At 34.4% G+C, this 72,089-nt stretch overlaps 5 protein-coding genes across 7 annotated transcripts; 3 read left to right on the plus strand and 2 right to left on the minus strand.

Annotated features, from left to right (window-relative positions):
* Positions 1–14,630: 14,630 nt before the first annotated feature.
* LOC120266753 (AT-rich interactive domain-containing protein 5-like) lies at positions 14,631–20,354 on the plus strand. 2 transcript variants are annotated; one of them, XM_039274417.1, is made up of 14 exons: positions 14,631–14,867; positions 15,163–15,896; positions 15,982–16,021; positions 16,334–16,386; positions 16,464–16,509; positions 17,198–17,290; positions 18,405–18,530; positions 18,612–18,651; positions 18,744–18,822; positions 19,159–19,225; positions 19,387–19,437; positions 19,523–19,615; positions 19,698–19,908; positions 20,002–20,354. In XM_039274417.1, exons 2-13 carry the CDS (start codon positions 15,208–15,210, stop codon positions 19,800–19,802), a joined length of 1,482 nt encoding a protein of 493 aa, XP_039130351.1. In that variant the 5' UTR covers positions 14,631–14,867; positions 15,163–15,207; the 3' UTR covers positions 19,803–19,908; positions 20,002–20,354. The 2 variants fall into 2 exon arrangements, with proteins under 2 accessions (XP_039130351.1, XP_039130352.1); XM_039274418.1 differs by having other exon boundaries at positions 14,632–15,896; positions 18,408–18,530.
* Positions 20,355–20,444: 90 nt separating this feature from the next.
* Positions 20,445–24,028, minus strand: LOC120266752 (subtilisin-like serine-protease S). 2 transcript variants are annotated; one of them, XM_039274415.1, is made up of 11 exons: positions 23,808–24,028; positions 23,619–23,710; positions 23,418–23,515; positions 23,171–23,329; positions 22,719–22,830; positions 22,099–22,648; positions 21,909–22,003; positions 21,596–21,838; positions 21,392–21,506; positions 21,118–21,304; positions 20,445–21,032 (listed from the first exon to the last, which is right to left on the minus strand). In XM_039274415.1, the coding sequence occupies exons 1-11, from the start codon at positions 23,886–23,888 to the stop codon at positions 20,470–20,472; spliced, it is 2,295 nt and encodes a 764-aa protein (XP_039130349.1). In that variant the 5' UTR covers positions 23,889–24,028; the 3' UTR covers positions 20,445–20,469. The 2 variants fall into 2 exon arrangements, with proteins under 2 accessions (XP_039130349.1, XP_039130350.1); XM_039274416.1 differs by lacking the exons at positions 23,619–23,710; positions 23,808–24,028 and having other exon boundaries at positions 23,171–23,349; positions 23,418–23,487.
* A 9,720-nt stretch (positions 24,029–33,748) lies between these two features.
* LOC120267332 (vacuolar iron transporter homolog 2-like) lies at positions 33,749–34,770 on the minus strand. Its single transcript, XM_039274987.1, has 2 exons — positions 34,600–34,770; positions 33,749–34,321 (listed from the first exon to the last, which is right to left on the minus strand). Exons 1-2 carry the CDS (start codon positions 34,768–34,770, stop codon positions 33,749–33,751), a joined length of 744 nt encoding a protein of 247 aa, XP_039130921.1.
* LOC120267333 lies at positions 34,686–42,312 on the plus strand. The gene is made up of 6 exons (XM_039274988.1): positions 34,686–34,741; positions 38,656–39,400; positions 40,755–41,148; positions 41,233–41,535; positions 41,617–41,725; positions 41,807–42,312. Exons 2-6 carry the CDS (start codon positions 38,674–38,676, stop codon positions 42,299–42,301), a joined length of 2,028 nt encoding a protein of 675 aa, XP_039130922.1. The 5' UTR covers positions 34,686–34,741; positions 38,656–38,673; the 3' UTR covers positions 42,302–42,312.
* Positions 42,313–43,530: 1,218 nt separating this feature from the next.
* LOC120267334 lies at positions 43,531–46,666 on the plus strand. The gene is made up of 6 exons (XM_039274989.1): positions 43,531–43,866; positions 43,967–44,173; positions 44,431–44,532; positions 44,810–44,868; positions 45,693–45,758; positions 46,612–46,666. Exons 1-6 carry the CDS (start codon positions 43,531–43,533, stop codon positions 46,664–46,666), a joined length of 825 nt encoding a protein of 274 aa, XP_039130923.1.
* The last annotated feature ends 25,423 nt before the right edge of the window (positions 46,667–72,089 follow it).

Below are 72,089 nucleotides of genomic sequence, written 5' to 3' on the forward strand. Positions count from 1 at the left end.
CAATAAGTCTCAATCTAGGGATTAACCCTAATGTAGGAGACTATCAGCACCTGGAACCTCAGGCGTGAAAATATACTGGATCCCTCTGTAATCTATATATGCTCTGACATATGCAAGCATCCCGCTCTACACATATCATTAAAAATCAAACCTACAGAATTCATGCATTGTAGATTGAACATGAAGAAAGATAAGTGTTATTTTATATATGTCTATTGATTGTCTTTTGCACTTAAATAGTTTTTATGGATAATTTGGTACTCACAGGTCATTATAAGCATAACTGGAGCCAAAGAAATGCTATCAAGAGGAAAACTAGGGAGAAAACCATAAATAGAGAACTACATGGGCATGGTACTTGCTTATGTATCTTTTGAATAACATCACACTAAGCATCTAGAGAAATACACAGTCAATGCATATTCCTGTGTACACGACTGTGCACTCCCAAGACCTAAGTCCTCCCTAGAAGAACACAACCATGTATATAATATACATGCCTATGTGCATCCACAAACTTAAAGAACATGGTTCAGAGGAGAATATAGGCTGAAGTAAGACACACGCTCGTGCATCTCAAGAGTTGAGAAGCATAACCATTGAGAGATATACACGGCTAGATGAAGAGATACACAGCTAGAGGTGTCAAACAGGCCGTGCCGGCTCGGGCCCGGCATGGCCCGAAGACGATTTGGGTGCGTGCCCGCCCTAGGCATCGATGCTACAAGATCGTGTCCGGGTCGGGCACGGCCTGCACCGCCGGGCCGAGCCGAGGTCTCGTGGCTCGTGGGCCGGCCCGCACGCTGCCCACTGGGCTGGCAGGTTGGGCCGTGCCGGCCAGACGCTGGGCCGCCCTCAACGGTCCACTTCTTAATTTTTATTTTTTTATTTTGTGTTAAAAACTTTGAATTTATTTTTCTTTTTTTGCTTTGATAGAAAGACATTTTTTTACCCATCCCAACAACTATCTAACGGCTAGTTTTATGGGTATTTTAGTCTTTTTGGTGTAAATGATAATTTTGCCCTTTACAACAACTATAAACGGCTAGTTTATGAGGGCATTTTTGGAATAAAAATATTTAAAAAAATTATAAATACCCCTAAATTCAAAACTAAAAATTTCCACACCAAACTCTCTCATCTCTCAATCTAATTCTCTCTTTGGCTTCTAAGTGCAACTTCCAAGCTTCAAGTTTGCAAATCCAAGTTTCAAGTTCATCATCAAGTATCTCAATTGCACTCAAAAGAAATCGACACCAAAAAAATCGATTTCAGTAAATTATTTGTTAAAAGCAATTGAGGTAATCCGTTGTTCTTAATTTTTTTAATTTTCATAATGGCCGGTTCTTCTCCCAACTTTCCCTCCAATAATTCTCCGCTTTGGTTTTTTTATAAAAATGCCCCGTTAAATTCTCCGGATGATGATGATGTTGTTATTGAGACCCCAAATATTGGGCCATCAAGTGACAACCCTCAAGCTCTAGAAAAACGAACTTCCGTGGTTTGGCAATTTTATGACATTGTTGATTTTTCCGAACAAAGGCACTTTCGGGCGGTTTGTAAAAAAATGTAAAAAAAGATTTTTTTCTTGCCAAACTTGGGGGACAGGGGCATTTAAAAAAAGACATACCGATAAGCATGCCGCGAAGCCACACGATCCCACACAAACGCAAATTAGTTTTTACCGATTCGAGTATGGGAAATTTTATTTTTTTAATAATGAAAAATGCAAGAAAAGAAGTTGCGAAATTTATTGTTCAAAATGAGCAACCTTTTTATCTTGCCGAAAATCCCGCTTTTATAAAAATGCTTATTCGAGGTTTTAATCCAAATTTTAAATCGGTTTCAAGAAATACTATGAGAAAAATATTGTCTTATTATTTATGATGATTATAAACAAAAATTAATTTCCAAATTATCTTCTTGTTCTTTTAAAATTTCTCTTACTTCGGATATTTGGTCTTCTCAATTTCAAACGAATTATCTTTGTGTTACCGGGTCACTATATTGATAATAATTGGGTTTTGCAAAAGCGTATTTTAAGTTTTTTTGAATTAGAACACCGTCATACCGCAAGTGTTATTGCAAGTTATATAACTCGGGCTATTAATGAGTATAATATTTCGAGTTCTATATTTTCAATTAGTTTGGATAATGCTTCGGCAAATAACAATGCGGTCGATCTTTTAAAAATGAATTTAATGCCTTTATTTTCCGGGGCTTTTTTTCATGTGCGTTGTGCTTGTCATGTTTTTGAATTTATGTGTTAAAGATGGTTTAAAAAAATAATTGAGCCCCATATTAAAAAAAGTTCAAAAATTCTATTTTATATGTTCGAAAATGGTTCAACCCGAAGACATGATTTTCAAGCTTATTGTTCGGAAAGGGGGAGAAAAATGTAAAAGATATATCATTGATGTTGAGCATAGGTGGAATTCAACTTATGAAATGTTGGAGTGTGCTTATAATGATAGAGATATTATTTCTATGTTTGTTAATGAGAGATTTCCCAATGATCATGTCACTAATTATGATTGGGAAGTTTGCCATTTAATTAAGGAATTTTTTTGGAAATTTTTTTATGCTTCAACTAATATTTTTGTCCGGTGTTTATTATTCCACTTCATCTATTATTGTCAACCAAATATTTTTTTATTAGTGAGGTTTTTTTGCAAAAATATAGAGAAGACCCTAATTTTGCTCCTATTATTGCTCCCATGGAGGAAAAAAATTTAAAAAAATATTTTTGGAAAAAAATCGAACCACTTCCTATTTTTAGCTATGTTTCTTGACCCCCGCTTTTAAAAATTGATGGCACTTTTTGCATAATTGATTCTTATGATAATAATATGGATCTTGATCATTCTCTTTTGAAAGAAAAATTATCGTTCTTTATTTTATGACATGTATAATGAATATTATAGAAAAATATGGTGATAGAAGGACTTTCAATATGCCTCAATCTAGTGAAAGTTCCTCTTCAAGCACCAAAAAAATAGATCCGCCACTTATGTTGTAAATATAATTAAAATTTCCATGGGTGCTTCTTCTTCTTTTTTTCTTCTTCTAATACTAGTACTTCTTCTACTTCTCATGAAATAAATCATTATTTAAATAATAATATTAATAATTTCCTTACATCGGAAGAAATGGATAAGTTTGATATTTTGACATGGTGGAAACAACAGACGCATAGTTATCCTCGCACTTGCCGCCATGGCTCATGATTTGTTAACTCCACCGATGTCTACAGTAGCATCGGAGTCTTGTTTTAGTGCAGGAAAAAGAGTACTGGATGATAGGAGGAGCGGAATGAATAATCAAACAGTGCAAATGTGCATATGTCTGAAGGATTGGCTAGATGCTGAAGATAGATTGCAAGGGCTAATAGAACAATTCACCCCTGATGACGGCGGAGAAGGCATATATACTGATACTGACGTAGAAGAAATAAATTGATGAGCCTCAACTCTCAAGCTTGGAACATGCCAAGATTAATCCTTTATTCCTTTTTATTGTTTCAAATGTTCAAAAGATAAGTATTTTGAGTTTATTTCAAAAATTCAAATGATATTAATAATTAATTGTTATTTTTTTGCAATTTTTTTAAGATTTTTTTATTTAAATATAAAAATATATATTTAACTAATCTTTCTATGTTTCTCATTAGGGTTAGCTTGGTGACTTGGTCCTTGAAGCCGGCATGCAGCCCGCCCAGCCCTCCCCGCACGCACGGCCGCACTTGGCTTCGCTGCTTCAACGGTTCAACCACAGCGCCATTTCTCCCGCACGCCCAGCCCTCCCCGCACGCCAAGCCCTCCGTCTTCTCCTTATTGAATCCCTCCACAGATGGCGTTGAAGCCGGCAGCCGCCCAGCCCTCCCCGCACGCACGGCCGCACTTGGCTTCAACGGTTCAACCGCAGCGCCGTTTCTCCCGCACGCCAGCCCTCCCCGCACTTGGCTTCAACGGTTCAACCGCAGCCGCCCAGGCCTCCCCGCACGCCCAGCCCTCCGTCTTCTCCTTATCTGAATCCCTCCATAGATGGTGTTTTCCCTGCTTTTTCTTCTTCTTCTTATCCTCCGGTGAGGTCTTCGGACAGGGATGATGCCGTGGTCGTGCCGAATCAGCCGCAGCAGGTGGATTTAGGGTTTCATTTTCTGTTCTTTTGGGGTTGGGCGTGGTTGGGATTATGCTGAGGAGAATTCGCGCTGGACCGCTGGCGTTGAGGCGGCTTTGGATTATCTCTTTGGGTATTCGAGATTCTCATGGTTTTTGGCGAGCGGAGGATTGGGGTTGATAGCTATAGTCTATAGATTATCTCTTTGGGAATTCTCATTGTTGCTGCTGTTTTTTCTTCTTGTTGTTGTTGGCATGGCTTTTCTTTGATTTATTTAGAGTTCATCTCCATGGCTTTTTCTTCTTCTTATTGTTGCCTCTGAATGACTGAAGAATGTTTATGTATGAATTTTGTTTAATTCATCGCGTTGGACCGTTGATATTGATTTTACTCAATTTTGTGTTCTTAAATTTGTATTAATAAATCTCATGCTCTCTTGTTTGAGTTGATTCTGTAAACTCTTCATCTTTATGAGACCAAGTTCTTTTTTTTTTTTAAAGTGATTTTCTTCTTTTTTTAATTTTCTTTTGCTTGTATAGTTCCTCACTTCCTCTTTATTGAAATTGAGAATGGTTCTTGCTTTTTTGGGTTATTTGAATATTTATGTTGAATCGTTGATTGATGATTTGAAGTCATTGAACTAAGGATTTAGATTAGGCAATGGATTAAAACTCAAAAAAGCCTGAAGGATTTGATTTCAAAGATAAATAGATAATGATAATATAGTTTTTCAATTATAGTAAAATTTAATTTATATTTATATTATTTAATTATTAGATAATGTTTCTTATATTTTAAAAAAAAATTTAAATTTTTCTGATTTTTTTATATATTTTTATTTTTAATATTTTATATTAAAAAATATTAACGGGCCGGCACGTCACAAGCCCGGCCAAAGTGGGCCGTGTCTCGTGCTGGGCCGACCCTCCACCATTTGCGGGCCTTGCCGGCCCGGACACGCACAGTTCCCGGGCTGCCATGGGCCCAGGCCGTGCCGGCCCATTTGACACCTTTAGCATTCAGGAAATTGAGGAGGGGATTCTAAATTGGAGTTCTAAGGACCTCATGAAGGATGTTGAGAATATAAATTGAGAATGGTCTAATAGAAGGTTGAGTGTATGGTAATATCCCTAGATTTATAGTTTACCAATGTAGCTTCAATCTAGCCTATTATTTTTGTTATTGTAGCAAGTTGTTGTGGTAGTTGCTCTTGAGTGTCACTGTAGCATTTGAAAAGTATTTTCACTTCCATGTTTAAATTTTGTGCATAGATGGTTATATGTGTATTTGTTTAAAAAAAACTATGTTAGATTTTATTCCTTTGGTTTTAAAGAAGTTAAGTAGGTAATTTAATTCGTTCGATAAGCAAATTAAGTGCAAGCCACCCTCAAAATTTGAGTGAATATTTCTCTTAGATGTATGAAGAATAGTTTGCATATTTTGCCTTAATGTTCTATTTTTATATTGCTAAAACCATGTTGAAATGCTCATTACCATGTTTTATAAGAATGCTCTAATTAGTGTCATCACATTGAAACCTTACCAGGAAAGAGGGACACCTCCTATTGTTGAGACACCATACCTCATTACATGGATGGACATAAGGCAATGTTAAAGTGGGCTTTAACTTATTCTCTTCATTTAAAATCTTGTCACCTTAGCAGGCCCGAAGATAAGTTGCAGCCACAGGTAGCTCGGGAAGTTTTTTGGGCAAGTCCAATATCGTGGTTTTCAAAGAAGGGACTTTATTACTATTCTTTGAACTTAATTTTCCTCCCTTGTGTTTGATAAGTGGACTTTATCTATTGTGTGAAATAAACCTAATTTCATATTTACTTACATTAGTATGCACCTCATTTTGCCAATGACTAATTGAAGCATAGCTAAAGCTAAGAATATGGTTTAGAACATCCAAACCTTTCGTGTGTCTTTATCTAATGTATATGTTATACTTAAAGTTGTTTTAACATATTTGTATGTGGGGCATTGGTTTAGCCTTATTGTGTCTCGAGGTTGGAGGAACATACATGTCTCCTACTCCAAGATATCGGGTAATTGTTACATGCTTGACTCATGGGTCTGTGCGTGACAGCTTATCTCCATCACTATGGAAGGGAAATGACCAAGTGACCTAAGGTATTAAGGAAAAAGTGGAAAACTATTTTTTAGAAAAGCATCAAAGAGAAGAGAAAGAGGAAGGTTAGCCTATTTTCCAAGCACTGTCTAGCCCAATCCTTGAAAATCATCTCATTATGAAGCTCCATGTTCAAGGGCATGTTGTGGCTCATATCTTAGTGCCATCAACCCATTTAATGGTAAGCATGAGAATGAACCATAGCATTCTCACCAGTTAAAGGGTATTTACTTATTCATGGGCTTTCAAGCCTTCCTACAACCTAATGGGTATAATATCTACTTCCTACCTTTCAATCAATCTTGACTATTGTTAATATGTGTCTTCTAAATATTTGCTTGAGGATCTTGGGGTTTCCTCCAAATAATTGAGATAGTAAACTATGGAGCCTTACTTTTAGTGAAGGCCTCATAATTAAATCCTTTTATAGCTCCCTTAACAACTGAGGATAGTGTTGCAAGGTGACTCCACTTGTGTAAAAGGGTTTATGCCACAGGAAAGTAAATACTTTCACTTAGCTACCTTGGAATAGTAAGGTCTGTACACTTAAGAATCTCTCATTAAGGGGACAAAATAAATCCTAACTACCACCTTTGTCTTTTGTTATGTGGTGAATGAAACAATGGATCATCTATTCCTCTTATGCTCTCTTGTTTCATGCATATGGAACCATTTTTATCACCATATTGTGCTCTCTCAACTCCCTTAGCGATTTACTAGCTCTTGGAGACTTAAACTCCTTAGCCTGCAGAAAGAAAAAAGGGATACCTTGTCTAGTGCTATTATCTGAAATATCTAACTGGAGCAGAATGATCACATTGTTAGCCTTACCTCGGTTACACCAACCATGACCATTTTCAGAGTTACTCTTTTTGCTTCTTCTTTGGATATCTACAGCTACAAAATAAAAAAGAATCAAGCTATTGAACTCAGTCAATTTCATTAAGAGAAGCCTTGAGTTTCAGGAGTCCCATGAAGGTGATGCAAGAAATCCCGGAGAATCATCAACCAACTTGGGCTCTACCTATTCTCCGTATTAGACTTACGTAATGCTATTTTAAGGAAAGATGTTGATCTTCTCTTCTAGTGCCACTAAATATTTTTTTTTAGCAAACTTTGCTTATGTTATATTTTTGTTGCTAGTAGGTTTTATATTTTGTGCTTCCTCTTATATTGATTCTCTATAACATTTTTATTTTTAATTAATATCATTTATTTATTTATTTATTTATTTTAAAATATAGATGTGCAAAAAGAAGCACAACTATGAAAATAAAACAATTATTTATAATAATAAAAAAATTCCAATCCAAACTAAGCTTATTAATGAAGTTATAAATCCTAAATTTAATCTAACATTAACATAAAATAAACCTAAATTTTCATTCAAATTCAAATTTACATCCCAAAACGCTTAACAATATATAAGTTTGTAATCCATTCCTTAAGGTTGAAGCAAACACTCAGATCACATAGTACCAATCATATAATAAGTGGGGTTCATTTGGAGTAGAGGTGCAAGTTGGGTCGTGCCGGCCCAAGCACGACAAGACCCAGCATGCCATGGACCGTGCCTTACCCGGCACGGCTAGCTACAATGTCATGCAAGGGCAGTTATGTGTGACCTGCTTGCCAGCACGGCCCATGGCCCGCCATGGGTTGTGCTGGCTCGAGCACATAGCCCACCCCAGCACAAGCCACCAAGTTGTCGTTGCATACCGCCCCAGCATGGCCCGTCAGACTTTTTTTTTAATTTTTTTCAAATAATTCAAACATGCAAAATGACATTTTTAGCTCTTTTAACAACTATAAAACAGCTAGTTTTTAAGACTATTTTAAATTTTTTTTTTTAATATATAATGACTTTTTTACCCTTTTCAACAATAATAAACGTCTAGCTTACAAGGGTATTTTGGGAATTAAAAAAATTAAAAAACCTTATAAATACCCTTAAACACTTACATATTTATTCACACCAAATTACTCATTCTTGTTTTAGTTCTCAAGCATTAAAGACTCCAAGCTCTCTTAGCTCTCAATCTCTTTAAGTTCAAGATTTGAAGTTTGCCAAATTCGGCTCAAGTGTTTCATCAATCCGGAAATTCCCCCACCTTTTCATCAATTCATCAATTCATCAATTCGGCATTTCAAAAAAACTGTGAATTAAATTTATATCATCAAGGTTGAGGTAATCCTAAACCTTTTTTTTGTAATGGCCGGCTCTCCCAATTTTCCTTCCGATACACCATTTTTTTTTATGAAAACATTCCCTCAAGTTTGGAAGATTCACAGCCTGAGTCTGTTATTGAATCCCCCAATATGGGGCCATCTAGTAGCAGGCCTCAAAGAAGCACAAGAAAAAGAACTTCGGGGGTATGGAAATTTTATAATATTGTTGAACTTCCGAATAAAGGGCCTCGTGCCGTTTGTAAAAAAATGCAAAAAAAAAATTGTCAAATTCGGGTGGAACCGATCATTTGAAAAGGCATGCCGACATACATGCTAATAGTCAAAATGATCCTTCCCAAACAAAAATTTGTTTTGCAAATTCAAGCATTGGAACTTTTGTTTTAACAATGAAAATGCAAGAAAATAAATTGCAAAATTTATTGTTCAAGTTGAACAAACTTTTTATCTTATTATAAGAATGCTTCTTAAGGGTTTTAATCCAAATTTTAAATCTGTTTCAAGGACTACTATGAGAAAGTTTTATCTTATTATTTATGAAGAATATAAAGAAAAATTAATTTCTGAAATTTTTAAAGGTTTATTTAAAATTGCTTTTACTTCTGATATATAGTCTTCTCAAAATAGTTCGGATTATTTTTGTGTTACCGCTCATTATATTGATAATAATTGGATTTTGCAAAATGTATTTTGAGTTTTATTGAATTAGAATACCAACATACCGCAAGTAATATTGTCGGTTACCTCACGTGTACTATTAATTAGTACAAAATTGAAAAATTTGTATTTTCAATCTCTCTTGACAATGCTTAAGCAAATAATTGTGTCGTTGATAGGTTAAAAATGCAATTAGATCCTATGTTTTTTGGAAATTTTTTTATGTTCTTTTTATATGCCATCTATTAAATTTATGTGTTAGAGATGGTTTAAAAATTATTGATCCTCATCTTCGTAGAGTTAGAAAAGCCATTTTATATTCAAAAAATTCTTCAAACTGAAGGTATGAATTTAAAAGATATTGCAAGCAAATGGGGGAAAAGAATATAAAAAATTTGTTGCTAATGTACTGCATAGGTGGAATTCAACTTATATAATGATGGATTGTGCTTATGATTATAAAGATGTTCTTGCAATGTATTGCAGTCCACCATTGTGTTTTGTTTTTCCATTCATTTATTTTGAATCCATGATCATTCGATTCATCCGTGATGTTTGAATTGATGCATTTTATGAATGTGTGTTTATGCTTGTGAATTGTTGATGGATGGATGGATGGATGGAAAGAGAGGGTTGTTAATGGATGGAAGATCAGCCAGAATAAGATTAATGTTGGACGATGCTTTATTCAGTTATTGTTTATGCTTTATTCAGTTTGATGGAAAAGAATGTTTATGCTTGATGGATGGAAGAGAGGGTTGTTTATGCTTTATGCTTGTGAATTGTTGAGTGAATCACTAATTGCATATTTTTAATTAATTTTTCTACAATTTTGGTAAAATTATTTTTTACTTGGGTTCAATTGGATTTGATGTAGATGTATTGTATATTTTTTACAATCAAAAAACTTATATTTGAAGATATTTAGATTTTAAAAAAAAATAATTTTTAATATTTTTAAAGGATTTTCTGAATTTAGTTAATTTAAATTTTTAAATTTTTTTAAAAAAAAAAGCGGCCAGGCACGACCCAGCGAATCTGGCTTGGGCCGTGCCCCGGGCTGGGCCAACCCCTTTAGGGTGGGCAGCACCAGCCCGTCACGATTATAAGCCAGACCGTGCCCACGGCCCACCCTGCACCTATTTTGGAGTGCTTTTTCTCAAACCTGTCATTTCTGTTGATGCCATAAAGCATTGGAATCTTTTGCAAAAATCAATTTTCAAGAATGGACTCCATTATGGAAGACCCCAAACACAGAAGACTTCTTTCGTTATTTGTGTTTTTGTGTGTATATTTATAACACAAGAACCAGTTTCTTCATATCTCAACCCTTCACTCTTCCGCACACAAAAAAAAAAATGGTGAGTTATTACTTATTCAGAGTTTTTTTTTTGTAATTTTTTTTCTTTCTCTTTCAGAGTTCCATTAATGTCATTTTTATATTTTTAATCAAACTCTCACGTCCAGAGTGACGTGAAAATAGGTGAAGATGGGGAGCTTTATATCATTGCAAAGTGCAAAGGGAGCATGGAAGGAAAAGAATGGAGTGATGGAGCTGGAGGACAGGTGAAACAGATATGTATTTGGCATGGTCACTTAATTTATGGTATTCAAGTATCATATGAGAGAAATGGGGAATTTTGCCTTTCACCAAGGCATGGTGGCACTGAAGGAGACTTTGAACAGGTTAACTCCTCTCTGGCTCTCTTTCTCTATTTATACCAATTGTTGTGTGCTTAAAATTATTATAAGGAAAATATAATTTTTCAAATATAATATGCTTAGAGTAACTAACCATTCAATTAATTTAAATAAGATAAATATATATATATGACTTAGATTTTGATCTTAAGCTTTTTAGGTTAAACCAGGTTCTTGTAATATTTTTTGTTTTTGTCTAACATAATAAAATATCTGATTAACACATGCTTTTTTTAAGAAATTTAATTATTTAAATAAATATATCTAATAATTTAGTTTGGAAACTATTAATTTTAATAAATATTACACTCACTATATTTAAAATATATATATTTTTTTAATACCAATTAATCAATTTTTTTGTGTGTTTTGATGAATATTTTCTTTCGACCTTATATTTGGAAAGGAAAAAAAAGTTCTTTGAACATAATATTTTTATTCTTCACCCAAACAAAGTGACCAGTCATTTAATACAAAACTCATCAAAATCAAATTATGTGTGTATTTTCCTTCGTTTTTATGTTTATTGTTTCTGTTTTCCTTTTGTACTTTGCTTTCTTTTTCTCTAATAAATTCGTGATTTATCCACTTTATTCCAAAAATTATGTGTGTATCCATTCTCTTCAAAGCATTTTTATTTACTTCTCTTCCTATCTGGTTAAAAATTAATTTTAAAGTTTTATTTAATAAATATATTTATTATCAACCACTGGATAGCTCAATGGTATGACACCAAAGTATAAGGGGGAGGTCATGGGTTCAAATCCCTCCCCCAATAGTACGGTTTAATGTACTGTTTATACACTGTTTACTCGAGATTCTTATACTATTCTCATACTGTACATACATTGTACATCCGGGTTCCAGTACTGTCCAGTACTGTTTATATTCATATAAAAAGGACGCTTGTCGTCTATTATTCAAATATATATATATATATATATTTATTATTAATTACCCTTTTATAAGAGTATACAAAGCAAACCAAAAGAAGCTATATTAATGTCTTTTAAATCCATTACATCATATTTTAATGTTCAAGGTTGAATGTTAACATGATGTTAAATTTAATAAAATGAGAATATTTATATTTAACTAGTTATATTTGTAGATGAGCCAATCACTTGTGTGAGTGGGTATTATGGATCATGGTGCTGGGATACTGAAATTTTTGTAAGTGAAGAGGACGCACCTTATTTTCTATACTACAGTGATCAGATCACTTAAATTTGAAACTGGTCGAGCCACATATGGACCATTTGGGCATGAAACCGGCACGCCGTTTAGCTTCAAGATGAGCACCGGATGCGCCGGATTCCATGGATGGTCATCTTCCGACGATGATTATGGTTTACTCCAAGCTATTGGTGTCTATGTTGGAAGTTTTGCCTCCAAGCCAAACTTTGATGGTGGTTGTCCATCAATTTCATCAGCTCTTTCAGTAGTTGATCCAAAGCTCTTTCATTGATCCAAATGAAAATGATGAACAACGATTTATGTAATTATGTGTGCTTATATTTGTTATTATGTAGCAAGTGATCCTTTTATAAGAATTATCTGTGTTTATATCTTTTCCTACTATTAAAAGTTATTTTTAATAAAATTTTAAATTATTTTATTTAATTAGAGTTATATCTCTGTGTTTTTTTTATAAGTATGAATAAGCTGAAGGATTCAGTTTTAAATATTTGAGTTGAGAGAGAATGAGATAGTTATTTATATCTCTTATACAGTAATATTTATAATATATTAGGTATTCTCTCTGACTTTGCATCGGAGTTTTTAAATTTTTATGAGAAGTTTTGAGTCAATATCATATATAAAATAATATAATTAAACAACTACCATTGAAACTATTTTATATCCTAGATTTCAAAGGTCTTATGCATATTTATTGTATAAATAATTAAGTGTAATTAATGTTTTTCAATAATTAATATTATAAGTAATATAAACAAAAATTTAAATGTTATAAAAAAAATTAAAATTATTTTTTGAAATACTCTTGGAGTAGATTATACATCTACTTTAATAGTATGTATAAGTTTTTTTCAATTGATGTTTGAAAATATATCGGTTAGTAGCGGTGGGGGTGGGGGTGAGGATGGGCCCGTTTCCTTATATGGGGTGATTGCGGTTAATTTCTCAGTTAATATATTTTAATTAATTATATTTTTACTATTATAATTTTTAAAATATTTTTTTAAATATTTTTTTTTAGATGTTTCCCAAAGACGTTCAGAAAAAACAAATTTCATAATTAATACTTTCCCTATATATATATAATTATTGAATAATTCTCAAAAGAAGAACCCAAAACTCATTGATGTATTAAATTGTATGGTTGTGTTTGTATAAGTTTTATTTTTATAGTTTGCTCCATATTGATAAATATTTGGATAATGTTTTTTTTGTAAGTTTTTGATATGTTATTTCGTGGAGTTCATATTTAATGATTTTTATGTTTATCGTTGTATTGGTATTAAATAATTTTAAAAAATAAAATTAATAGGTGTATTAGCATGGAAAATCCCCGTGATCCCCATGGTGTCGTTTCCCGCAGAGACTAGATAGGAGGATTTTTTTTTTTTCGTGGGGATTTGGAGATGAGGATTCCCTATCCTTAGCCAGGGCGGGGATGGGCCGTGTCCCCTCTCCGTTACCACCTCTAGTTAGTTTTTTAAAATTGTCAGATAAAATAATCACAATAATCCATGATTTTTTAAATTCCTTAGTAGATAAATCTCTAATTCAACATATTTATGTGTTGTTAAAATTCAACATTAAAAAGCACAATGAAATATCATGAAACATAAAATGGATTAGATGAAAACAACAACAATCAATAAAATCTTTGGTGTATATATTATATTGACAGAAATGACTATTTAGTATCTCTATTCACGAGTTGTTAACTCGAATGTGCCTATCAAGAAACGTGCTCTAACCACTTAGACCAAGTGGCTTTAGCTATCAAATATTCAAATGTTAAGAAATAATGTTAAGGTTCGCTTCGTGAAAAAGGTTGGATAACGGTCCGTTTGGTGGACGGATAGGATATGAGGTAGGAAAAGATATACGCTGTAAACTCATGTCATGGTGTTTGATACATACTAGATAAACAATCGGATAGCATTTATTATCTAACTTTTTTGTTTGAAGTGGATGATAGTAGAATATGATATGAATTGTATGAAATATAATTATATATTTTTAGAAAAAAAAATAATCAAAGAAAAATCAATAAATAGCTATGAACCTCTGCTTTGTGAAAATTAGTGTCATCTAGTTGTTGACAAGTCCAAGCCTCGGGTTAAACAATCCAAAGAAAGAATATAATAAAACCTTAGAAGAAAGACCGAAACCAAATAAAAGGAATAAAAAGAAAAATTTAAATTTTTTTATTTTATCATTGTTTCCATCCTAACTCTCCATTGGTTATTATGTGCTCGATACTAATAAAATGAGTCAATCACCAAACAAATGATAATAACAAGATAGTTTATCCCATCTATCATCTTTATCATATCCACCGCCCTAACAAATTTTAATTTTTTTATCTAATTAATAATATTATTAATTATATTTGTTAAAATAATTAAACTTTGCATTTTTTTTTAAGATGATTATGGAGTGTTTATTTACGAAATGGGCTTAGCACCAATAACACACCTATATGGGCTGAGAGTCAAACTTCCTATAATAATAACAAGGCCGCCCACTTGCTCAACAGCCCAAATATCATTATTGTCATTCCCGGTAAGCGAAAGGCGTATAGCAGTCGATATGGTCATTATTGATTCCCAATATAGATAAATCATGAATAGAGGGCGGTGATCTGGAAGCGGTGATCTGATTCGATAGTCTTGGGCGATACGCTCGTGAGCTAGTTTGGGGCTTGCTTTTGACTCGTTTCCCTCCAATTGGATGAAATTTAGGGATTTCTGAGAGCCTGGACGAAACCCTAATCTGGATTTGATCTGATTCGAAGACCTAATCCTCCCCAGCTGCTCTCAAATCCTTGCAAGAAGAAGCTATTTTCGAGTTTCAAGTACGACTGCACGAACAAGTTGAGTCCTTTTCTCCCGTATCTCTTGAAAATCTTGGGATTCATCGTTCTAGGGTTTTAGAATTTCTAGAAAATCCGGAGTTTTTCATGTGTTATTGGAACTATATGGTTTGATTTGAAACAAGGGTTTGGATGGATGTGGAAATAGATGAATCTTTGCATTAGGGGATTAGGGTTATTTTAGGTTCGGATAATCTACAAATCTCTTCGTTTTTGTTGCTTTAATCGTTAGGTTTTTTGGGTTTTGATGATCTTGAGTGGGAAGAAGGTGCAAATAAGGTTTTTTGGTTTGAAGGGTTGAAGAAAGAAGGCAGCTTTGAGAAATTTAGATTCTATCTCGATGAGTGAGAAAAAGGATGGTGGAGAGTCAGCGTATGAAGCTTCAAAGCTCTCTAGCAAAGACCAGAGTGATGTAGGAGTAGAAGAGAAGGGTTCACCTTCTTTGGCTGTGAATCCAATGGATGCGCATATCCACAAGCTACAAGAATCAGAGGCTGAAGCTGGGCCTGGGCCTGGGGCTAGCAATAACGCGGACCTTGCAGGAACCACATCAGAAGTCGGCCATGTTGAAGCTGAGCCAAATGATAAAGATATTGGTGTAACACCTGATTCAAATAATAGCACTGAAGACCTTGCTTTGAATAATGCTACTGAAGATCCACCTTTGGTGAAACATGTGGAGAATGCTGATGAGCATGCTGTTGTTGGTGTTAAGAAAGAAAAGGAGGGTGAGGTGGTTGATTTACCTGTGGAGAGTGGTGGAAGACATGGTGAGAAAGATAATGCTAAAAGAACGGATTCTGAAGATAATCATAACCTAGAAACTGCTACAAAAGAGGAAAAGGAAGAGGAGGATCCATCTAATGATGCACCCAACCAGTCTTTCATATTTGACTACACGGAGGGTGAAGAATCTGGAACAGAAGAAGATCAGGTGGCTTTCATGAATGAACTGGAGACCTTTCACAGGGAAAAAAATTTGGAGTTCAAGCCTCCCAAGTTTTATGGAGAAGGACTGAATTGCCTGAAGTAAGTTGTTGTTGTCATAATCATTTTGCCCCCTTTGTAGGCTTCCAGCAAGATGTTTTATTTCTACCTTGCTTTCTTGGCATAGGCTGTGGAGAGCAGTCACAAGATTGGGTGGCTACGACCAGGTATACATGCTATATTTATCTGCATCTTGCATTAAAAAATAAATATCGCTACTATTGGTTGAAATTATGAATATGGTTTTGATGAGGATTTATGTGGTTTTCCATCAGTTGTCTAAATTTTGTTGCATTGTGGGCAACTATATGAAAATTTTGTCGGTTTCTAGGTGTTTAAAGCAACTTAAAAGCCTTTGGTTTCATGTGAATTCTAATTCGAAGAAAATGCACATATTATACCATCATCAGCACAGAGAATGTTGCATAATTTTTAAATGGGTCATGTTCTTGATGGAGCTCTTGAATTTGTTTTTTAAGGTCACATCTTGCAAGCTCTGGCGTCAGGTGGGAGAGTCTTTCAGGCCTCCAAAGTAAGTTTTTTTTTTCCTCACACAGGCGGGTATTTCTGTTCCAACAACCAAAAATTTTCTATCATTTTCTTATGCAGAACTTGTACCACTGTTTCTTGGTCATTCCGGATATTTTATGAGAAGGTATGTCTTATTCTAAATGTCTTTGTGTTCAATGTTTGGCCAATTATTACTTAAATTGTTTTTCCTTATTGTTTGTGCAGACTCAATCTCTTTCTTTAGTGACTTGTTATCTGCATGCTCTTTCTTATGTATTCATTTTCATTTTGATTTGTTAAAAAATAACCATACTTTGTTTAAGATCCAATATAAAATTGAAGAGCCTTGTGCTATGTTTGATTGTGGGTTACTCCAAGTCTCTAACTAAACACCCAAGGGTGACCCACCAACATTCTTTTACAAGATTTAATTTTTTAAATAAACATATTTAGCAATTAATTTTTTAAAATTTTTTTATATTAATAAACATCTATCAGTAGCTAGAAAAGTAAATTTTAATCTTAAACTATTTATTTTGATTACTATTAATTAAGTCAAAGTTTAGTCAAAATTATCTTTCTAAAACAATTTCAAACTTCCAAACCTTTAACCCCGCTATTCAAATCCCCAAGCAAACATACCAATAAGGATATGCTATTTATTTACTTAAAGCTTTTGCTTGTTTACGTAGTATGAGTGGAATTTTTATTTTTATTTTATTTATTTATTATTATTTTTTTTTGGCAATTCTGTATCTTACCTCTCACTTATTTGGAGTCATCTGTCTTTCAGTTTCTCCACAGTCTAGAATTTATTATCTTCATTCATGCAGGCCCTACTTGAGTATGAGAAGCATAAAATTCAGACTGGTGAGCTGCAAGTACCTATACCTTCAGTCCCAGAGACCATGCCACTTGAACATCAGGTTGGTATACACTCTTTCACCTTTTCTTTTATAGTATTTATTAATTAATTTTGAAATCTCATTTGAACAGCCGATCAATTATAACAGTACAAATGGGTTGAGTAACTTTCTCCTTTTTTTTTTGTGGGAAATTGTGTGGTCTTACTTTATGAATCAAATAATATTGGTCAATCTTCCATGGCTGCTTAAATGTTGTCTAAGTTACTGCAATTTAACTAGAATGACCTGTTGGTGGGGAGTAACGTTGTACGTACAGATGAAGCTCAGTCATAAGTAACTCTAATATTCGATTCACGTGGAGGTGGAAGTGTAGTAAATGAGGAAATAAGGAATGCTTGGCATATGACATTCATCTAAGCTGAAGAGTCATGTGCGGACAAATGTAGTAGGATCTTGGTAATGTGTTTACAGAAATTTCTGCTTATCATGTCCCAGATTCTTGGCAATAGGCGGAGGTCACTTTTTTTTGTTTGGTATTTAAGGATCTAGTAAAAAATGAGATGCATGTGATTATATTTAACCTGTGAAGACTTTTCAAGGTAGGCCTAGTTAAATTTGTTGTGACTATCTCATAAATTAGCACCAACATCCTTGCAATGATTTTGGTTTCCTGAGAGAAGTTTTGGATGAGGAAAAAACTTGTGACAATATCAAGTCAAAAACCATAATGGTGGAGTGAAACATGGCTTGATGTAAATACAGGCCAAGGCTCCAAGATGATGCATCCAGGAATAGCTAAGGTTTCATTGGAGTCTTCATGTCCAATTTGGTTAGAAAATAAAACTTTTCATCTTTGAGCCACCTACCATAATTGGAAGGTTAAGAGATCGGAGATCTGAATCCAGCCTAGTTCTTCCCCTGTAAGTCCTGTTTATTATTTAAATAAAGAGATTTCTCTATCATGCTTTCTTGGGATAACTCTTTATCCAATTAAATAAAAATTGGAGATTGTTCCAGTGTTACACATGAATATAGGAACTGTAAACCAATTTTGAATTGTATTAATATTCCCTGAAATTTCTTTTTTTTCCTCCTTAGCTTGTATGTAAATTTTGTGAGCAATGGTTGCGCTTGTCTGAATTTTATTTTATTTTATTTTTTTTTGTGGGATAAGCAGGTGGGAGGAAGTCAAGGTTCTGGCTCAGGAAGAGCGAGAAGGGATGCTGCAGCTCGGGCTATGCAGGGTTGGCACTCTCAGAGGTTACTTGGTAATGGTGAGGTTGGAGATCCAATCATCAAGGTTCGTAGAGAGATTTAAAAAGCTTTGCAGGAAACTTTTATTCTGTCCACCATTGTAATATGCTGTATTTGCTCTTTGTAGGATAAAAGCTCAGTGAAAGATAAGAATTCTAAAGGCATTGGTAGGCCAGCACAAGAAATTAATGTCTTGAGCAAGTTTTTGATCTGGTTACTTGTATATATTTATTCTATTTTGTTTTATTTTTCTCTTAAGGTATTGTTAAGAGGAAGAAACCATCTAGCCTGGAACATACAGAAGCCAAAGCTGCACGTCCGAAAGTCGCTAAGACACAGTAATCTTCTAGGAGCTTGTTGCATTTACATAGATGTTTTTTTCCTGATATGGAAGTTCTCATTTTATTCTCTCCATAAAAACATCTCGCATAGGGCCAAATGTCGTCGGCATAAATGAACGGATTTATGTAGAATGAATGGGGTGCGCTAGTGGTTGGCTGTTTCTTCTTTTAGAACTTACAAGAAAATTTATTTTGTTGTCTGTTTAATTATTCAGTTCTGGTTTGTATTCTTGAACATAATGTTGTATTTGAAATTTGTCGGAAGTTCTCATTAATGAAAGTTTCATATGTTATGACTAAGGGCTGATTTATGTTTTTTCCTACTTTGGACAGGACTGATATAATGGTAGTTGATGTTGGGCCTCCTGCTGATTGGGTGAAGATCAATGTGCGGACAACTGTAAGTTCATCGGTTGTGTTCTTATTTTCTGAGTCATGAATCCATGATTCCCCAAGGATCATAAATTGCATGATATTGGTGCTTTACAGTTAAAGTGTCTTTTGTCTTTCTGAGGTTTGAGATTTTGCTTTCTTGTTTTAAATTTATCTTTCTTTGCTCAGAAGGATTGCTTTGAAGTTTATGCTTTAGTTCCTGGGCTTCTGCGTGAGGAGGTATATGGAATGCAAATTGTATCTTTCCATTCATGGTGTGATATTTGTTTTGCACATCAATTAATCAACACCTGAATAACTTCAGGTACATGTCCAGTCAGATCCTTCTGGTCGTTTGGTTATATCAGGTGAGCCGGAGCAGCCAGATAATCCTTGGGGTGTCACCCCTTTTAAGAAGGTACAATGCAGCTATCTTATTCTGAATTGGTCTCAGAATTTCTTGCCCTTCAATATATTTATTAGATCAATTTTCTTCGCAGGTTATAACCTTGTCATCACGCATTGACCCCCATCAGACATCAGCAGTTGTCACTCTTCATGGTCAGCTTTTTGTCCGTGCTCCTTTTGAGCAGTCAGACTCGTAGCCGACAAATGAGGCTGACTAACTGATGAAATGCGTCATATACAACTGATTAAATGGAAAGTGAAAATACTATGACATCTTTGTTGATACTTACCTGCGCAGTTCAGGTAAACTCTTCATGTGAAAATGCATGTCTGATAAGGATTCTGTGTTGCTGCAAATGCGTGCCACTTACTATCGATTTTTACTTTCTTCTCCAGGTCATAAAGACTATGAGCGGGATTAGCCATCTTCTAGAATGCTGATGCTTTAACAAATTTCTTGTAAATTGGTACTCATTGTCGCATCTTCTGCAGTGAGGAACATTGTGCACTGCAAACTTAGAAGTAGAAAACATCCTTGCGGACCGTTTGTTCATTAGCTTTGCAAGACTGCTTTCTTGTAATGGGCTATTGTACAAGACGCAGTCTGATGTGTTTGTTATTCGGTAGGGATATCAGTCTCATTTTACAGATCGATGCTATGCTGTATTTAACCCAGATGTGTGTTTCAGAAGATGGAATTCTATTGCACATTGAAAACTTGATGCTTATATGATTTTCATTCGCAGCCATTGTATATTGTTCTGCGAGTTACTTATATATTGGCTTTGGAAATACTAAGAGAATCAAAAGAATATGAATCCTTTTGTAGTTCTGTGTAAGTTGAACTGCATCAGTTCCAAGACATCATAATAACCCTGTATTGGAAGATGCCAATCTAACAACCAGAGGACTGGTGACTGCAAGTGCTTTAGTTTTCCATGTAAGTGAACCAAAGACATAGCCCTTAGAAGGGGCAGTAGCTCTGAAACTCACTGTGAAGTTCCTCTTCTCACCATAGTTTCTGAACGCAAGAATTTTAGGCACCACCGTGACTTGGATGCCGGCCGGTGGTGATATCAGAGCTCGATAAACACTTCTTGGCCTTCCTACATTTGTCACGGTTCGTGTCACCAAGTAGCTTCCCCTGAGCTCGGGTACTGTAATTGTTGGATAGTTTAGATCAGAAGCTGATGCTGCGGCTGTTCTTGTGCATGTGCTGTTATCTCCAGTTACTCGCTGCAAGGACTTGTCATCATAGCCAATGGAACAAAGAAATGCCTTGTAGTCTGCAGGTTGTGCGTCGTACACAAGGCCCGGATCAAGAACTCTTACAGGGTTCGGGAAGCCTGAGCCATAGTCAAATGGAGTTGCCATCCTCCCTGTAGGATCAGCTGTTATAGCCTTCCCTCTCTTGTCCAATGTAGTTGCTGCATTAATGAGGAGATCATTGACACAAGTATAGATACGCCTAGAATAAGTGTAGAATCAGTTAAGAAGTTTTAAGAATTGAACCGGTCGTCATGATTGCTGACTTGATAGCTGACGGAGACCATGATGGATATACAGCTTTGATCAATGCGGCAATGCCTGTTATATGAGGACATGACATTGAGGTACCAGAGAGAATGTTAAAGTTCATTATTTTTACTGCAGGAGACCAAGCTGCTAAAATATTTAATCCCGGAGCTGTGATATCAGGCTTCAAAACAAACAACAAAGACGAGCAAACAATCAGTGTTTCCGCACATCAAAACTGAAAATCACTCATTTCAACGGTAGGACTAACCTTTAAAATCCCTGGGGTCAAAGAATTCGGACCTTTTGAAGAGAATGCTGCCATCCTTGGTGCTGGTTTTGATCCTAATATCGCCTTTGTAGGTAAAATCAATGATCTTGGATTCCTATAAACAGAACAGTTTTACATTCATTTACCTAAATGCATTTAAGCGCAACACTTTGGCAAGACAAAAAGAATGTTCTTTTAACAAACCTTGTATGATTTACAAATGACAAGATTTTTTCTGCAGTTCTTCTGTCAACACTTGCTGCAGGTATAGCAAATGGAATAGCAATATCGCTTTCTACTTCATCAATTAGAATCATTCCTACACCCCCTGCTCTCTTCACCACCACACTCTTTGCAAGCCTTGATTCAGAAGAACTACCAGAGTGGCGGCAAATGAGTATTTTCCCTCTGGCCTTTGTTTTGTTCAAAGAGCTTTCCAAGCAGAAACTGCAGAAGAATAATAACTTGTAAGAATAAGAGGAAAATCAATCATGCCAATCACCATATATTCATTCACCTTGACTGATAAGGAGTGAAGTATCCTCCATTAGCTTCTCCAGCAGGAATTATCCCTGCAGATCGATTCATTCTTAACACATTCAAGCTTTCACCCTGTTGATAACACACAAATCTTCAGAATATTTTAGTTTCAGCAGAAAAAAAATATATATATATATATCTTTCACTGCATATAGTAGTTCAAATACCATTAGTTTTGTGCCATTCCCAAGTATAACATACGAAGTGAAATCTCTATCAGTAGAACTAGCAGCCACGGTGAGCATCCATGGCGCGAGATTAGTCACGGAGCCTCGAGTGCCTACATTGCCCGCTGAAGAAACAACCATGATACCATGACTAGTTGCATGAAATGAGCCAATTGAAATGGCATCACTGAAGTAATCTCCTTGCGGAGAAGTTGGTCCTAAGGACACGGAAATTATATCGACTCCATCTCTTATAGCATCATTGAAAGCAGCGAGTATGTCTGCATCGTAACAACCTGATTCCCAGCAAGTCTTGTAGACTGCTATTCTTGCCATTGAAGCCCCTCCACGAGCTTCACCTGATGCCAAACCACTATAGTTCACATTATTTACATATCGTCCTGCTGCTATCGATGCTGTGTGACTTCCATGGCCAGAACTGTCTCTCGGAGACTTGTACTTGACAGCATTGTTTGATTTCTTTAGAAGTTCACCATATTCTTCTTCAGATTCATATCCATTCAGATAGTACCTTGCTCCTACCACCTTCCTATTTATTGTAGCAACAATTAGAAAACCTGATAATAAATGGAATCCGAGCCATTAAATAAAAACCATACTTATTGCAATCAGATGCTGTGAATGACTCTCCAGTTTGACACTCTCCTTTCCATCTAGAAGGCACAGGAGGCATGCCACGATCATTAAAGCTTGGTGATTCTGGCCATATCCCTGTAAATTAATCAGCAAAGGTTAATCAACAACTTCTAAACTAATAATGGGGTTGATTAAGCTAAGTACACTGATGACTTCATTGTCTAAAATTTTAGAATTAGTTTCTCTTTTAACAGAATCATTGTAAAAGCAAAGAATCAAGTGAATTGGAAGCTATTCAAGAAGAAGACAAAAGAATGATAATTGGCACTTGTCTCATTCATCAAGCAAAGGCCAAATCCACCAAATAAGTATTGAAAATTATGACAAGAACCACATACAGCTCACATGCTCTGTGCTGCATATCTGACAAACAACAGGAAATTTATAAATACATTTCTGGAGAAGTTTAACTAACCAGTGTCAATGAAACCAATTATAACATTCTCTTGGTTCTTGGTAGCAAATCCAGGGATCTCCATCTCTTCATCCACAGAAAGCCCCATGAAATCCCATGAATGAGTTGTGTGCAAGCTTCTCTTCTCATTTGGGAACACAGAGACCACACCAGGCATCTCTAAAGCATCAATATCCAAACTAAAATTAACAATATAAGCACTAATTTAATACACATCTCATGCTCAAAGAGTAGTGCTAAAACTCACCAGCAATCTCCAAAGCTTGCTCTTCACTCAACTTGGCTGCAAATCCTCTAAAACCATTACTGTAACTATAAACATGAGAACTCATGGCCTTCTCATTGCTGCCCAAAATCAAACACAAACCAAATAAAAGGAAAGAAGAAAAAAATCAAAACTTTTTCAAGTTCAAAAATCCACTCAAACTCATAGAACTACTTCACCAACCTTCCTCCATGTACAGCAGCAAGCATTTCATGGTTCTGCTTCAAAACCTCCTCTGAGTGCACACCACTACTTCCCATATAAGCAACATAAACCTATAAACCAACAAGAACAACAACCACACAGTTTTAACACAAAAACTCAAACAAAAACACACACAAAAGATTACATCAAAGAAGACCTTTTTCTCACCTGAGAAGTGACACATTGTCTTATTCTTGCAAGCATAACACATAGCAGCAAGTATTGAATGTTGATACCACATGAAGCCATTGCCAAAGAGAAAGAGAAGAGAGAGAGAGAGAGAGAGAGACGGAGAGAGAAAGAGTGAGTGGAGAATGATTAAATGGGAAGAAGGTGGTGGGAAGGATTCACAAGTGACAACCGACCAAAAAGAATGTGAAGGGGGTAACTTTCACTGCAAACCCGGATGTAGCCGTTAATAACAAAACTTTGCCCACTCAACAAAACTAATAAAAGGTGGAGTATTAAAGGATAAAAGGTGTATACTTCATATATTTATATATATATATATATATATATATCTTTTTTTGGTATTTTGGTTGTATATAATTGAAATTTATATGCTTAGTGCCACTTCTCCCACAATACAGTTTATTATTGTTGATATCCCTATGTATACTATGTAATTATTTTTTTACACCATTTGTATAATTTTTAAAGTATGCAATCATTATGCTTATATACTTTAATGAAATAGCTAAGAGAGTAAAAATTTGAAAGTATTTAAATAGAGGGGCAAAGATAATATAAGAATTAAATATTTAGTGTAATAATCTACGATTTCAATTTTTCCAATAATATACATCAAAGAAACAACTTTTTTGAGATATTTAGTGTTTCTGTAGGGGGTATATATGTATCTATGCGGAAGAGTACTTATTTTATCATAACAGATCTCCACTTTTTGTAAAAGTAATTAAAAATTATAAAAAGTTTCATATAGTGGAAGAAGTGGAGCAGGATCAGAGAGAGAAAGAGGAAAGTGGTTTGAACTTTGAATTTTAAAATTTAAATTGTTAGTTAGTTACTAATCAGTGCATTTGGTTTTCATTCAAATTATAATTTTTTTTCATGCATTCATACATACATATGTACATACGTGATTTATAATTTTACAAAAAAACACTAATATTTGTATCACTGATGACAACAACTCAAAAATTAAATTAAACATTAATTTAATTGCTTAATGATTTCTCATTTATTTTATACTTAAAAGATCCTTTTTTTTATTATATAAAATAATAATTATTGGAAACATGAGAAGGTTGCTTAGACGTGCAAGGAAATATTAATTTGCGTCAAATTCATGTCTTTGAAGGAACTTCTTTGGTGAATTAAATCATATAATTTTAATAATTCATAGATTTGATTTCACTCAGTTTTGATTAGTTTGAGGATCACGGCAAAGGAATTAGCACCAATAATTGTTCAAATTTAAAATTTTATGATAATAATACTAAATTTATTATTATTATTATTATTATTAGTGGAAATTGCCAAAATAACCCCCTAAGTTTCTAATATTTCCAAAAACACCCCATTAATTTGGGAATCCCTAAAAACCCCTTCCTTTTAAATACAATGAATTTGAAACCCCTCAAGCATTTAATGGAGTTAGTTTTAAATTTTTTGGACGAAATTATCCCTTGCATGGGAAGTTGTGACAAGTGAGACGTGGTTTGACCATAACGCCCTTTGCTGCAATAATTTTCTCTTTAAGAGGAATCCGTTTTTTTCTTGGTTAATCCCCAGAGAACACCATTATTGGTGCTGGTTTCTTTTTTCTCTTTTCATCTCTTCATCTCTTCAGCTTTTCCTTTTTCAAAGTTGTCGTTACCTGGACATCTTCTGTAGGATTGGACCACTGCCTCGAAGAAGAACTCCCACTCAACTCTTTGACATTTCATTAGTTTGCGCTCCAAGGTATTGATACGAGGTGGATGCCGTTGAAGATGTTGTGCAGTTTCCTTTTGTTTTGATATTCTGTAGGTTTCTTTTTAGTTTGATTTCTAAAGTATTCTATTAGAAAGAGAATTTTTTCGGTTTCATGGTGTGATTATTGGATGATCTTGTAGTTTGTAGGAAGATTTTTCGGCAAGAGTTTTGTTTGTTTTTCATTTTCGTTTGTGTACATAATCAAAAGCGATAATATTGTGTTGAAATAGATTTTTTGATTGTTTTACAATTTCATTGTGATGTCCGACTCGATCCACATTTGTCTAGGACGGCCAGGTTTAATTTTGAATGTAAATATTGTTATTTCTGTTTAAGTATCGATTGTTCTATTTAAGTTTCAAAGTTTATGTTTAAATATCAATGTTTCTGTTTAACTACGACAGTTTCTATTTAAATTTCATCATTTCTTTTTAAATTTGCGCTTGTTTATGAAAACGATTTTCATAAATAACGAGCAAAATGTACAATAATATGTGATAGTTTGTGGCAAACATATGTAACGAATATAAGTTATCATTTATGCTTAGTTGGCGATAGTTTCTTTGCAAGATCTACGATTGTGTCCGCACTCGTGGTAGTGAAGTGAGTTTTTTAAATGGTTAGCGCCTACATAAAATTGTCCGACATGCAATGACAAAACTTCAAAATGATCTAACGAGTAAGGAAGGCCTACTAAATCGTCAGGGTGGCCTTGAGGTGGGACGGATACGCTCGTAGAATCCGAATACCTACTAAAATCATTTCTGTTTAAACTGAAACTGGATATATTTAAACAGAAACTTGATAATTTTAAACGGAAACATTTATGTTTAAACAAAAAACTGTATAATTTTAAACGGAAACAGGGACATGACAAGGATAAAAGTCTTCCAAAGTTTGTTTCAGAAAATAAAAAAGAAATGTAAAAAATGTTAGACATGATGTGATTGGACGTTTTTTTCCCACCATTTTTAAGGGCAATGATGGAATTTCACAACATGGACCCAATCCAAGTGACCTACAAGGGGTAAAAAGGAAGTAAAATGATAAAGGAAGGGTTGTCCGTGGTATTCATAACTTGCAGGGGTTGTTTGGGAAATTTTAAACAGTGTAGGGGGTAAATAGTAATTTTCCCTTATTATTATTATTATTATTATTAGAAAAAATTACTTATAAGTCTTTACAAAATTTCATTTTTCATGTGCACTCCCTCTAACATTTTTTACTTTCCATATAGTCCCTCTTTTTTACACAGTGTCCTTTTCAATCCCTGCAAGACATCTGTTACTCGGTTTTCTTTGTAATGGCAGAAATGCCCTCTTTTCCTTCCGCCTTGTCACATCAAGTTTTTGGTAGCTTCACCTGCCACCTGTTTTACTGTATTTCATCTTCATCCTCTGTCTCTTCTTCTTCTTCTCCTTGTCGTCGTTCTTTTTCTTTGCTTCCTTTTTCTGTCATTCAAGTAAGCAACATCTCCATTCAGTCTCATTATTTTTTTGCCACTTTGTTCCTATTGTTCAGTTTTGTCGGGGGTATAGTTCATTTTCGAGTAAACTAGTGTACTTCTTCTTTGTGTTTTTTTAACACTAAAAACACACAATAACAATTTGCAAAAATTCTGGTAACTTCTTATATTTTCGCTTGGTTTTTTGTTTACGGAAGGCTCACAATTTTGTGAGAACTTCAGATGATACACAGAAAGAGGATATTTTACACAGGAAGAAACATATATTACACAAAAAAACCCCAAAACCCCAAATAATATATAGGAAAGTCTGAAACTCATTATCATTCTAAACAGCGCCAAAAGTCGGATTCTACATAGGAAACCCAAAAAAAAATACACACGAAAGCACACAATAACAATTTATAGAAACTCGGGCGACTCCTTACTTTTTCACTTGGTTTTTGGCTTGTAGGAAGGCCCACGAGTTTGTGGGAAATTCGATCGAAAGCCGAGAGTGCGAAGAGAACTCTGGTTGGCAATGTTTCTCAAAAAAATCATCGGCGAAAGAAGAAGGAGAAGAAGAGACAGAGGATGAAGATGAATAAGGGGCAAAGAGGTCATTTCGAAGGCCACTTAACTGCACAGTAATCTCTGTTACTAGCATCTGGACTTGATGGGGAATTTATTAAAAGGGATGGACCTCTAAGGGATAAGCAAACTTCAAGGGTTTTTAGGGCATATGCAAACTATAGAGGGACTTATAGGTAATTACTTGATTATTATTATTATTATTATTATTATTATTATTATTATTATTATTAGTTTATAGTTCTGGACCCTCTAACTCCATTTTCAATGTAAAATCAAGTTACATCTAGAGATAATTTATTAATGATATTTAAGGGGTAAGTTTCACTGGTGGCCATAAAAGTTTTTAAAGTATAATGCTATGGCCACAATTTTTTTTTTTTTTTGAAACGTGACGGCCACAAAAGTTTGCTCCGGACGCACACAAGGCCACAAATGCATGTTTCAAGGTTGTTTCCGGCAACAATGATGAGATGACTGCCAGCGAAGCATATTATCATCACCATCTCTGATGTGGCAGTCCAACATAGCAGCATTTAAGGTTGCTGTCTCGTCATCAGCCTCTTTCCTTGTCATAACCCAACCCTAATTTCCAAAATCCCCAAATGGTCTTGTCCGAGCGCCCAGTTTCTACTCCCAAGCTACTGTTTCAGATTATTGTCACCGTTTTCTCTTCCCATTCGTCAATCTCCACCACCATGCCTTCTGAAAATATCTAGTGTTGTTACAAGCAAAACCCCTAAATCCCATTGAAACCCCCCTTGAAGGTAACATTCTTATTTTTTTAAGGGTTGGGTTGCAGGTAGCTTAGACAAGCCAATATTCTTTCTCTTGTCAAGCAAATCAATTTTATTAGAAATTCCTGCGTGATAAATGTACGTACGGATGCACGTTTGTCCATATTTGTTAAATGAAGTCAATACTAGGTATTATTGGTTGTGCTCTTTTGATTTGGGATTCTGAACATTTAGTAATTAAGCCTTTGATTTAAGTGCATATGCAATGTATTTGATTGTTCAAAGTGCAATATTTGCTTATTCATATGAAACACAATTGTTGTTCTCTTTCTTGCTAATGCAAGTTAAATAATTTTTTACATGTGTAAGGATCGCTTCTGATTGCTTATTTGGGTGTTAATTTTTAAGTGTTCTGTCTGCAAAAGGTGGACTTTAAATATTAATGTTAGTTTGTATGTTGGGCTTTTTCATTGTAAAACATTTAAGTCCTTTAATACTCAACTTGATGTATGTTGACGAAAAAAATTTCCCTTGCCCTTCTAATGAAGTTCCTCTCTTGTCTTATACTTCTTACTCCATATGTAGGATGATGTCCTTACCTCAAGATTCCATCTCCTACCAGTCCTTTCTCATCTCAATATCAATTCCTAAATCCCTAAATTGGAATTTCAGAAGGGAGTAGTCAGCCATTATAGCCTGACGAGGTGCCTTTGGTTAGCAGCCTTGGTATGCCCTAATATGGACATTAGGGCCAGATTATCATCTCCCTTCCAAAGAAAAAGGTGATGATGAGGCAACAACCTTAAAGGCTGCTGTGTTGGACTGCCATGTCAAAGATGGTGATGATTTTAATATGCTTCGCTGGCAGCCATCTCAACATTGTTATCGAAAACAGGTTTGAAACATGCATTTGTGGCCTTGTATGCAGCCGCAGCAAACTTCTGTGGCCGTCACGTTACAAAAAATAAAAGGTTTGTGGCGATAGCGTTATATTTCAAAACTTTTTGTGACCACTGGTGAAAATTTTTATGACCACCAGTGAAACTTACCCAATATTTATAACGAAAGTTGAAATTACACAGCTCCATCAACTATTTTCCATTTAAATAATTATAATCTAATGATTAACTTTGGTGGGCTTTTACTAAAGTGAATATTTTCCATTTATAAACTCCTCAACTAGAGGGGGGTGTGGGCCGACATTTGGCCCAACCAGGAACTGACAAGAAATTTTATTTAATTCACATAGATTCGAACCCAAACCTAACCATACTCATTCAAGGGCCTTAACCAAACAGCCCAACATTTCTTAATGATTAGTGTGGCGGAAACTAGCTATATATTAAATATATTATGTAAAAATATTGTTATACAAATCAATATTTTAAATGATATGTAAGCATCTTAATTTAAAACTATAATTCTGTAAAACATTTTTTTTTACATATTACCAACTTAAAATCATAATATTTTTAGAAATTTTACTTAATAAATAAATAATTAGCTTAATTTTTTTTATTAAATTAATAATAAAGTTCTAACTTAATTTATATAAAAATCTTTTAATTATAAAATTTTATCGATCTTTATGTTAACAATACATTTTAATAAAAAAAATTAAATTAGAATAAATATATTCATTATGAGATAATGTTAACAACTAATTCATTGTAAAAGAATTATTTAAAATATTTTTAGATTAATCATTTCTATATTTAATAGTTTTTATAGAAAAAATAATTTTTTTTTCATTTGGTAAGATCTCTTCAATTCCAATCAGTATTTTTTTTTTAATGAAATCAATGTTTTTAACAAAACTTTAAATTTAATCACATATCAATAAGCATTCTATTTTGAAAATATTATCAAATACATTTCATAAAAAGTTTTTTAACAAAATAAATTAATAACTATAAATGTTTTTACTTATTGTGATTTATTAAAAATTATCTTAAATATTTTTTATTTTTAAGTTTTCTATTTGATTTTTGGAATAATAATAATAATAATAATAATAATAATAATAATAACAATAATAATAATAATAAGTGGAAATTGCTAAAAACACCCTCAAAATTTGCAATATGCACAGATTCTCCCCTTAAATTTGGCTATCCATAAAAACCCCTTCCTTTTGAATACAATGATTTTTTAAACCCCCCAAACATCTAACAGTGATTGATAGAGTTAATTTGGAATTTTATGGACGAAATTGTCCCTTGCGTGGGAAGTTGTGGCAAGTGTGACAGGGTTTGACTATAATGCCCTTGGGTGCAATGAGTTTCTATTTAAAAATGAGGCTTCTATTTATAATATGAGGTATGAGGTTCTATTTAAAAAATGAGTTTCTTGTTTAAAAAATGAGTTTTCTATTTAAAAAAAAAATGAGTTTTTTGTTTAAAAAATGAGTTTTCTGTTTAAGAAATGAGTTTTCTGTTTAAGAAATGAGGTTTCTGTTTAAAAACATGAGGTCTCTGTTTAAGAAATGAGTTTTTTTGGGTGTATTTATCACCCCCCAAAATCTCTTTATTGCAGTTGGGCTGGGCCAGTGAGACAAAGCATGCGACTCACAATCACAGTCACGTTGCATGAAAAATGGGATTTCGAACCCTAGAATTTGATCTCCACTTCGATCTAGATCTCGATCTTGCCAGAGAAAAAGGTGCAACCTTTCGATGCCTTCGCACGACGACGAGGAGCGTGCGGTTTTCCTCAAGGTCGACGACGAAGAAGATGAAAGAGATGAGGTCGACGACAGGGAAGACGATGAAGACGAAGACAAAGACGGCGAGATCGAACCCTCATCGGCGCCGCTTCCTCCCTCCGTTCCCGTCACCGACTTAGGCACCATGGATCCAAACCCCGGAATGATCCCTAACCTTAACCCTATTGCTATCCATGTTGCGGTCTCCGCAGTCGAGAATGGTTCCATTTAAGTTCAGGCCGTCTTATCCGACGTCGCCATCGAAGACCTCACCACTCCGACCGCCGAGGAACGTCGCCAACCGAATCGGCAACGCCGACAAAGATTTCTCCTTTAAGACCCCACACGAGCGAGGCCAGCTCGAGATCGCTCGCCCGGATCTGGAGCTCGGCACTCAGCGTTCGCACGAGATCGGCGACGATGAGATACTCAATGTCCCTACTCAATGAGGGTTTCTGTTTAAAAAAATGAGGGTCTCTGTTTAAAAAAATAAGCTCTCGTTTAAGAAATGAGTTCTCTGTTTATATGCTTGTTTGTCTTTGTTTAACTATCGATGTTTCTGTTTAATATATTGCGTTTGCGTTTAAAAAAGTGCTTAAATATCGTTATTTCTATTTAAATATGTACGAGTGACCAAGATTAATTGGTTTTTATATCCAGGATTAATTTATCACGTAAATATTTGTTTTTCTGTTTAAATATTAATGTTTATGTTTAAAAAATGAGTTTTATGTTTAAAAAAATGAGGTTTCTGTTTAAGAAATGAGTTTTTTGTTTAAGAAATGAGGTTTCTGTTTAAAGAAATGAGCTCTCTGTTTAAGAAGTGAGTTCTCTGTTTAAAAAATGAGCTCTCTGTTTAAGAAATGAGTATATGCAAAAAGGAATGCAAAAAAGAATGAAAAAAAATGTATGCAAAAAGGTTTAAGGGCAATGATGGAATTTCATAATGCAGGGGGTAAAAAGGAAGTGAAACAATAAAGGAAGGGTTGTCTGAGGTATGCAAAACTCACAGGGGCTGTTTGGGAAGTTTTGAAATTATCGAGGGGTAAACAGTAATTTTCCCTAATAATAATAATAATAATAATAATAATAATTGTGATCAACAACATTTGACTTATAATATCAACACTCTAATAACATCATGATGCTAGCTGATCAAAACAAGAGATTATTTTTTTCCTTTGGTATAAGATATAATCAATAAAAAAGTTTAAATTATTAATATTTAGTCCCACATCATCTATGATAGAAAAACTCAAAAAAGCACATGACAATCGCCTATAAAAGCACACATAACCAACTCATTAGTTTTGTGTTTTTTTCACATTTTTTCATTGTATTTTTTTACTAAAATTAATAATTCATTTTAAAAAATAAATAAAATTTGGCGGGCCGGTCCAGAGGCCGGTAAGGGTGGACATTGGCCGGGCGGGCGACCCATGGGCTGGCCCGAACCCAGCCCAAAAAATACAGGGCCTGGGTTTAGAAAGTTGGCCCAAAAAACTGGGTTGGGCTCAAATATTTTGGCTCGATTGAATTTCGGGCCAGGTTTGGGTCAAATGAATTTTGACCTGACCCGACCCGAATAAATAAATAATATATATATATCATATATTATTTATAATATATATAATTATATATATATATATATATATATATATATAAAAAAAATAGTAATAGGCTTGAAAAGAGTAAACATTTATAATACTTGTGTTGTATTTTTTTAAAATGTTTGAAAAAATTTTAGGGGTTGTAGTAGTAGTTTTATTTAGTTATTTCAATTATTACATAAAAAATTATTTATTTTTTGGGTCGGGTTGGGCTGGGCTTGGGCCTAATGACAATCAAATGGGTCGGGTTTGGATCAAAATAATTTGGCCCGAACATGGCCCGGCCCAGCCCAGCCCGAATATATGGGTTGTATATTTGAGTCTAGCCCAGCCCAGACCGACCCAGCCCGGCCCATGTCCACCCCTAGAGGCCGGTGGTTTTCGGCCTAGCCCGCGGGTTTGGAGGGGTTCCTCGGGCCGGGTAGAGAAGGGTGCGGGTCAGTCAACCCGTCTAGGCAAACCCACACTGTTGCTTGATTCAACTATGGTCGGCCAAAAGCTGACCCGGATCCACCGGTTAGGACCGGCGGGCCCAATTAACCGGCCCACACCCCTCTCTACCCTCAACCATTAATTTGTTTTTGTTTACATCAATTTATCAAATTAAAAAGGGTAATTTTGTCATCTTACTGATAACAAAAATATAACTATTATACCAAGTTTTATAGTGATAGATACATGACTAATATTACTTGTGCCACTAAATTAAGTTTGAAAATGTTACAATTATTCAAATATATGTAGAAAATCAGTTTTAATGAAACAAATTGAAAATATATAATAATAATAATAATAATAATAATAATAATAATAATAATAATAATAATAATAATTTTTCCTCTAATTCAAATAACTATGAGAAAACATTAAAAAATCCATATCTTACTAACTCATGCAGATGATCATCTGCACTTCTTTACAATATATAAAAACAAATATAAAATATTATATTCCAATAATCTGATTTCATCAACTGATCTCATAACTCTAAACAAGCAGAAATTTTATTTTTGTTATTCTAATAATTTGGTTGTAATCAAACAGTAAAAAGATCACTTCATATATAACTTCCTCACTTTTACTTTTCAATCATCTGCATCTTTTCCGTGAAAAGGTCTCAACAACCAATATGTCACTGCCATTGCCATCCATCCTCCAACCAACACTCTCATGGCAGACTCCCTCACCGGAGACCTCCCCCGATGAGCTCCAAGAATTCCAAACAAAGCCAAAGATACAGAGCTCACTCCTACGAGCATCGCCACCCTCTCAATGTGCCCACTCACAAACATACCGGAAAGCAGCGGCGCAAGAGATCCGGCAATAAATGCCAACCCAGATGCTGTCGCCGCCTTCACGGGGCTAGGCGGATCATGATCTCGAACACTTGCCATTGATTTCATCACCGGAGACTTCACCGGAGATGGCAATGGCATTGCATTGCATGATTTCATTTCCATCTCTATATCTCTTTGTGTGGACACTGAGACAAACTCACCAACTGCCATGCTGAAAGCTCCGGCAATTGCTCCGGCCATGCCAGAGAGAATCACAGACCATTTGTCATCCTTAGCAGCAGTGACACCGAGCATGAGTGAGGTTGTGCTGAGTAAACCATCATTGGCTCCAAGAATAGCAGCACGTAGCCATTGTGCTCTCTGAGTTCACTACACCAAATTTTAGTTTTAGAAGCACTTTAATAGAGGGGGTTTTTAGAAAACCCCTCCATAATTATGTTATATATATTTTTTTAAATAAATTACAGCCGGTTTTAAAAACCCCCACAAATAAAAAAAAAAAAAAACAAAACTCTCTCTCTCCACTCACTCTCACTCTCACTCTCACTCTCACTCACACCCACACACACACACACACACACACACACTCCTCTCTCTCTCTCTCTCTCTCTCTCGATCTCGATCTCCAAAGCACTCACTCGCCCGATCTTCACCGATCTTCTCCACATCGCCGCATTGACGACCGCGATCGCCGCACCGCCCGCCAGACCAGCATCGACGATCACCTCCACCGATTTGCTGTGAGGTGCTGATCTTCGCCACACCACCGCACCACCGTCGGTGAGTTCTAAACCCCATGAGAGAGGCATTCTCATCCGAGAGACTTTTTTTTTAGGGTTTCTTCTCAATTGGTATGCTACTGAGCTTAATTAAGGTTTGAAGGTTGAGGTTGTGATGTTTAATGTGGAGGTGGAGGTTGTTGGGAGGAGGATGGTAGAAAGGAGGAGGAGGAGCAGCAGGGGAGTTATGAAGATGGGAGACTTTTTCTTTTTTTGGAGGATGGTGTTGATGATGGTGTGGAAATTTGGGAGGAAGTGAATTAATAGAGGATCTTGATGTTTATTGGTTTATCTTTAATCAGTTATTAGTTTTAGAATAATTGATTCAATAGTTTAGTTCACTAATTTATCTCATATTGGTGTTGAATTTTGAATCATTCAAACAAACCCTAATTGAAGCTTTAGGGATGTGGTAGGGGGTGTTAAAGCCTTGTGGCTGTGTATTATCCTTAAAGCGGCCTTGATGAACTTCATGTTGTTGGTGTTGCTTTTATAATTAGTACTTGTTATTGTATTTTGTTTTCTGGATGATATGCTTTGTTCGATCAATTAGTAATCTTGGCTCGTGCAGTGAATATTTAATTTCCATCCGATCATATAACTTGCTACTATATTTCTTGTTCGGATGATATGCTATGTTCGATAAATTTGGTAATCTTAGTTCACTGTGAATTTATAATTTCCATCGGATTATGTGATAATTGCAATTATCTTTTTGGTCGATGAAGTTTACAATGCTTGTTGAACTTGAATTTTTCTCATCCGAAAAATTATCTCTTTTTAAACGTCAAGAATTGTGAGATGTTCAATCTGCTCTATAAAATGTCAGTGATCAAACACTTGTCATTTTGAGCTAACTTCTTATTGCTTCAAATTGAGGCAAAACTCTGTATAAACGGCTCAACAAATATGGTTATTTCACATGTTAAAGCAACACATTCTTGAGCAATTAAATAATTGGCATTTCATTAACTTGCTGGTGTGGTTTAGCTCTTGAGCTTTGGTAGTTAGGCCATGGATTTGAGAAGAGCTTAATGGAAAATAGTTTCTGGAGCTTATTATCTCATATTTTCAACAAATGTTCCTTATTTCTGGATGTCAAGAAACTCTGGGCTTATATTGTGAAACCCAATTTCAGGATCATCTATCCAATTCTTCTCTAATATGGGCCTCATTCTGGGGCAAGCACAAGCATTCTTTGTTTCTGTATATTATAATGATCAAATGGGCTAAAGTGGATGCGCCATCTCTAGTTAATTGATGGTGGAGATGGAACCCATTAATCTGTTTATATATATTTTATGGTTTCATGACCGCCATGAGAAGTTATAGCCTTAAAATGGATTTTCTTTCATATTTGGTCCTAATTTTGTTTTACTTGAAAAGATGTAGAAATTTAACATATTTGATTCTGTTTTATTTATTTTGTTTGATTTTTTAAATGTATTTTTATTAAACCGCATGGATGCTGTGTGAATTTCATTCCTTCACATGTATTTGTTTAAATGGGTGTGCATAGGAGCACCACTTAAATTCAAGAACAATTTCATTATACAAAAATTCCCTTCTTAAATCAGCTTGCTAGAGTTATCTTTTATGTCATTTTAGACTTTGAAGAAGAGATACCTGTTGCTTTTAGTGGGTCAGTAGCTGCCAAGCTAAATGGAGGTCATGAATGAGATCTTATTTTAATATGATAAAGTATTCTCATATCTAGTTTCATTCATAAAACTTATTTTTCACATGGTCGGTCACTTGTATTAAACATTAAGTATTATGTTTAATTAGTTTCATAGAGCAGATAATCTTTCTTGCCAGACATCCGAATGAACTATTCCACTTTCTTGATTTTTATGGCTTCTTTATATTGATTGGTCTGTAAGTTACTTGTATTTCCTGGTATCTATGATTTAGATTGTTGAGGTAAATCAGATCATGATGAGCTAATAGAATTATGAGCAATGATTTTTAGTTCTGGTGTTTTAGATAATTGTTAATTGAATTATGAGCTATTAGAGTAGTTTTTGGATTGTATGAATTGAGCTATTAGAGTAATACTAATGCAATTGCAATTGCTGCTGGGAGGGTTGCTTGAGATTATCCTATATATATAGAGCAAATATTTAAAAGATGCATTCATATTGTCCAAACACAAGAGAATGATGTTGGAGGCTGCGTCTTCTGCAGGTCAGAAATCCATTTTGCTTAGTTTGAATGAGCTTACCATAGGATTACCTCCACGTATTAGCTGATTTATGTGTTCCTAAATTGTAATGTTACTCTTCCACTTGTAATTCTCTGATTGTTAATCCCTGTGGCTTTTATTATTGTTATGGTTATTGTTATTATTTGCCTCACCTACAATAGATGCCATACCCCTTATGATCTTTCAGATGTCAGGATTATAGCAAATCAAGATTTAGCCACAAACTGTGATGCTATGTGACCAAGTATGCTTTCTGTTATTTTAATTTTACTTAAAGTGACACATGCAAAATTTATTATATGTGTTCTGCTTTCTTGTGAATTATAAGAGTAATTTACTCTTATAATTTTTATATTTCATTTTGTCCCTGTTAGGCACATTCATGGCCATAGTCTATTGCTTTTGTATTTTGCAGAGTCTTATTTTTAGTGATTGTATTTCATGGCCTGCTGTATTTTATTGAAATCTCACCTTAAATTGCATGAAATTGATGTGCTACCACATCTTGTGCAAACATAACTGCTTAGCACGTCATCGTTTTTATTTCATGATTTTCAAATCATGAAAATCTCATTATTTGTTCAATCATCTTTTAGATGAGATAGGCTAACTAAACCAGAAAAGTCAAGAAGTGTAGGCTTTTTTATAATATATATTTGGAAGGTTATAGTTATTTTTTTATATTTTTATTAAATACAAATTCTCCATTGTTGATGCATTTATGTATAGGAAAATTTGCAATTAACTATCAAGAAAGAATGATAGAATATCTTTTGTATTTTCCTCCGAAGTTGCATGATAGAATGGGTTTATTTCTAGAAGGTCATTTAACTTACAGTAGCTGATGAATCTGTATACATGTCTATGATTTGATTTAGTTGTCGCATATGTCAAAAAAAAAAAATTTTGAATTTTGTTTTCTTAATATTTTAAAAATCAGAAACCATTAAAATTATGCCCTATCACACTTTAACCACTTATGCCCTATCACACTTTAATCACTCATTGATATGCTAATGTTTTGCATCACTTATGTCACGTCACCAGTTTAATCTATAAAAATTATATATTTAGAAAAAAAATATTTGTAAAATTTTTATTTAAAATATGATTTTGTGAAAATCTTTTTTTTTCCTTCATCACTTTTTACTTATTCACTAAAAAAAATCTTTGACCTCTCTTGAAAATTTTTCACCCTCATAAAGTAAATCTCGGACTCCATTCCAATCAATAAGTGGAGTGTTATAAAGATATGATATGATACAATGGTGCCATTTGATCCTTAATCTTCCTAAATTATGTTTATCATTTTTTTTTTTTCTAAATTTTCTATGATATTTTCCGTTTTAAATATTTTAAAAAAAATTTATTTTATTTTTATTATCTACTCCTTTCATCTCATTATAAATATCAATCTTATAAGTTTTACAAAGGCTAAGGCAAGTAATTGAAATTAAAACATTCATGAACATTTAATTTAATTTCCTCATTTTACCATTTCTCTTTCCATCCACTAAATAGGTGTATTAAGATAACATCAATAGAGAACAATGTATTTAAGTAGATTGATAAAATTAATATTTAAATTAAATATCTATACATATTATAATTGTCAATGCTTTTTATGCAATTAACTATCAAGAAAGAATGCAAAAAATAATTGTCAATGCTTTTTATGCAAAAAATAACTTGGTCATTTTTTATTTCAGCTGTGCTATTTTTCTTTAATGGATAAGAGTTGGATGTACAAGCCTAGACAATCTAGGGAATATCAAGAAGGAGTTGATCAATTTCTCGAGTTTGCTTTTAATAATGAGTCAGTTGGTGGGAAGATAATGTGTCCTTGCAAGCATTGTGTTAACTCATTATGGCAAACAAGGGATGAAGCTAAAGTGCATTTAATTTGTGATGGGTTTTTAAGAGGATACACTCAATGGGTTTGTCATGGTGAATTTTCTTCTATTAATGATATTGCATCATCTTCTTCAACCCATATTCTTGAAACTTCACAAGTACAAGAGGCTATTCGTGCAAACTTTAGAGGTTTTGATAATATGGAAGCTTTGTTGCATGATACAATGGGTATGATTGGTCAATTAGGTGGTCAAGAATTAAATTTTCAGATGTTTAGAAACACTTCTGATGCTCAAGATGATGGTGATGATAATTGCCAGGATTCAGATGAAGACATAGAAGAACTAGCAGAAGGAATATCTGTAGAACAATTCGGAGATGGATGTGCTGAAGAAAATAGTAATTTTTTGAAGTTGTTGAGAGATGTTGAAGAAGAGTTGTTTCCTGGATGCAAGACATTTTCAAAATTGTCATTCATAATACATTTGTATCATATAAAATGCTTAGGTGGATGGACTGAAAAATCATTTGCAAAGGTGCTTGAATTGTTAGGTCGGGCATTTGGTGAACAGTCATCTTGGCCAAAATCTTCTTATGAGGGCAAAAGAAAAATCATTAAGACCTTAGGTCTTAATTATGAGAAAAATCCATGTTTGTAAACAAGATTGCATGTTGTTTTGGAGAGAGTATGCAAGTGCGTAATCATGTCATATTTGTGGTACTTCTCGTTGGGTGGATAGCACTAAGAAAAAGACCCGTGAAGGTGTTACGGTATTTTCCCTTGATACCAAGACTACAAAAGATTTTTTTCATTTTGGAGCAAACTACAAATGATATGAGGTGGCATGATGAAGGTCGCAATAAAGATGGAATTCTACGACATCCCCGCAGATGGTGAAGCATGGAAATCTTTTGATGCTCGATATCCGCACTTTTTTCTTCGGACTCTGTAATGTTAGGCTTGCCCTTGCTAGTGATGGTTTTAATCCTTTTCGTAATGATGAGTAGCAACTATAGTGTGTGGCCAGTTGTCCTTGTTCCATATAACTTACCACCTTGGATTGGAAATGAAACAACATTCATTTATTTTATCAATGATAATTCCAGGAGATAAGGGACCGACAAATGATATTGATGTCTTTCTACAACCTCTAATAGATGAGCTAAAGAAATTGTGGGAAGGTGTGGAAACCTCATGATGCTTCCAAACATCAAAAAGTTTCACATGCGGGCTGCATTAATGTGGGACTATAAAATGACTTTCCAGCTTTTATGCATATTTATCCGGTTGGAGCACCAAAGGGAAGTTTGCATGTCCATGTTGTGCTGAAAAAACACATCTTCTTTGTGGTTATATAAGGGTAAAAAAATATTGTTACATGTGTTCTCGTAGGGTGGTTACCCAAGGTCATTTGTTTCGTTATCAAAAAAACAATTATTTGATGGCACCAAGAAGCAAGGCTACCACCAAAGCGAGCAAGTGGAAGTGATGTGTTGAATCAGTTAGATGGGCTTCAATTCACTTTTGGAAAATTTAAGAAGAAAAAAGGCAAGAAGGAAAATACAAAGAAGAAGCGTAAAAGAACAAAACACCCAAGAATTAGTGTGCAAGGATCTAATGAAGAGAGTTCAAGTAGAAATGACAAGGGCCCTATTGATCATATGAAGTGGTGGAAAAAAAAAAGTATATTTTTTATGTTACCTTATTGGGAACATAACTTATTGCGCCACAATCTTGATTTGATGCACATAGAAAAAAATGTGTGTGATAATTTGATTGGAACTTTTTTGGGACTTGATAAGTCGAAGGACAATTTGAAGGCACGCCTTGACTTAGTTGATATTGGTATAAGATCTGAACTTCACCCTCAAATTCTTGAAAATGGGAAGAAAATACTACCTCCGGCTTGTTTTACATTATCTACGTAACAAAAAAAGAAATTCTTTTGTCAAGTTGTTAAAGATATCAAAGTGCCTGATGGTTATGCTTCAAACATTTCAAGATGTGTAAACCTACAAGAGCGCAAGATTGGTGGTCTTAAAAGCCATGATTGTCATGTTTTGGTTCAAGACATCCTTCCATTAGCTTTACGAGCTTGCAATCCACCCAAGGAAGTCATTCAAGTTGTAAGTGAATTGGCAACAATTTTCAAATCACTTTGTTCTAAAGTGGTGGATGTGAATGAGCTTGAAGAGCTTCAAAATCAAATTGTTATGACAATTTGTCAAATGGAGAAGATTTTTCTTCCATCATTTTTTACTATTATGGTACATTTAATCATTCATTTGGTGGAAGAAATGAAACTTGGTGGACCAATTAATTTTAGATGGATGTATCCTTTTGAAAGGTATGTTGCTAAATCTATTAGAAATGAAATCATTTTAATATAAAATGTATAATGAAGTAATATATTTTAACTTTTTATTTTTAGGTTCTTCATGCGTTTCAAATCTTATGTTAAAAATCGAACTCATCCTGAAGGTTCCATTGCTGAAGGATATATAGCTGAAGAATGTTTGACATTTTGTTCACGATATCTTCAAGGGGTTGAAACAAAATTCAACCGACCAATGAGAAATCCAAACCCGCCTACAAATGACCAAGTAAAATACTTATTCTCTAGTGTTGGTCAACATATAGGGAAGATTGAAGAAATTGTTTTAGATGAAATTTCCTTGGTTCAAGCGCATCGTTATGTCCTTCGTCATTGTGATGACATTGAGAATTTTCGTAGGGTTAGTATTTCGCTTTTATGATTCAATGGAGAATAAAAAGGCACATTTCTCTCATATTATTATGTGATATATTTATGTAGAGAGTTCATTGAATTGGAAAAAAGAAAGCGACGTCGACATTCTCGTCTTTCTGAAGTTGAATTAGAGAAGTTAGTGAATGAAAATTTTCATTTGTGGTTTCGAAGCAAGGTAATCTTGTTGTACAATTGTTTTATAGTTTACTTCATCAAATCGGAAATTTTGTTTTTGATAATATCTTTTGTTATGTAGGTTTTGGAAAAAGATTATCCGGATATTCCAGAAGAAGTTGTGGCTCTTGGTGTGGGACCTAACAAAGTAGCAAAGAGATACTCTGGGTTCATTATTAATGGATTCAGATTTCATACCAAATCTCGTGATGAAAATAGAATGACTCAAAATAGTGGTGTGGTTAACACTTCAGAAGTTGGAAGTGTAAATTACTATGGTAGATTAAGAGACATTATTGAGTTAGATTACTATGGTAATTTTAAGGTTGTGTTGTTCAAGTGTGATTGGGTTGATGTACACCATAATACGGGTATTAGGCAAGATGAATTTGGGTTCACTCTTGTAAATTTTTCTCGCCTAATACATACCGGTGAAAAATTAGAGCATGATCCCTATGTGTTCTCATCTCAAGTTGAACAAGTGTTCTATGTGCAAGATTTGAAGAATGAGAATTGGTCTATAGTTATCAAGACTAGGCCTAGGGATTTGTTTGATATGGGTGATATAGACCATTGAAAAAGATGTTAGTAATTGCCTTGTATCTCTAAATGAAACTTTGTTTTTTTATCTTTAATTGGTATTTTTTTTTTTAAATATATGTGTTGCTTTTGAGCTGGTTATATTTCTCTAGCTGTAATTTTTTAGTCTCAGAAGCATGAATTGGTTTATATTCATGTGAATTACTTGCATAAATTGTTTAAGTTCATTTGGTGAATTAGAACATGTTCTTACAATGTATGTCAGTTTATAATTTTTCCTTGTTGATTGTTCTTTTTAAAAATTTTTTTTTGGCAAACTTACCTTGTTGATTCTTGCAATACCAAAATTATTTGATGAGCAGGATGGCGAGCAACATGTAAAGGCAGAAAAAACTGTCTTGCTGAAATTTTTTATTCTTCAAATCTGAAATTTTATTTTGATAATATCTTTTGCTTTGTAGGCTTTAGACCATCATCGAGTGTCTGAAATTATCTTGTACTCTCCTCGCCACCTCCGGGTCTAGCTAAATCTTCATTCACAATCCCAAGGTATTGAAACCCTTCTTTGATCTTACTGTTATTACTATTATACGGAAATACCACTTTCTACAATAGCATCACTATGCGTGTGTGCTATTATACTTCAAATCATTAATGTTATGACGAATGTGAATGATAATATGGGTTGCTGGACCTTTGTCTTTTTTTGGGTGGATAAAACCAGACTTGTTTTTCAAGAGAGGGCTTAGGAATGTGTGAAGTTTTGTAACATAACATGCTTTTGATTTATATATTTCAGAGAAGAAAAAGGGTTTGGTTTTTAATTTTATTATTTTTGGTGGGGAGTGATGAGTTCTCTTGGAATGGAGTTTGGTGAAGTGATTTAATGTAATTTAATTCCTAGAAAACCACTCCTATTAACTGTTAATTGTAGAAGAGAAAATACTAAATTCTTTTCTTTTGTGATTTTTCTTATTAGGAAATAGTTTAACCAAAGATTAGAACCTGCATTGTGAAAAATTATCTTATGAACTAAAGGAAGTTGAATTAAAACTACTAGTTTATCGCCTTTTTGAATGTTGGATAAATTGTTGCTTTTTGACAACCGCATTGTAGAATATAGTCATTTGTTCCCCTAAATATCCATTTGTAGAATATAGTTCATTCCTAATTCTTATAAAGATTCATGGATTGTGAAAACTCATGGCTAGTACACAAGAAATTTTTATTGCAATCTAATAAATATAAAATTTGTATAGGAAACTCATGGCTCGAGGATCAAAAAGTTTGAAGATTATGGAGCTACTAGAAGCTCATACTTCTTCACATCATGAATCAACTGGGCAAGAAAATGATGCTAGTACACAAGAAAAACAGTCCCGACATAGAGGAAAGACAGTAATGGCAAATGTCTGGACATCAATGGAAAAATTTATAATTAAAGTAGATAAATATGGAGTCCCCTGCACCAAAGATGCTGCCACACTAAGTTCTTTCCTTGGTGTGCTTGCAAAGAATGGCGCGTATGCTCCAATTAACATTCCTAATTGGAGACATGAAGATTTTACTCCATACAAAGCGAAATGTCTAAAACTCCTAATGGTAATTTTTTCAAATGTTTTTGATGTTTTCTTTTTTTTTTTCTTTTCACATATTCATGGTTAATGTTGCTTGTTATTATTAAATTAATGCTTAATGGCAGACAAAATTTGATTTTCCTCATACACAAGAGACGGTTACATGGATTTTGCAAAATCTAAACAAGAGATGGCGAGATTGGAAAGGTGACTTGAAGGCCGAATTTTACATTCCAAAAGAAAAAGAACGAGTTTTAGTGGAGCCACCTTCAACTGTTCTTGAAGAACAATGGCCCGGCCTTGTTCGGCAGTGGTATAACCCAAGAAATGAGGTAATTGGTATAAGTTTTATTTAAATTATTGTTGTTACTATAATGACTTGTATTTGAGTTTAATTTATCTTTTATAATTGGAATATGGTTTTATTGTGTAGGAACTTCGTCGAAATAAATAAAAAGAAATGCAAAAAAAAAAACAATGCACATACATGTGGTCGAAAAAGTTTGCATGAATTAGGAAAGAAATAGTAAGTAATTTCTTTTATAATTAATGTTAGAATGAAATGATTAAAGTTTTGATTGTTTAATAGGAAAATAAAATGGGGAAAGAGCTGGATCGTCTTAAAATGTGTGATGCAACTAATAAAAAGAAAGATAGTAGCTATGTAAATGAAGAATTTAGAAAGAACTTCGTAAGTGAGTGATATATTTATAAGAAAGATTGTTTTCTTATTTCCATGTTAATGCCTTGTATGATGTTTCTTTCTTGTGAAAAAGAAAGCTGGATACATTTTAATTAATTATTTATTTATTTTTACTGACAAAGAATGAGATCAAATACAACCTACATGATTGAGAGATATATTATAAATGTATGTGATGTTTGTGTGAAAAGCCCCCAAAGTTTGGCATGACTCAATGAAGCCCAAAATCTTGATGGTATATAACGTACACTTGATGTTGAAGTAGATCAATTCCAGTATTGCATTTGCATTGGAAAAAAAAGATATGATTGATGGGATATGGAGGTTTGTCATTTGCCATAAAATTTTTATCTTAACCCCTTAAAGCTTTCTCCTTCTCCATTTGAAAAATAAAAAGAATAGCTTGACTTTTTAATATGTTCTAAAAAGATGAGATGCCTAATTTTTATAATTTTCCGTGTTAATGGTCATGTTTCCGAAATGATATGTCCAATCATTGCAAATTAACAATGTGCTTTTGGGTTTTACTTTTTATTCTATCAATAATTTTATTTATTTTTACATTTGCCCATGCTTCCATTCCATATTTCATTATGCAGACTTAAATGTATCATTTCTATTTTATTTTCTCAACATTTCAGTTGATGATATTGTTCTATTTTTCTATTTTGAATAATATTTAGTTGAACTTACAGGAAGCAGCACATGATCTCCAAGTTAGTTACACAAGCTCAAGTGCAAATTTTTGAACAAAATGAAATCAATGAAATGGTATTTCAAAAAGATTTATGGAGCTCGAACATAATGGTAGGGTGCGTGGTTTGGGATTAGGCCCTACTCCAAGCAGTGTATTTTTAGTGTCATATCGAAATTCACTAGCACAAGTGCTTCAACCATCGACAACAATCATAAAAGCGGAGTTGGAGAATGTTAAATTAGAATTGGGCTGAGATGAAGGATAAATATGAGAAGCTAAGCTCGATTTGGCTGATATGAAGGAGTTATTTGGAGGCTTTTATGGTGAACGAAGTTTAAAATGATAGGATGTCTAAAGCACCCGCCGAGGAAGTAAATTATTTGTCTTACTTTTTATTACTTTTCATTCTTACATAATAAATTAAAACATCTTTTTGTAATAATGTCCATAGGTTGAAGATATTGCATCTGTTGACTGATATCACTGGACAAAATCTAAACATCATGTGGCTCAAGAGGTTTGTTGAATATTACCTTCGAAGTAGAGTTTTTTTTTCTCAAAATTTACAATTTTCATCATATGGCTGATATGGTTTATGATGCTTATCTTTCATGTAATAAGAGATACTATTTCTTGCAATTCTTGAAGTGATCACTGGTTTATCATGTTTCTAATGTTATGATTTTTCAATTCTTAAATAATTATTTGTATACACCCTATCAATTATGATAACAACAGAAAAAGGTTCATAATCAAAGAGCATATTATTAAATAATTTCCATATGGTCACATGACTAGCTATGATAAATAGAAACATTATATCATTATGCCATCATTCAATGATTAGGATATATCATGTGGTCAAATGATTTATAACACATTCCATTTTGAAATTCTATTTACTTTGTTTAACCTATCAGGTTTTTTCCTTAATTGTCACTTGATTTTAGATTTCTATAGTTCTGATTACCAATCCCTCATTTAACATGTTCCATTATGTTACCTTGTGGTTCTTACTAAAAGTCTCCTAAACAATGTGGCAAATGGAACTAGCATAAATTGTATTAGTCACCGACGTTGTATATTCAATGTTTTGTATTCTAGTTCAACTAATCATTTTGGTTAAACATCAGTGTAATATCTTTTATTTATCTTAACCATTTGTGGGTTCAATAAGTGCATTGATTGACATTATTAGATTGTTTGTTTCTTTGCTTGCCAATTTTTATTTTTCTGCTTTTTGAAAAATATCAAATTTACAATTAGGTTTTTTAAAAATTAGTGTATTGTGTGTAGGCTTTATTTGGTCATTCTAAATACAAGATTGGATTTTGATTGAATAAGATTGGATTTTTAATGTTTTTTTGCAGATTTTTGGAGAATTCATGTTTAAAGATCAAGAGAGTTGAAGATGAAGATACATGAAGCTTTTTTTACTTTGTGTAATTAACTCAAAAAAATATTTTTGTAATGAAAGTACATAAATAGTGTAAACCTCTTACATTTTTGTTATTACTCAAAAAAACATTACACTTTTAACTCATAACATGTCAATAAAGGTCAATGAAATTGAATTTAGGGTATTTTTTTGAATGTAATGAAAAATTTATGTTTTTGATTTACAGGTTCAACAAATTTATTTATTATTAATAGGAAAAAAATTAAAATTGAATTCAATAACAAATTTAGAGGTGGTTATAACCACCTCTAAAAGTATAAACATGGAAGAAATTATAAATTGTAGAGGTGGTTATAACCGCCTCTTCCACTTATAATTTTTAGAGGTGGTTATAACCACCTCTAAAACTATTCAGAATTAATGAAAAATTAGTAGATATAGAGGCGGTTATAGCCGCCTCTACAATTTATAATTTTTAGAGGTGATTATAACCGCCTCTAAAGCTATTAAAGAACATTGAAAACTTAGTAGTTATAGAGGCGGTTATAACCGCCTCTAAAACTATTGAAGGGTAATGAAAACTTAGTAGCTATTGAGGCGGTTATAACCGCCTCTAAAACTATTGAAGGGTAATGAAAACTTAGTAGTTATAGAGGCGGTTATAACCGCCTCTACTCTTCTTATTAAAAACCGCTTCCCTAAATAAAACTTACCCCAACGGTTGATAGAAACCGGCTCTAAAGTATAGAGCCGGCTTGATACGAGGCGGTTTAGAGGCGGGTAAAAAAAACAACACTATACCTATAGAGGCGGTTATAACCGCCTCTATAGGGCTTTGAAACCGCCTCAAAAACACCTTTTTGGTGTAGTGGTTGCATGATCAATTTCATCAGTAATCACTAGTGTCTTTGGAGTGGGAGTGTGGCTTGCCATAACTCAACACACTCCTTTGATCTATAAATTCTTTCTAAACGTGCATTTAAATGGTTTTGCATTTTAATTATTATATATATAAAATAAAGGTTTTGTTGTCTTTTTAGTACAAAGAAGTTTACGTGGACATTGGATGATGACCAGCAAGAGTTGTAGTATGGACATAAGAGAGTAAGAACAAAGAAGCACGATGAGGACTAAGTTGAATCTTTGATCTTCTCGTTTGGTGATTCAGCTGGACAAATTAATTAATCACCAAGATTCTGTTAAGGTGAAAAGAGGGGATTAGCCTCAGAACGAGAGAAGAATTCAAGTGTTTGATGAAATGCCCGCACAACCACAGTCTATCATTAGGTGTTTGATCAAATGCACATTATTGGTCTAGAGAGAAGTAAAACACCGATTGGTTCTTTAGTGGAGTATTACTATGCAAAGATTTGCATCCAACCAATCCACTACTAGTTCACTTCTCCTTTTATAATAAAAAAATTACAACCAAAAAGGTAAGAAAAACTAGCACCCCACAAACCTGACCAATTATTGGTCAGAACCATAACTTGACTCATGCCTATTGGCTGGGCTCAAACACTGAGAGATATCTACTGTAAAATGTAGGATCGAATAGAGCAGTACAACAGCAATATAAATGAAAATAATACTGGAAAAATAAAGGACACAAAGATGTTACGTGAAAAACCCCTAAATAATTAGGGTAAAAACCAAGAGTAAGGATAGAAGAATTTACTAAGTGAAAAAATTCCAGGAGTTACAAACTCTCTCTAATAATAAGAAGAAAACCAGTACTCTCTCTTGTAGTAGGAGAATAGACTAACTCTCAAAATAATTTTTCCATACTTCCTCAATCTTCTTCTTTTTCTTTATTTTTCTTATTCTCACTCTCACTCTCACTCTCACCTTTGGTTGTGTTGAATGAGAAGCTCATCTTCTCTATTTATAGAGAGGAACCAGCCCACAAATTCACCCAAAAACAAGAGCTGCATGTTGATGGTTTAATGAGCCATTAATTTATAATCCATGGATTAAGAGGCCATTAGTTTAAGTTGATGGTTTGGAGGAGTTGGTATTGGGCCAATGGTTTTGGGCCAACAATTCTCCCACTTGAAGATTTGATTGAAAGACAATCAGATCTTCATACCATTCTTTCTATCTTGCCATTCGATGTTGCTTACGTCTCTGTCAGACCACAAGAGAATCGACACCAAATGAATCTGTCAGCGTTGATTGCTTTTGTCATGAAATCTACTAGGTTGTCCTTAGTATGAATTTTTTGCATGTCTACTGTACCTTCTTCTACTTTCTCATGAACGAAGTGGTACTGAATTCTGATATGTTTTGTTTTTGAATGAAATGCTGGATTCCTTGCAAGATGCAATGTACTCTGGTTGTCACAATATAGAGTGATGTTCTCTTGTTTATACCCGAGTTCTTCCAGCACCATCTTCAACCACACTGCTTCTTTACTGGCTTGTGTAGCTGCCAAATACTCTGCTTCTGTCGTTAACGTAGCCATGACTAACTGCTGTTTTGAAACCCAGCTCACAACTTCTCCTGCTAATGTGAACACATATCCAGTAGTGGATTTGCTTTTATCAAGATCACCTGCATAATCAGCATCAACATATCCACTGACAGCAAAGTTAGATTCCCTATATCATAATGCAACATATGAGGTTCCCTTTATATATCTAAGAATCCTTTTAACAACACTCCAATGCTCTTGACCAGGATTCGCCATGTATCGATTTACCACTCCCACTGCATGTGCAATGTCTGGTCTTGTACAAATCATGACGAACATTAGGCTTCCCACCGCTGATGCATACGGTACTCGAGACATCTCCATCCTCTCTTTTTCACTGCTAGGACACATACTTGAGGATGATTTGAAATTAACAGGAAGTGGGGTAGAAATTGGCTTACAGTCTTGCATGTTGAACCATCGCAAGATCTTCTTCAAATAAGTCTTCTGAGGAAGCCAATCCTATTATTTTTGTCTCGGTGAATTTGCATCTCTAGAATCTTGTTTGCCGGTCCCAAGTCCTTCTTTTCAAACTCCCTAGCCAATTGTGCCTTCAACTCCTTGATACGATCTTTGTTGGGCCTCCTACTAACATGTCGTCTACATATAGCAACAAGAAGACATAATATTCTTCTTCAAACCTCTTGACATATGCACAAGGGTCTGTATTGAATCTACTGCATCCAAGGCTCATGATAAAGGAATCAAATCTCTTGTACCAACATCTTGGCGCCTGCTTTAGACCTTACAGAGATTTGTTCAACCTGCAAACCAAGTTTTCTTTACCTTTTTCTTCAAATCCTTTTGGTTGGAGCATGTAAATCTCTTCTTCAAGATCTCCATGAAGAAATGCAGTTTTGACATCTAACTGCTCAAGCTGCAAGTCGAATGTAGCACACATCGCCAGGACTACTCGGACTATTGTGAGTCGAACCACAGGTGAAAATATTTCGTTGAAGTCAGTACCTTCTTTCTAAGCATATCCTTTCACCACCAATTTAGCACGATAACGATCTACTTGATTATCACTATTGCGTTTGATCTTGTAGACCCATTTGTTGCCAATGGGCTTTCGCCCTTGTGGTAGTGACACTAGTTCCCATGTCCTATTTTTATGAAGAGCTTCAATTTCTTCTTCCATTACTGCCATCCACTGAGATGCATTTGAATTGTTCAGTGCATCGTGAAGAGTTGATGGCTCTCCATCCTTAGTTAGAAGATAGTACGCAATATTACTGTATATATAAAAAATTTTACATGTCCTAATTCAAATCAAATTAAAATTTTAAAAGCACATGCGACCCAATCATAATCAAATTAGGACATGTGGATAAGATAAATAAATTTCATATATTTGGATATGTTCAATATCACCCAAGAATACATATCTTGAGGCGATCTAAATATTACAAATCCCACAGATCAGCTGAGAGCATAAATCTCGAGATGATCCAAAATACTCAAATATCAAGATCTGAAAAGAGCACCGATCTCGAGGTGATCTAAAAATATTCAAATATCCGGATCAGTCAAGAGCACCGATCTCGAGGTGATCCAAAATATACAAAATATACAAATATCAAGATCAGTCGAGAAAACATATTCCAAGGTGATCTTAAATATCCAAATCCCAAAATCAGCCGAGAGCACAAATCTCGAGGTGATATAATATATTCAAATCCCAAGATTAGCCAAGAGCACAGATCTCGAGGCAATCTAAAAGTATTCAAATCTATGGATCAGCCGAGAGCACAGATCTCGAGGCGATCTAATATATTCAAATCCCAAGATTATCCAAGAGCACAGATCTCGAGGTGATCTAAAATATTCAAATCTATGGATCAGCCGAGAGCACATATCTCGAGGCGATCCAAAATTTGTAAAATATCAAGATCAGTCGATAACATATCTCGAGCGGATATTGACCCCAAGATCAGCCATGAATACGAATCACGAAGCAAATATATATATATATATATATACATAATAAATAAATTAAATTAAATTAAATAATTAATTAATTAAATCGGATAAGAGGAAATCAAATAAGATTAAAAAAAATAAAATAAATTTAAATAATATAGATAAAATAAGATAAAAAATATATAATAAAAAATAGATTAAAATAAAATAAATCAAATCGGATAAATATATATATATATATATATATATATATAAAATAAGATAAATTAAAAAATAGATATAAATAAAATCTGATGACATATATATATATATATATATATATATATATATATATATATAATTAAAATATATAAATCAAATTAGATGATAATAATAATAATGATAAAATAATAATAATAATATAAAAAATAGTAAATATGATAAAAATATATATGTAAAAATATGAATAAGAATAATATAATATTATGTAATATAATGTAATATAATATAATATAATGGAATGTATTATAAATATAAAATTAAAAAAAAATTAAAATTTTTTTTTAAAAAAATTTAATTAAAAAAAAAAATTAAAATTAAATAAATATATACACATATTATTTAATTATAATAATATCAAATCAAACAAAGACAATAAAAAAATATATATAATAAAATTTGAAATCATATATATATAATGTTTGCTCGTGCCATCGTGGTCATCTCACGATCAACGTAACTTCCCATTACACCGCAACCGCCCACGAACAACCTCACTTGAAGACCAGCGATTAGTGTGATGTTTTATAAGAGGAGAACGAACGAAGTGGGAACCGAGGACCGAGAGGAAGGAGACTGGCGGAGAAATAAGAAGAAGTTGGCGTCGCCACCGCCGTCGCCGTCACCCCTACTACTGCCATTGCCTCTCCGTCAGATAGGAAGAAGAAAGAAGAAAGAAAAGGAGGCTGGTTTTCTCGGTGCCAAAAACAAATATTCAGATAATAAAGAAGAAGAAAGGGGGGACTCCAGATGGAAGAAGCTTCCGAGGAAGAAGAAGCTCGAGATCAGGAATCTCTCGTCCAAGGATGTCGCCTGAGGCAAGAAGAAGGAAGAAGCTCGCGAAGAAGAAGAACAAGAAGAGGTCGCTGCTTGCTGCCGCTGTTGTTGCCGTATCTGATGTCACCATCGCCACATGCTGCTGCCGTCGCATCTCTGTGAGATGGAGGAAGGAAGCTCTCTGCTACCGTTGAGAGAATATTGAAGCCACTGGAGATAGCAGCAAGTGAAGAAGAAGATAAAAAAAGAAGAAAAAGAAGAAGAAGACTCTTGCTGTCGTCACCATTGCCTTCGCCGTTGCTCGTCATCATCGCTCTTGCTGCCATTTCTTTTCTTTTCCATACCGCCATCGAGAAAATATTGAAGCTGATGTTCCCGCCCTTCCCTTATCATTGTCAAAGACAGAGAGTTGAGTGGACACTAATCACCGAGATGACATCCGTCAGGCCAACATTTTGGTGGCATGAGTCGTTGCCAACTCCGTGTGAACCAGCCTTGGTCCCCATCGTACGGAGAAGATAATCTCGTAGATAATCTACTCCCAGTCCGGAGATGTCATCATCATCAACGATGGCTCTGAATGGAGGTGGTCATGCTTTCAACTTGGAAATACATCTTCGTCGAACCCTTTGAGATAAAGAAAGAGGGTCGAAGCTGAAACGACCAATTCCCTCAAACGGACCAAGGATGGCAATGCCTTCACTTGACGTGGGGAATGCAAGTATGCAACAAAGATGTCCCTGTTATACATACATACACACATATATATATATATATATATATATATATATATATATATATATGCAAAGAAGATGACCACCGCGTTCGCCACTCTTGCTGTCGTGGTTGCCCGCTGCTTATCATTATTACCAAAGAAGGGCCTGGTAAAACCACATGAGAGGATCCATGAGGTACCAGAGGATGCATGATGATACCCATGCTGCTGAGATTGAGAGGGCCAATGACGTAGCAAATAAAACTACCCATGCTGCTCTGCTTGATACGATCACATGAATAGGAAATTATTTTGTTGATGGTTGATCGGTTGCTGATTGGGCAAACGTTGGAAGCTTCTATTTAAAGCTGAAACCAGGCAAAGATCGCGCGATATGCTACCACAGCATTGTCTGCTCCAGAGGACGCTCCCACACAAGCCTTGTTGACCGTGTTTTCTTGCCAAGCGGGTCGGACATTTGCAAGTGGAGGCCGATGATTAAGCAGCTCATGCACTGGCCTCGCCAAGCAAATGCGGCTGAGGGCGATGAGTAGCGAGAGTTTCTTCACTTACCTATGAAGAAGTTCTATTATTTCTCGACTAAAGAAAAGATAGAGAAGCAGGAGGAGGTGATTAACAGAGAGAAGATCTGATAGGATCTGAATACTTTTTATGATAATTGTAATAGAGAAAGCAGCACTTTGTTGATAGTTTTTCTTGCTGCATAATAGCTGAATACAAAGCTAACAAGCAATAATAGAGTTCAGACAACATCATTCAGATCTACTTAGACAACAAACATAAACAACAAAACATTGGTTAACTAATCCCAAAGACAAACAAAATAAAGCCTGACCAATCAGTTACATTTCCCATGCTTCACTGTAGTCTTGCTTTATGTCTTGAGTTAGTTGCTAATTTCCAGATCAACTCACTCTTCAACAAGATCAAAAGTATTCATGGTCCTAGTTTTTTTTTAAGATAAAAAAAATGAAGAAAGACGAACCAAATTCTGCAAAAGTTGAAAGGAAAAATGATAGTCAAGGAGGCTTTGAACTCATGGAAAGGTGATTTGAATGAAGATGAAACTCATGCTCTTGAAACTTGTGATTATAATGGTGATGATGAAGATAAAAATGGAGATAAATGATGAAGATAACAGATGAAGAGAAACTGCTGCTATCTTGTTACACATAGTAATGATAAGAGCTGATACTGAGCAAGAAGACAACAAGAGCAAGCATCATAGCACTGCATTGGATTCTAAAACCAAGGACCTTGTTTGAAGAAGACAATGCAGGTTAACATCGTCTTAGTGAAACAAATGGGGTCGTGTGCTCCAGATAAAGATGTCCACAACTTCAACATTATAAAGTCTAGTAATCTGCAACTTAAGTTGGTTAATTCTGATGCTCTTGGAGTTAGAAAATCAAACAAACTGAGCACTATTAAAAAAAAAAAAACTGTAACTTCTGCTGAACAAAAGAGATCTCAAAGGCTTTTAAAAAAAAATGTTAACAAGAGGAAGACCATGGAACTTTATGATGAAATGCTTGAGGTTGGACTTATGTCTAATGATTACATTTACAAGCATTTAGTATTTAGATTTGCATGTCTACGAGTTGCTTATATGAAACTGGAGCTTTGCATGTTCCTACATCTTTGATTGAAAGAATTCTATGTAACTCAATGAATGGTAATTAAATGAAAGCATTTCATCAACAATACAATTTGTTGAAGATATACCCGTGAACAAATAAACCGATATTTGGGAAAAGAAAATAAATATTAGTTTGGTTTCCAAGGTTTTATATATATATATATATATATATATATATGCATGCAAGCATGTACATACCCCACCAAACATTTGAAAAGCCTGTTAAAAAGTATTAAAAAAGAAGAAGATGGGTTTATGCATACAAGCATGGACCCACCATGAAAAATATATACATGCAAATGAATACATGATTAAGAGGAAAATAAGAAACATGAAGCGGGTCCCACCATGATGAAAATATGCATAGAAATGAATCAATAAGAGGATGTATACTCACGTGCATGTTTTTTTTTTAAAATTAATTAAAAAATAAAATAAAAGAAAAGAAAAGGGCCCCACCTTAGACATGGGTATGAAATATATATATATATATATATATATATATATATATATATATATATTTTCATCCCAAAGTAACACCAAGAAGACTCATTTCGAAGCAACGATTAAATTTGTTGCGAGGGGTAATGAGATATATATCTCAAAGTGGCAAAGAGATGCAAACAAGGCACATGCAGTAGCATATCATTATATATATAAATTATATATCCACATATAAATGTATATGATGTCATAAGAAATATATATATATATATATATAACGAAACGAAAATCAAAACCAAAGCAATCAAGTCAAGATTCAAGATGTGAAAAGAGTCAAAACTTGAAAATTCATATAAATCGACAATTGAACTCATTAGTCTCCAGACATAAAAAGTCAAAGGCTCAAGAGTTTCACAAGCCAAGACTGGAAAGAAGTTGCACAAGCATAAAAGTTGAAGCTTATGGAAAGTCAAAAGTAAGTTTATGGTTCATCAACATAGAGAACTCATGACTTGAAATCCAAATCAAATTCAAGTTACAAATCGAATTCAGGGTGCAAAATGTCCAAAACACAAGTTTACAAGTTTCTAAATCATGTCCAAAATTCAAATTCTCAAAATTTGACGAAGACTAGATGTCGTCAAGAGTCAAAGCATGCTTTTTCAGCAAAATAGTCGAAGCGAGATAAAATACTCAATCATTTCTTACTTAGGCCCATAAACCTAAGTGGCGTCAAGATGATTTCAAATTCCTTGTATTAATAATGAAATCTGTAAATTCATATTCATTTAAATGAATGAAATTTATTGTCACAACTTATTCCCTTTTTCACACTTATTTCTTAATCGGAGGTTCCTGCGACAATATCCAGGGTAATTAACATTAAGGGCTTGCCCCTAATGGAAGTCATGAACCCATAATCTCTTGAAGTCATAAAAAATTAAATTTGATTTGTGATCCATTTTATTTCAACCGGTTTAACCCTAATTAAAGGCCGGGTGAGAAAAAAGGAGTCCACAATTACCTTCCATAATATAGTCAGAATGCCAAATTGATGCCTTTCTTGTACGAGTTGACCGCCAAACTTCTGAAACTTCAGATTCAACTGGCTCTTGTACCTCGTGCTCAGGTGCAACTTCAGCTTCTTTTTCTACCTGGACTGTTGTAGTCTCTGTGATTTCTTTTGAAGGGCTTTCACCATCTACTTGCTCTTGTTCTTTATCTTTTATGAAGATAACATCCATGCTGATTATAACCTTATGGGCAATGGGATCCCGCAGGCGGTACCCCTTAACACCATCAGCATATCCTAAGAACATACATTTTCTGGATTTTGGATCCAGCTTGGTAGTTTCTTGGGTATTGTACATTACATATACAAGACTTCCAAATATATGAAGGTTTGAATAATCAATTGGCTTACCTGTCCACATCTCCATCAGTGTCTTCAACTCGATTGTAGTTGATGGGGCCCGATTCACCACATAACAGGTAATGTTGGTTGCTTCTGCCAAGAACTTTTTGTCTAAACCTGCAGCTCCCATCATGGCTCTTGTTTTTTCCAACAGAGTCCTGTTCATCCGCTCTGCTACTCCATTTCGTTCAGGAGTGTATGCTGTAGTAAACTATCTTTTGATGCCTTCTTGCTTGTAGAATTCATCTAATTCTTTATCAGTGTATTCTCCTCCATTATCAGTCCTCAAGCACTTGATCTTCTCACCATATTCAAGTTCCACCCGCGCTTTGTAAAATTTGAAGACTTGAAACACATCAGCCTTCCTCTTGATAGGGTATACCCAACATCTCCTGGAATAGTCATCAATAAATGATACAAAGTAATGTGCTCCTCCTAAGGATGTAACTGGTGCTTGGCACACATCAGAGTGAACCAATTCTAGAATTGTTTTGCTTCTAGAATTAGATGTGTTGAACTTGAGTCGATGCTGCTTGCTCACAATGCAATGTTAACAAAAGGGTAGTGTTACCTTTGTGAGACCTTGAAGTAGATTTCTCTCTACAAGAATCTTCATTCCTTGCTCTGACATGTGTCCGATTTTCCTATGCCATGTCATTATGCATCTTTCACTTGGACTACTTGTGGCAATGGAAACTTCTCCTTCTTGCAAAGTTTCTCCCTTCAGCATGTATAGATTTGCAGCTATCTTCTCTCCCTTCATGAATACAAGCGCTCCTCGAATTCCCTTCATGATCTTGTTCTGAACTTCCATTTTGCAACCAAGACCATCAAGTTGTCCTACAAACAACAAATTCTTCTTAAAGCCCTCTACATGTCCGACTTCTTGGATGGTCTGAACCATGCCATCATACATCTTCAGTGTGACGGTGCCAATGCCAACGATATTCAAGACTTGATCATTACAGCTATACACAGATTCCCTAGAGATAGGTTCATAGTGATCGAACCGTTCTCTTCGAGAGGTCATGTGAAAAGTGGCTGTTGAATCAAGAAGCCATATATAGTAAATCTTTTACCTGATGTAGTTGCTGCTTCACACACCATGGCTTCTCCATCATCTGAAGTGTTTACAACATTCCATTAAGGATTGGAATCGTTTTTATTTAGACTCCAACAATCCTTCTTCAAGTGACCTTTCTTGCCACAATGGTAGCACTTGAAAGTCTTCTTACTCCTCGACTTTGATCTACCACGATTGTAGCTCTCACTAGATTCACGTTCTGTTGGTCTTCCTCTCGTCACTGTCAAAGCCTCCGCTTGTTGCGAACTTGCTAGCTTGTCTTTCTTGTTCTTGCGATGACTCTCTTCCTCCAGAATAGCAGCAACAATGTTATCAAAGACTAGACTACCCGTGGGGACATTGTTTGTTAAATTGATGACAAGTTGATCATACGAATTTGGTAGACTTTGGAGTAGAATTTTTGCACGTTCACTTGACTCTATTGTATGTCCCAATGATGTGAGTTGGGAAAATAGAGTGTTCAGTGTGTTCATGTGCCCCGTCACTGAAGTTGATTCTTCCATACGCAAAGTATAGAGTCTCCTCTTAAGGAAAATTTTATTGTGGAGTGACTTGGCCTCGCACAACTTAGTGAGGTGATCCCATATCTCCTTCGTTATCTTCTTCTCCGCTATGCTTGATAGAACTCCATCAGCAAGTGCCAGATGAAGATCAGCAATGACGTTCCCGTCCATCTTGTTCTACTTGTCATCTTTGACCTTAGCTGGTCTTTCGGTAATGGCTGCCAAGCAGTTGTCCTTCCTTAGGATTGCCTTCATTTTCAGTTTCTACAGTGAGAAATTACTCCCACTGAATTTTTCAATCTCATATTTTGCTGCCATTGCTTCTATTAGAAATTGCTACAAGAACAGTAGTCAGTCTTTCAAAAGATGAATAATGATCTAACTTATTTTCTGATGTGGAGGATCCACTAATAGTGGCAACCACAGAGCATACGATAAGTAGATACATTACACCAAGATCTACCTCTGATACCACTTGTTGTAAAATATAGGACCGAATAGAGCAGTACAACATCAATATAAATGAAAATAATATTAGAAAAATAAAGGACACAAAGATGTTACGTGGAAAACCCCTAAATAATTTGGATAAAAACCACGGGCAAGGATAGAAGAATTTACTAAGTGGGAAAATTCCAGGAGTTACAAACTCTCTCTAATAATAAGGAGAAAACCAGTACTCTCTCTCATAGTAGGAGAATAGATTAACTCTCAAAATAATTTCTCCATACTTCCTCACTCTTCTTCTTTTTCTTTATTTTTCTTACTCTCACTCTCACCTTTGGTTGTGTTGAATGAGAAGCTCATCTTCTCTATTTATAGAGAGGAACCAGCCCACAAATTCACCCAAAAACAAGAGCTGCATGTTGATGGTTTAATGAGCCATTAGTTTATAATCCATGGATTAAGAGGCCATTAGTTTAATTTGATGGTTTGGAGGAGCTGGTATTGGGCCAATGGTTTTGGGCCAACAATATCAACATAACTAATGCTCTTTCTCATAATACAACCATACTCCATTACAACAGTACACTAATAACCATGCTTCCTATCCTCGTACGTGAACAGGAACCATGCCAAAAACCCATACTTCACCGCACCATGAGCAACCACCACTAATCAAACATCGCAACACCCTCAATACCTTCAATCACGGTTAACACCTCCACTTGATTGAAGCTCTTACACCCCAAGCAAACTTCTGAACCTAACATGCTTCTCAATGGGTGACGGCTTGGTGAAGATGTCGGCAAGATGGTCCTTAATGAGGCAATGGTTCAGAGCAATCACACAATCTCAACAAGGCGTCGGATGAAATGAAAGTGCACGTCAATATGCTTCGTCCTCCCGTGATGTGTTGGGTTCTTTGCCACTACTATTGCTAAGATGTTATCACACCATAGCTTGGTTGGCTTTGTGTCATCTACCCCACAGTCATGTAGAACATTTCTAAGCCACACGATCTGACACACAACAGCAATACAAGCTATGTACTCAACTTCAGTGGTTGAGAGGGCGACTATCTCTTGCTTCTTGGATCCCTATGAGACCAGACTAAATCCCAGATGGCACAATATACCCAACGTACTCTTCCGATCAGACTTGGATCCCCCAGTCACTATCAGAGAAAGCCTCTAATACCCCTTCATCTCCATTTGAGTACCATAGACCATAGTCCTTTAATCCTACGAGATACCTCACAAGCCTCTTGACAGCACTGAAGTGAACTCTATGTGGTTTTCTCATGAACCTTGTCTGGTAATTCACTTTAAAAACAATATCAGGGCGCGTGTGCATGATGTAGGGTAGCTTTCCAATAAGACTCCTAAACAAACTTTAGTCTGTTAATTCTTCACTACCATCTTCCTGTAATTTCTCATTCAATGCCATAGGGGTAGTCACCGGCTTGCACTGCTTCATAATCAAACTGTGTAACACATCCTCGATGTAGCTTCTTTGACAAATAAAGATGCCATCAAGTTTCTGTTTTACTTCAAGACCAAGGAAATAACTCATCAAGCCCAAGTCTGTCATGTTGAATGTTCTCATCATCTCACCTTTGAATTCTTCTAGCATAGTGAATAATGAGCTAGTATAGACAATATCATCCACATACAAACTGATTAGCAGAATCTCACCATTCTCCCCTTGATTCCTGTAGAGTGTGTGTTCACTCTCACTTCTATTCAGACCCAATTCCCAAAAATGCTGATTAATCTTTGAATACCAGGCTCGTGGTGCCTGCTTTAGACCATAGAGGGCCTTTCTTAACTTGTACACAAGATGCTCTTTCCATTCCACTATATATCCTTCTGGTTGTGATGTGTATACATCTTCATGGATTTCTCCATTTAAGAAAGCCGACTTCACATCGAAATGGAGCACTTTCCATCCAGAATGAGTAACAAGTGCCAACACCAACCTCACTATCTCTAGGCGGGCCATAGGGGAGAAGACTTCATCATAATAATTCCTTTTTGCTGAGAATATCCTTTACAAAGATTCTTGCTTTGAGTTTTAGTACTAGACCCTTAGTATCATGTTTAGTCTTGTAAATCCACTTGAGACCAATCACCTTCTTTTCCTCTAGCAATACACACAATTTCCATGTGTTATTGCTGGTAATTGCCTCCATCTAGCATTCATAGCCTCTTACCACTCCTTACTCTACACGGCTTCACTGAAATCAGCTGGATCAACAACATGCAGAGAAAAAATGTATACGCATTATAATTATCAGTTAAAAGTCGAGTACGAATGGGTGGAGAGTCCTCAGATGATGGACATTCTGATCTCCCCCCGGTGTGTCTTGTAGTGTCATTCACCTTATCAGTTGGTCTTCCTGCATTAGAAGAGCTTCTTGGGCCTTCCTGGATTCCATCAACCTTCTCCTTAATTATAATTACTGGTTCTCTTCTGCTAGTTTCCTCAAAAGCCCATCGAGAATCTTCATGAAAGATCACATCCCGGCTAATAATAATACTGCAAGATACTGGATTATTCAACATATAAGCTTTAGATTCATTTGAGTACCCAAGAAAAATGCACTTTTCTAATTTCTCATCAAGTTTGTGCAGCTTGTGAGATGGGATAAGGGCGAAAGCAATACACCCGAATACCTTTAGATGTTTCATAGAAGGTATACTCCCATACCCTTAGATGTTTCATAGAAGGTTCTATCTTGTAATGCTTGTATAGGCTACTTGTTGATCAAATAGACTGCCATAGATACAACATCTCCCTAGAACTTGAGGAAGGCCACCACCATTGAGTAGACACCTAGCCATTTCGACCACTGTCTGATTTTTTTGCTCCATCACACCATTTTTTAGTGGTGTATAAGGGGTCATAAACTTGTGTTTGATTCCCCATCATTCACAATACTTCTGGAATTCTAATGAGTTGAATTCCCCATCTCTATCGATTCTAACAACCTTGAGCTTCTTCTAAGTCTGCCTCTCAACTAAGGCATGAAAGTTCTGGAATTTTTGGAGAGCTTTAGACTTGTACTTAAGGAAGTACACCTGCTGAAATCATCAACAAGCAAGAAAAAAAACTTGTTATTTCCCAAGGATTCCTCACTCATGGGGCCGCACAAGTCCATGTGTTCTAGGCTGAGACAAGTGGTAGCTCTCCGTGACTCCCTACTTGAAAAACTAGCTCTTGAATGCTTAGACACCACACAATGGTCATTGTGGGCTTTTCCTTACTTCATTCATTCCTGACACCCTATTCTTCTGTGCCATTGACACCAAACTTCGATAATTCAGATGTCCTAGGCGAAGATGCCATAATTCTGAGGAGGATTGACACGCAACATCTACATTGAGTCTTCCAATATTTGAGACATCAGCTGGGAACATGTTGTTCCTTGATTTTTTTATTTTGATCACCTGTTGCTTCGAATGATTATCAGATATAATACAACTATCTTTGTTAAACAATACTGAATAAACCTTTGGAGATCAATTGCCCTCACTTAACAAGTTATGGGCCAAACCTGGTACTAACTGCACACCTTGCAGTTGAATACACACTGTGCCTACACCATCCACAAGCATCTCCTTGTCATTGCCGAGCCTTACACTGATCTTTTGAGCTTCATCTAGACTAACAAAGAGGCTCCTATCACCCATTATGTGATTAGAGCACCCGCTGTCAACCAACTACACTGAGGATGAAGGTGCATCTAAGAAACTACTTGCCATGAACAAGTTGCTAGTCTCCTTCTCTTCTACTACCATACTTGCTTCCTTCTCAGGCTGTTTTTTTTTTATGCCCAATAGTTAGATTTCACATGGTGAAACTTTTTACAGTGAAAGTACTGTATGTGGCCTTTATTCTCACCATTTATGAGCCAACAATGTCCCACTAAGATAATCGAGAGAGAGCTTCAATAGCTCCTTTGATTCTTCAATTGAGTCTACAACAAAGTCGAACCTTAGAGCCAGACTCCTCAAGACTTTGGACACTACTTCAGCTTCTCCCAACTTATGACCCAAAGCTTTGATCTGGTTCACAATGACGATGACTCGCGAAATGTACTCTTATATGCCTTTATTGTCCTCCATTTGCATTGTTTCAAAAGACTGCTTGAGAGCTTGTATCCTTACTGCCAACACCTTGGTCGTGCCTTGACACTGCTTCTTTAGAATCTCCCACACTTCATAAGCCATCTTTGCATCAGCAATTCGATCCAGAATCGGACTGTCCACAGCATGTTGGATCAAACAAAATGCCTTTGCATCCCGGTTTGCATTCTCCCTTACTTGTGCTTCATCCTTGGACTCCACCATCCCCTTCTCTACAAGATCCCACAACTCCTAGGATCTAAATACAGTCTTCATCCGAAGACTCCACCTACCATACTCTGGCCCAGTAAATACAGGGACTGATGGCTAGGACAAAGTCACTGGAGTAACTTTGGCAGCCATTCACTGGAGAGAAGCTCTAATACCAGATTGTTAATGTGAAAAGAGGGGATTAATCTCAGAATGAGGGAAGAATTCAAGTGTTTGATGAAATGCTCACACAACCACAGTCTATCATCAAGTGTTTGATCAAATGCATGTTATTGGTCTAGAGAGAAGTAAAACACCGATTGGTTGTTTAGTAGAGTATGACTGTTTAAAGATTTTCATCCAACCAATCCACTACTAGTTTACTTCTCCTTTTATAATCAAAAGGTTACAACCAAAAAGGTAAGACAAACTAACACCCCACAAACCTGACCAACTATTTGTCAGAACCATAACTTGACCCATGCCTATTGGCTGGGCTCAAACACTGAGAGATATCAACATAATTAATGCACTTTCTCATAATACAACCATACTCCATTACAACAGTACACTAATAACCATACTTCCCATCGTCATACGTGAACAGGAACCATGCCAAAAACCCATACTTCACCGCACCATGAGCAACCACCACCCGTCAAACATCGTAGCGCCCTCCATACCTTCAATCACGGTCGACAGATTCACTGGGTTTAATTATTATTTTTTTTGAAGAATTTATAATAGCTTTATTGCATTGTTTGCTTTTAATTAATTGTGAGTTATTTATCAGAAATTGTAGATCATCTTCTGTCGACTAGCCCTATTAGCAAACCACGTACCATGAGTAATTGAGAATATTATTACCAACATTTAAATTTAGCATAACAAACTTGTAAAGATGCAAATGAGGAAAGAACTATATAGCCACAACACAAGAATTTAGTTAATTGAACCTAAAATTCTTGCTAATTTCATGGGGATGTATAAACCATAAATCCAATACTACTGTAAAAATTATAAAAGATTAAATGAGATGTTATCAGTCTCATAAATTTGCTAGCAAAAGAAAATATAGAGTAATAATTTAGACAAAGAACAAGAGAACTCTTTTCACTAATCCAAGAAGTAACCTTACCTCATTAAACATTATATTCCTTTCAATAATAATTCATCTATTTAACAAGATAGAATGTATAACAAATAAGATTCTCAGAATATCTTTCAGTCTAAAGTCACATTTTATCTTATTGACAATGGGCAGTGCATTGGGCTGTATTTCATAAGATCAATTGATTAATGCTGATGATCAGGCAGAGTGAAACAACGTGATATGGCAGCATAATACACACAAGAATAGGGAATCACAATGAAAGCAATCAACAAGGACGCACAAGGATTTAACATTTTTTGGCTCTTAAAGCTTAGATCCACCTGCAGAAGTGACAAGAAATTCCACTATAATGTTGAAAATAAAGAATACAAGCTTACACAAAGCTTCAACCACCAAGGATTTCACAAATAAGAAGAGAATTTAGCCAAATGCCTTACAAACACTACAAGAATTGTGAGTACTATCTAGGTTATCTTTACCTACAACTAATGGCGGAGCCAGAAAATTTATAATATGGGGTCAATAAGTAAAATATTATCACATGACAAACATATTTACCGATATTTAATAGTCATAGTTAAACAATTATAAAAAACACAGATAACCAAAAAAAAAAAAGCTTCTAACACAAACCCTGTATATTACTTGAAAGTGTACGAAAAATACATCAAATCTATCTTCTCACAATCTACCGGGATAACACAAACCACATAAGAGGATGTTGTTCCTTCTTCCTTGAGCATGAAACACAACCCAATAAAAAAAGTAATTATGTAGAGTTTGAAAATAAAAAATTCATAGAATAAGTCTCTTAACATATTATCATCATCTATAATACAAACAAATCATGCATATATTTAGAAATATAGTTAAAACATTATATAAAATTTAAAATACAAATAACTAAAAACATATTTATCAAACTTATACCTATCATTCATAGTTGTCCACGACGAGATTTCATATTTTGAAAATGTTGGATGATTGTTTAGTTATCAGTGTTGTTGAATATATATCTCTTTCAATATATGTAACCAAACAACTATTCATCAAATTATCTTCCATTTGGTTCCTTAATTTATTTTTCATAATCTTCATTGCCGAAAAAGTCCTTTCAACACTTGCAGTTGCAATAGGTAATATCTAAGCCAATTTTACCATTAGAAAATCAAGTGGATAAACAATATTCTTCTTTGTCTCCACCAACTTCTCAGCAAGTTGAGCAATCTCTTCAATGCTCAAAAATTTAGAATTAGAGAGCATATCCATAATATAAGTTTCAAGTTGACTGTCAAACCCCATAATATCCATAGCTGAAACTCAAGAGGGAAAAGCTAGCAAAACGAATCAATTTTTCTTTATTAAAAGCAACAAAAGAGTCATTTGGGTTGATACATGATGCACAAAGGAGTAAATCCATGCTAATCTTTGTAAAACAGTTGTTGAGCTCTTGAAGTTGTCTATCTATAACAACATTGAATATGTCAACTCGATAATGATACAAATTTGAGACACCAACTGCTTTACTTCTTGATCTTCCAAGAGGTGCATAATTACCATCCATGCTAGGAACCAAAATGCTATATTTTTTCACAAAAAGAAAGGATTTCATGTAATAAAGGTTCCCATCTATCATCTCTCGTCATTTGAATCCTTTCTTTAGATATTTTAACTAACTCCATAGCATTAACGATGTCTTGATCCTTTCTTTGTAAATACTTTGGCAATTCATTTGTAATGCCTAGCACATTTCTCATCAAATGTAAGTTGAATATGAAATCAAATGATTGAATCATTTCAACAAGAATTGTTCTTCCACCCGTTGGTTGGAATTCAAACCATTCTCACCAACATTTTCAAGTACATCAATCATAGAAGGGAATAAAATAATTAAGTTGAGCAATGTACCATAGTGCAAATCCCATCTAGTATCACCGGCACGTTTAAGACTAATTTCTTGGTTTAAGACTTTTCCACTTGCAAGTTCATCATTTTGTAGTGCCTCCAAAACTCTAGTAGTTTGACTTTCTCTAAGAATATCATAACACTTACATGAAGCTCCAACAACATTAAGTAAACAACTAGCATTCTGAAAAAGTGAAGCAACTGAATCTTCTTTTTTTTGCAACTGCTACAAGAGTTAATTAAAGTTGATGCACAAACCAATGAATATAAAAGATGAACTCATTTCCCTTCAAAATCAAACTCTTCAAGCCATTAAATTCACCCCGCATATTGCTAGCCCCATCATAACCTTGTCCACGTAATCTTGATACACTTAATCCATGCATAGTGAATATAAGCTCAATTGCTTCTTTGAGTGATAATACAGTAGTGTGAGAGACATGAACAATAGCTAAAAAGTGTTCAACAATAAAACCTTTATTGTTCATGTAACACAAAACAAAGGCCATTTGTTCTTTATTTGAGACATCATGAGATCCATCTACTAAGATTGCAAATAAATCATCTCCTAACTTATTAATAATCACCTTTGTTGTCTCACTTGCTGCAACACTTATAATGTCATTTTTAATATCATGAGCTGTAAATTTTAGATTGTTAGGAGCATTATTCAAGACAACATTATTTATAGCTTCATTATGCTCAGAAAGGAATGCAAGAGTTCAAGAAAGTTCCTTATTTGTTTGATTCCTCATATTCATCATGGCCACGAAATGGTAGCCCTTGTTGTGAAAGAAATTAAAGACAATCTACTAAAGCAGTTAACCTTGTGCGATATTCACTTCGAACTTGATTTCCTTGCTTAATCAAAATAGATTGAATATTTTGATTTTGATTTATCAAGCCTTTAACAATTTCTATAAGCTTGATTATGGCCACTATTGAGATTGCCAATATGAGTTCTCAATCTATCTTTCTTATTCCAATTTGTAAAACCTTCAATAACAAATGAGGTTGCATTCCCTTGCTTTCTGATGTCTGGTTTAAAAAGATACCAATATAGACAGAATGCAGTATCTCTGGCTAGGCTATATTCTAACCAACTGCCATACTCATCAAACCAACTTGGATTAAATCGACGCAACACATTTCCAATGCTTGTTTGTGGAAATTTATGACAAGTTCCCTTTTGTAGGTATGCTCTTCTTACTTTAACTTGATCATTAGGATAATAAGTTGAAATTTGAGGACAAAGTCCTGGATCCGCAGGTAGATCTTTTAAATCAACTTCAACATAAGTTTGCTTTGAACATTGTTGAGTTAGTTGAGTTTCATCATTACTTTCTAGAATTGAACTTAATTCATCTGACAATGATTTCCTTTTAGGTGGTGTTTAGTTGGATGTAATTCTAAATATAGTGGATTTTTAATTATAGTGTAATTGGAGTATCTGGTTTTTAGAATACAATAAAGTTAAATCTAGTGTTTTGTTGGATGTACTCGAAAATATTGTATTATTAGATTTTATGTTTGTTTGAAAGGATTTGTACATCTGGAATTGAAAAACACATGTTTGTTTTGATGTATTTTGGAAATATGGTTACTCGGGATAAGGTTACCCCCATACTTTATTATATATCAAATTATTATAATATTCTAATTACTAGATATTTATTAAGTATTAACTTTATTGTTTATTATCATGAACTTATTAGTATATTTATTAACTTATTCTAAGGACAATATTTTTATAATTAACTTTTATTATTAACTATGTTAATTTTTTTTGTCATTTATTAATTGAAACTTTTTTCTTTTTTCTTTTTCCTTATTAATGGAAGACCTTCTAAGAATTTTTTTTAATAACTGTTACTTGTTGTCATAACCTTTTTCTTGTTTTTTTAAGAGTTAATATCAAAATAAAAAAGAAGAAAAGAAAAGGCAACCTGTAAAGCAAAATTAAAACCTTACCAATTAACCAACAAGAAAACACAGCGTACACATTTACTATTGAAAAAACATAGACTTTTGCACCTTCATAAACTAAGCAAAAACTATATAAAAGGGATCTCAAACCATACTCTTTAGCCAACAATAAAATACACCCTATTCATTTAATATTGAAGTAAAAGGCAAATAAAAAAAAAACAAAAACAAAAATAAAAGCAAAAACAAAAGTTCATAAAACTCAAGCATAATCCATATGAGGATGTCAAATTGCACCAATAGTTCAAACAATTAAAGGACATATATAAATATATTATCATTCAATACTATAAGCAAAATGAGGTTCAAATTTCATACTAGAAAACATTCAAAATCACAAGAGTGCACAAGCACAACAAGAATGTAAACCTACCACACATAAAAAGTACATTCAAAAGTTTCATAGTCAATCTTATGAAATTCTAACGGCCAAAGTTTACAATTCCATGCTTCATTCATAGGCCACCCTTCAAAGGATGTCCTAACAGTCCATAACATCATGTTAAAAAAAAAAAAACAAAATAATATTGTAAGATAATGTAGTTACATAGCAATGTCATAATACACAAATGGGCAATAATAATAATAATAACAAGAACAACGATGATGATGATGATGATGATGATGATGATGATGATGATATTAACAATCCAATATCCATTATGTTTGGTAAAAGCACAATTCAATGAATTATAAAATTAAGAAGATTCAATAAACAAATTAAGATGGATACATATAAGTAGTTCAATAAATTATCAATGACAATTCAACATCCATTATGTTTGTTGGAATTTGAGAACAAAAAGTAAAGTGCAGTTGAATTAGATTAATTGAAATTTGGAAGGACATGTGATGCGAAAATAGTTCATTAATGTCTTTTCCTTTAGTGGCAATCAACACAAAGTCTCAATTAATCTCATGTTCTTTCCCCTGTTAGTCTCTGACAACTGGGTACCAAGTCTAAACAACTAGTGTGACTATGTTACCAAGCATACTTTTCATGACTATATAGTATGGGACTAATGTTCCGTAATTAATATTAAGATATAAATCATCTTTGCAATATATACTACCAAACTAATGTTTTCTAATTAATAATAATATATTAATCATGTCTTCAAGTTGAACTTAGGATATTCATCATCATCTTTGCAATATATACTACCAAACTAATGTTCTCTAATTAATATTAAGATATTAATTATGTCTTCAAGGTGGACTTAGGATATTCATCATCATCTTTGCAATATATAGTACCATACTAATGTTACCTAACTAGTTAGATAATAATTATATCTCAATCTTAACAAATGAAAACATCTCAATAATTATATCTTAATCAACTGTCTATATATCTAATCAATAAAAAAAAGAAAAAGATTTCACCATTACTTAAATTAACAATAAGTCTTATGAGGATAGAGATAATCTAATCCTAAGGCTTTCATTGAAGAAAGCCACTGGTGAAGGATTTTTTTTTTATTTCTTTCTTGTAGGACAGATGAAGATTGATCTCATCATATGCTTTCTGACATGTATAATTCTTTATTTTTTATGTTGTTTGATCTCTCTTATTCAGTTTTGCCTAGAATTTGGGCTTTTTTTCTTTGTTTCTTTGATTTGGGAAGCATGAAAAAAAAAGTTTTGGTTTGGTTTTTGGTGATTGTGATTTTGCTGCTTTGGTGTAGGAAATGGGAAAACAAGTATGATTTGGTAAGCATGAAAACAAAGAATCTAAAAATTTAATGTTCTCTGTGCATATGTAAAATTGAGAAAAAACACCTACCTGAGATGGAGGAAAGAAGAAGATGTTGTCTATTCTACAGATGAAGCTTAGACAGGGAAAGATGATGATGGTGACGGTGATGGGGTCCGAGCTTGGAGAGAGAAAATGGTGATGGTGACAGTGTCGAGGCTGGAGCTTGGAGAGGGAACAATGGTGATGAAACCGGGCTGGCACTGGAGCTGAGATGGAACTCCGAGTAGATTTGGAAAAATGAAGGTTTGCTCACCTTCGCAGAAGAAATCGTGAATCCCTCATGTGTTCATCATGTAAGGGATTTCATCTTCATAAAAGCATTGAGGATTTTGTTTTACAGTCGTTTTGACCATATAACAAGATCCTTCATTCAAGGGTTTCAAAAGCATTTGGAGAAGAGAATATTTTTAAACAAACACTGAGTTTCAAAAAGGTATGGATTTGGAGTTACAAGGAACTCCAAATCCCTTGAAACAACCACACCCTTAAAGTATTTTTCCATTCTCTAACATTGAAAAATTAACAAAAGATTAATGATAACTAATGTGATCATAATAAGATATATAATATGAAAATTTTGATTATAACCATATAAACATATTAATCATAATTTATAATATATTAGATAAAAATGGAACAAGATTAATTTATAATTGGAAGAAATTAATCAATGGAAAAATCCAATCTACGAAAACACACACACACACAAACAACCTACTCAAAATCTTTCTCCAATATCCAAAATGAGTTTGTTATCTTTGTGACCAAATTTATAAGCTAAACAAGCAGGTGATGCCTAGTTCCCCCACATGTTAAGTCACTAGCATTAGCAACACCTAATAGCTTTGGGCCTTGGCCTTTGTCCATTTCTCTTTTCTTTAGTTTTTTTTATTCTTTTTCCCACCATCACAAGCATGTAAGTCAGTAAGTGGCTGGCTTGGAGTCATGCTTTGGTTCTCCACACCACTAATTTTGATTTAATCCCATTAATTTAATTAATTGATTACATTAAACAAATAATTCATATCACATGATGTCATGATTCACATCAAGTCTCTTCATCAACATTAAAGAATGCAATTTGCATTATTGTATAAGACATTGTGAGCCTTATGACTATCTTTTGATATAAATTCATTAAAATAAAGGAGAAAATTGAACATTGGAAATTATAAAACATTGTATAAGGCATTGTGACTATCTTTGCAATTTGCAAAGCACCAACACATGTTATACATCAAACAAAATTCCAAACAAATCTAGCAGCAAGCATTTAACATTGAAAATTATAAAATAATTCAAAAATAAAACAAGAAACCATAGCCAGTAGCCCATAAAAAAATAAAATGAAAATTATGAAATCATGGAGATTAGATTTTAACTAAAATTGAAATATGGATTATATGGAGGAACCTGTTAGCAATCAAAGAAAGCACTAATTAGGAGATGGTGAAGAGTGCTTCCATCACTCTTAGAAATCAAAATGGTGGTGGTCTGGACCGTCTGGTGGGTGGCTTAATGAAATTTTTTTGAAAGAGATTTAAACTTAGAGCTTAAGTGGGAGGGACCAAGGAAAGAAGGGCTAAAGAGAAAGATAGAAAATAAAGCTTGAGATTTGGGAAAGAGTAAAGACTAAAATGAATGTTACCTTTTCTAAAATCATATTTATATTATATTATTATAATATTAATATTATATATACATATTATATAAATATTAAAAAGAAAACTTGCGATTTGGGAAAGAGTAAAGAGGCTCATTTTTCCAAAATCAGCTTTATATTATGTTATTGTATATATGTTATAATGGATGGTTGAAACCTATCTCAAAAGACCAAAGTTGACCCCAAAATCTCAAAATAATGGGGGTCAATCTACTATTTTAAATAATATATATATAGTTAAACAACACAAATGGTCACCCACCTATTCAGGTGTTTCTGTTTTAGTCACCCACCTAAAAAAAAGTTATGATTTGGTCACTTACATTTGTTATTCTATTTTTTTAGTCACTGAGACTTACGGTGTTAACTGGGAGCCGATGTGGCTTGCCACGTCATACACGTTCAGCCAAATAGGTTACACATAAGCCATGTGCATGCCGCATGGACTCTGGCCTTTTATTCCCCTCTTTCTTTTTAGTGGACAACTATATACATGCTATGTGAGACAACTCTTTCATCTTCTCTGAGAGTAATCTAATCCTTTCTTCTCCATCACAAACCCTAATCTTTCATCTCACAACGATCCAAGTGGATGCCACATCAATTTCCCCTTCTTCCTTCGAATATCCTCTCCCTTGTTTGGTCAAGAAAGGAGGAGCTTTGGGCGAGGTCATCAATGAAGTTAATCTCTGTGGAATAAGAGAAATATGTCATTTTATGTCTGATTTTCTCTAGTACAATCAATGAAGAAAGACACAGTTGAGCTTGTGAATTTGTTTTTGTCTTTTACAGTCATTATAATTTTCTGGCTTACAAATGTGAAATTGGCCTCAATTTCCACATGGAAAAGGTAAAAATGCTTTTATCTTGTGTTAAACCCCTGCAGAAATTAAAAGCTTCTATAAAAATTCAATATATATATGTAAAATAAAAAATACCATTCAGATTTGGTGTTCATAAATGATCATTCCCAGTAGTCATATGTCATTT

This window comes from Dioscorea cayenensis, chromosome 8 (assembly GCF_009730915.1).
Source record: "Dioscorea cayenensis subsp. rotundata cultivar TDr96_F1 chromosome 8, TDr96_F1_v2_PseudoChromosome.rev07_lg8_w22 25.fasta, whole genome shotgun sequence".
Taxonomy (NCBI): domain Eukaryota; kingdom Viridiplantae; phylum Streptophyta; class Magnoliopsida; order Dioscoreales; family Dioscoreaceae; genus Dioscorea; species Dioscorea cayenensis.

Coding starts and splice junctions, on each gene's coding strand:
- LOC120266752 (XM_039274415.1), bottom strand. CDS start 23,888: ATGGCTTCATGTGGTATCAACATTCAATACTTGCTGCTATGTGTTATG. Junction 22,831..23,170: donor AATTGGTTTCATTGACACTG/GTTAGTTAAACT, acceptor ATTAATTTACAG/GGATATGGCCAGAATCACCA. Junction 22,649..22,718: donor ACAGCATCTGATTGCAATAA/GTATGGTTTTTA, acceptor TACAATAAATAG/GAAGGTGGTAGGAGCAAGGT.
- LOC120267332 (XM_039274987.1), bottom strand. CDS start 34,770: ATGCCTCTCTCATGGGGTTTAGAACTCACCGACGGTGGTGCGGTGGTG. Junction 34,322..34,599: donor GATCGGTGAAGATCGGGCGA/GTGAGTGCTTTG, acceptor TAGTGAACTCAG/AGAGCACAATGGCTACGTGC.
- LOC120267333 (XM_039274988.1), top strand. CDS start 38,674: ATGGATAAGAGTTGGATGTACAAGCCTAGACAATCTAGGGAATATCAA. Junction 41,149..41,232: donor TGGATGTATCCTTTTGAAAG/GTATGTTGCTAA, acceptor TTTTATTTTTAG/GTTCTTCATGCGTTTCAAAT. Junction 41,726..41,806: donor ATTTGTGGTTTCGAAGCAAG/GTAATCTTGTTG, acceptor TTTGTTATGTAG/GTTTTGGAAAAAGATTATCC.
- LOC120266753 (XM_039274417.1), top strand. CDS start 15,208: ATGAGTGAGAAAAAGGATGGTGGAGAGTCAGCGTATGAAGCTTCAAAG. Junction 18,823..19,158: donor CCGAAAGTCGCTAAGACACA/GTAATCTTCTAG, acceptor TACTTTGGACAG/GACTGATATAATGGTAGTTG. Junction 19,438..19,522: donor CTGGGCTTCTGCGTGAGGAG/GTATATGGAATG, acceptor GAATAACTTCAG/GTACATGTCCAGTCAGATCC.
- LOC120267334 (XM_039274989.1), top strand. CDS start 43,531: ATGGCTCGAGGATCAAAAAGTTTGAAGATTATGGAGCTACTAGAAGCT. Junction 43,867..43,966: donor AATGTCTAAAACTCCTAATG/GTAATTTTTTCA, acceptor GCTTAATGGCAG/ACAAAATTTGATTTTCCTCA. Junction 44,533..44,809: donor AAGAATTTAGAAAGAACTTC/GTAAGTGAGTGA, acceptor ATGTTGAAGTAG/ATCAATTCCAGTATTGCATT.